Raw genomic sequence first — 72,089 nt, forward strand, 5'->3', positions numbered from 1 at the left:
TCATTGGTGAACAAGATCATGAAGAATTGGCCTTTGCCATTTAAAAAAAAAAAAAATTAGCATCTTGCCTCCTTTCCCAAATTAATTAGGGAAATGCCCTGTTATAACTTGATTATCCAAAAATTGAGTTTCAAAACGCCACTAGAGGGTCCTTAAAACGTCACTATAGGTATGGGGCGATCAAACTTAAAAAAGAAAAGAAAAACTTGCATGGAACTCCAGTTCATGGAGCTCGAGTTCCAAAACGCTACTATAGGGTCTTAAAACGTCACTATAGGACTCTAGAAATTTTTTTTTTTAATTTTTTTATTTTCAGTTTGTTTGATTTTTAGAAAATCAAGTTTTAAAATAGGGGGCATTTCCTTAATTAGTTTGGAAAATAGGGCAAAATACTGGATTTTTTTTTAAAAAAAGGGTAAAAACCCATTTTCTCCTTAGTTTGATCCATTAATTCAAAATTCATAAATAGATGGATCATATCATTTACAAAAGATCGACGAGATCCTAATAATGGCTAGGTACCCCAAAACTTGATTGCAATGGGCAACTTTAATATTTTAAGTTCATCTTGACATCAGCCCCTGTCAGTGATGAGTTTTTCAAAATGGTTTTCAAAACTAATTTTTTTTTTTTTTTTTTTTTTTTTTTTTTTTTTTTTTTTTTTTTTTCTCGCTAAAATCAAAACCATTGAGATCTAGACTCATGTATTATTCTCAAAGCATGCACGATATCATGAGACATGTTCCCAACTGGGCAAGTAGGTTTTTTTTTTTTTTTTTTTTTTTTTTGGATATTGCATTGCACTACATTTTAAGGGATAAGCACAAGTGCCTAAGAGCTTCCCCATGTGCAACCAAACTCCCAATCTTTTTTCTAGATCGAGACATGGTTTTATCTACTTTAGACTTACAGGAACTAAATTTAGAATGGAAAAAAAAAAAAAAATGGATGACCAATCAAACCTTTAAGAAATCTCACTGATTTTAGGCGACTCCATACACTCTATATGCATTCACCCCTACACACGAGCACTGCGGGAATAAAGTAGTGCAAGTGATATACCCATGACATGCACAGTGAAGGAATGAGACCATCATCACTTCTCTTTTACACGCACTGTCTCACTAGTCACCATTAACCCCAATATTGTAGTTCTCACAATATACAAGCCATTCTTATGCAAATATTTATGAATTCTTCTTAAATTCAATTATGGACATATTAAAATAATTTTTAATACATTACAGCATGAAAGGAAACCAAATAACTAGAAAGCAAATAGTTTATTAATCATAGTGATTTGAAAGATGATGATGGTAGGACAATTGATGACGAAAATGAAGCAATTTCTGAATATGATTGTATTGATGTAGAGCAAGCATATGAAGGATCAATTTCTTTGCTTCTAACAATATGAAGTTCTTCATAATTTTCTTGACCATTAGTATCTTTTTTTTGGATTCCTTGTAATTCCATTGCGACCTCCCCCATTGTAGGACGTTCTTTCCCATTCAAGTGCAAACATTTTTTTGCAAGATTAGCAACTATGATGATGTCTTCTTTGTCACCTTCTTTCCTTACACAGTCATCAAGAATATCAAAGAGACGGTTTTCTTCCATTGAAAGAATGAAATATGCAGATAGACTTCTACCTTCTTCCGACCTTGTTGAAGAAACAGGTTTTTCTCCAGTTAAGAGCTCAACAAGGACTACTCCAAAGCTATACACATCACTCTTTTCTGTAAATTGACCTGTTCGGAAATATTCTGGGTCGAAGTACCCAAAAGTTCCCTGAACTTGGGTGGTTACATGAGTTTGGTCAATCTTCACCATTTTTGATGTCCCAAAATCTGCTACTTTGGCTCTGTACTTTTCATCTAAAAGTATGTTTGTGGACTTTATGTCTCGATGATAAATTGGTAAAGAAGCTGTTGAGTGTAGATAGGAAAGAGCTCCTGCAATTTCTATGGCAATCTTTAAGCGCATAGCCCATGTTAATCGAATCCCTTCATTTTCTTCATGGATATATTGGAAAAGTGTCCCATTTGGGATGAATTCATATATCAACAAAGGAACTTCTGTCTCCAAACAACACCCAAGTAGCTTAACCACATTTCTATGGTTGATTTGTGAAAGAATGACAATCTCATTTATGAAGTGTACGAGACTGGCTTTATCCACAATGTTGCACCTTTTTATTGCAATAATTTGTCCATCACCCAACATTCCTTTGTAAACAATACCTTGTCCACCCTTTCCAATTATTCTATCATTACTAAAATGGTCTGTTGCCTTTTCCAGCTCCTTGGAATTGAACAATTTTGTATTTTGAACATTATTTTCAGTTGAAGATAATTGTTGTTGTAACAATAAACCGCCATTCTTTTTGAAGAACTTTTTCTTGAGCTTGATCTTGTATCTCTTCTTAATCAGTTTGTATAAAACCCATGTAGTTGGTAGAAATAATGCTCCAAGGCTTGTACCAAAACCTACAAAATTCAAAATAATTAAAATATCTGTGTTTTTTAGTACATAAATATGAATGTGCAAAATAGGTTTTGATATAAAGCTCCCTACTTTTTTCTAGAAGCTATCAAATCTTCCAAATTATGTTCCCACAGTACTACCCAGAAGTCTAAATAAGTGAACTCCTAATTAATTTCTAGATCAAAGGAAAATAGATGATTTTTACTTGAATTTCAGACTATCTATAATATATATTTTCTTTGATGATATATAAATCTAAAGCAATTTGATTTTACTTTACCACATAATATGGACGTAAGGTTTTGAGATCTCACAATTTCATATGCCGTTATATGCATGTATCAATTGAATTTAAATTCTAATTTATATTTACCGCCGCACACCTTTAGTGCGGTGGTCATTCCACAAGTATAAGTGTTTGTAGAGTGTGGGAGGTAAGAGCTAATATATATTTTCTTTGATGATATATAAATCTAAAGCAATTTGATTTTACTTTACCACATAATATGGTTGTAAGGTTTTGAGATCTCACAATTTCATATGCCATTATATATATGTATTAATTGAATTTAAATTCTAATTTATATTTACTGTCGCATACCTTTGGTGCGGTGGTCATTCCACAAGTATAGGTGCTTGTGGAGTGTGGGGGGTAAGGGTTGGGGTTCAAGTCTCCAGAAAGGAGTTTTACACATATATATACACTTAGATTAGACTAGAGTAGATATTCTATCTTGTATAAAAAAAAAAAAAAAAAATCTAATTTATATTTAAAGCTCCCATTAAAATCTTCACACATTGAATTTTCTTTAAAAGATAGGATAGATTTTATTCACAAACACAATCTTAATAAATAACTAATGCTGGAAGATATAGTTTAGTCTAAAAAAAAAATTAATGATAGATACCTCTTATTAATAACTAACTTAATCGTAAAATTTTATATTTAAATAGAACATAATAGTTAATCTTACTAATGATGTTCACTAATTTTGTTTTGATGAATAAAGTTTCCCAGGTCTCTGATCTGGCTTCTCAAAAAAAAAAAAAAAAAAAAAAAGAACATAATAGGAAGCTGTCATACAATGTTAAAATTTACCATGTATTATACGGATTAGCAACTGATTACTGATCAATTGTGTATTAATTAGTAAGGGCTTCAAGCATGAGATTGATTTCGTCATTGACAAAAGTTGTCCATGTCAACTAGTTGTTGAATTGAGGCAAGTTGACTCTGTCTTGCATTGTATTTTCCTCTCTTTATTTTGTGGTTTGTATGGAATTTCTTTTCTTTAGAATTAGCCAACCTAGCAAAAATTTATACATGATTTTGTCTAAATGTTTTGTGTGTGTGTGTGTGTCGCAAATTAGAATGGGGAATATAAATTTCTCTATTCTTTTTAATTGTGAGAGAGCTCTTTTGATGTATTTTTAGTTTGGTTTTTGTGATATTTGTTAGGTTTTAAAGTGTAGGACTTTATGCATTTAGAACTCTAATTTGTATTGTTGGCAAACCATGATCAAAACAATGTGTTTAGAAGTGTTTAAAGCTAGCTCAAAGTTGTAAGTCAATGTAAAGTTGGAATCGAGTGTAAAGCAGAAAGCAGTGTGGCTTTTGGCCTGGCTCGATCGATCGAAGCTTAGGCTCGACCGATCGAACGTCGGGCAGATTGCTTTTCTGCAGATTCGTCCAACTCAGCCCTATTTGTTTTAAAACGTTTTTAGGATTTTTTATTTGTCCTAAGTATAAAGGCAAACCCTATCCACGTTTTAGTGTTGCTCATATTACGGTTTGTGTAAATCTCTTGTGAGATCTAGAGGAGCTTTCCTTTACACAAACTTAGGGTTTTCAAGGAGGAGATATTCTCTAAACCTTGATGATCAAAACAGTTGCTGCCATTAAAGCTTAAAGAATACACAAGCGGGGGTGCTTGTAGCTGGTGGGAATCCAAAGAAAGAAGGAGTCCGTGGATTTGGAGCTTGCACGTGGTCGTGTCAGTAAGTTCTACTGGTTGGTAGCATTAGGAAGTCGAGCGGGGGTGCTTGTAAGTCCTTTTGTATGAACTTCGATTCTTTCTGATAGTGGATTCAAGTTTACCTTGAGGATAGCTAAGTCAAATCCTCCCTAGGTTTTTACCGGTTTGGTTTCCTGGGTGATCATATTATTGTCTTATTTATTTTCCGCTGCTATGCATGATATGATATATTTGTGTTAATCTAGACTTGTTAATTTGACTGAGTAACAACTTGGCTAATTACCTAAGGTTAATTCAATTGTTTAAGGGGTCTAAAAACTGTCAAGTGGTATCAGAGCAGGTAGCTCTTTTGTTTTTGATCCTTTGATCTTTGAGCTGATCCTTGACCCCTGTTGTCATGGAACACGGACACTCTCTAGTTATTCCTCCTCACTTTGATGAGAATAATTATGCTTACTGGAAAGTAAGGATGAAAGCCTTTCTGAAATCCATTGATGAGAGGGTGTGGAATTCCGTTGAATACGGATGGGAGAAGCCCACTACTCCTGTTAGTGAGTGGCAAACTTCTCAGAAAGAAGCAGCTTCGTTTAATAGCAAGGCTATGAATGCGATTTTTAATACTGTTTCTATGGAGGAATTTAAGAGAATCTCGAATGTTGAGATCGCTCATACTGCTTGAAATATCCTCCAGACTGTGCATGAAGGCACAAAGGCTGTCAAAATAAATAAATTGCAGCAATTGACTTCTAAATTTGAAAGCATTAGGATGTCTGATGATGAATCTTTTGATGAATTCTATGTTAAACTGAATGATATTGTTAATTCTGCTTTTAACTTGTGTGAAATTTATGATCAACCTAAAATTGTTAGGAAGATTCTTAGATCTTTGACTGAAAACTTTAGACGCAAAGTGACTGTCATTACTGAAAGAAAGGATGTGGACTCCATCCCTATTGATGAGCTTGTAGGATCTCTTCAATCCTATGAGTTGGATCTACCCAAAACTTCCAAATCCAAATCAATGGCTCTTAAGTCAGTTGATGATGTTGATAATGGTGGATTTGATGATGAGCTCTTTGCTACAGAGATTGCCTATCTTGCCAAGAACTTTAGAAACTTTCTCAGGAATAACAATAGAAAGGCAAGATGCACAAACACTACTGAACCTAGAAATTTTAGGAAGTATGATCCCACTAAGGTTAATAACAATGATAAACCTAGAGAGAGAGAGTAGATCAATCTTCCAATAATTCTTTGGGCTCTCAATGTTTTGGATGTCAAGGGTATGGACACTTGAAATCTGAATGTCCAACCTATTTGAAGTCTATGGGTAAGGCTATGGCTGTAACCCTTAGTGATGGTGAAGTTTCTGATCATGATTCTGATTGTGATGAGGATGGAAACTTCATTGCTTTCATTGCTACTGCTGTAGTTGATGAGAGCATATCTGTTGAAGAGAACCCTTCTGATGGGGAACTCTCTGAAGATGCAGATCTTCAAGAGGCCTATAACAAACTTTGCAAAGTTGCTGTAAAGGATGCTATGAATATTGAACTTGGCCTAAAGAAAATTGAATCTCTTAAGCTTGAAAAGAAAAATTTGCTTGTTAAATTATTTGATGCTAATGACCTTTTGAACAATGTGAAAACTGAAAACATGCTTTTGCTTGATAAAGTTAAATCTTTAGAACTTGATTTATCTGTTGCTAGATCTGCTAGTTCTAAACTTGATCAAATGCTAAGTGTTCAAAAGTCATCTTCTGACAAAACTGGTTTAGGTTATGTTGATAGCATCTGTGTGTCCGCTCCCCATTCCACTAAGTTGGTTCCTTCATCTTCTTCTTCTGAACCTTCAGTAAGTGAGATAGTGAGTGAAACTGTTAAACCCCCTGTGAGTGAGGTTGCTAAACCCTTAGAAGGTTCATCATCTAGGAAGATTAGGGTTGATCTGGAAGAATCTAAGCCTAAGAAGCCTACCCTATCTAAGGACAAGACACATGATAAACCTGCATGGGTTTGTCATTTTTGTGGAAAGACTGGACACATACTTCCAAATTGCTACAAGCTGCAAGCTGCAAAGAGAGCAAACAAACCAAAAGTACCTGTGCCTCAAGCACTTGATCCTATGGTACTTATTGGTGATTTGGTAAAGGTTTTAAACCTTTATTCTAGTCCAGGAGTTGGAAATCATTCTCAAGTGAATAAGATGCAAAAGACTCGACCTAACTGAGTCTTTCTGACATGGTCCTTGTGCTTCATTGCTTTACCCTTTGTGACCATTGTTCTTTGGTTTTTTTTTTTTTTTTTTTTTTTTTTTTTTTTTTTTTTTTTGTCTCTAGGATTTGCATAGCATAACATTCATGCATTTCATTCTAGGTGTTTTTATTTTTTAATAAAAAAATTAAAAAAAAGGGAAAAAGGAAGCACATTTTGTTTTTGCACTATTCTTCTTGGTTTTTGAGAACAAGATTGGTCAATTTATTTTCACATAACATGTTGTTTGTACCTTGTTTAACTTTGATGAGCTTATTTATTGCACTCTACTAGTTGAAGATTTGTAGTGCATGTTGTGTGGGAAAGATGTGTATGGTTTTTGATTATTATGTCTTAATCTTGAAGTCACTTGTTTTTAAATGTCAGACTTGAACTTTTAGAGAAAAGCATAAATAACCATCTCACCACTGTTCACTAGCCAATCATGAACACCTTAGTGCATATCATAAGATTTTGTGCTCGAGAAAGTGTAGCACATGCACAAAAAGAATATAAGGTGAAGCCTCGGTAAAAGTGCTTAATTCTTAAAATCTAATTGGTGTGTACTATTAGGCTTGATGCCAAACTCACATAAACTTAAAATTGAAATGTATATTATGAGGCATAAATACAAGAAACTTACATGATTGTAAGCTTATGATCTAGGAGATGTGAGAGTTATATGATGTAACTCTTTAGGTGATAGTCTCTTTTAAATTCTTTGTGATGAATTTTGTAGACTTTGTGATTGATTGCTATTCACATATCACCTCACATGTATCTCATGTCTTTGCTAGTCGCACACACTACACGAGTTACTTGTTGCTAAACATTGTACATGTTATTGTGTATGTTTATGGTCTGACCAACCAAGTTTTTGCAATCACTTTGAATTATGTGCAAACTAAATTTGTTGCTTGAAAATTTGTGGAGAATGCAAAATTTTGTTTTTGGGAATATTGGGCTTAAAATTCTTATTTGGAAAATCATATCATCTCATACTCATACATTTTTGGTCTTAAATTTTAATGCCTTGAGTCAAATCAATTTGTTTTTCAAAAATTGTGTTTTTCCAGAAAAATTTGGTGAGCCTCTGCCAGATTCGATCGGTCCATTCTATTTTTCGACCGATCGAAATTTTTAAAATTTTAAATTTTTTGAGAGAGGGAGCCTCTGTCTATTTCGACCGGTCGAGGCTGATTTTCGACCGATCGAAACTCGTGTTTCTGGTTTTTTAAAAAGGCAGAATAGGACTTTTTCAAAGTCACTATTCAAACTTTTTCAAGTTCCTCTCTCTCTCCGCGTTGGCTCTTGGCTCCACCATCAATTTTTGTCGTTTTCCTTCAAGATTCTTGCAAGGTTTTTGTCCCTAGAAGCCGGTAAGACCCTTTTGCCCTTCTTTTTCAAGTTTATTTCTTGTTTTCATGCATTCTTATGGGTATTTTCGCCATCTTCAAAATTATTGGGGTTTTTGATGATTCAAGCCAATTCTTATGTAATTGATCAATGGGTTTTTGTACCATGATGTTATATTGATGTTCCTTATGATTTAATTTGATCAATTTGGTGGTTTTTGAAAAATTGAAAATTCTAGGGTTTTGAATTTGATCCGAATTGGGGATTTTGTCAAATTGGCTTAAATTGATGAAATTGGCTTCTCCAATTGATGTAATTGGTCATTATTATTGTTATTCTATCATGTGCAATGATCAATTCGTCATTTTTTTAAAAAAAATTGATCAAGTGGTTTCTTTAATTTGGGGTTTTTGTGTTAAAAACCTTTATGTGCAAGCCAATTTTGTAATTTGAATCTTTTTGACTCAATTCACTGCACTAGCACCTGCATCATGACATTTAAATTTGTTCATGCATCATATAGATTTTGTTTCTATTTTTTGTTTTTGTGCTAACTTGCAGTCTGCCTTTGGTTTTGTTTTGTGGTTTTGTTCTTTCACTCTGTGTTTTGATCCTTATCTTAGCACCATGCCTAGGAAAACTAGAGCTAATAGGACCACTTCCACTTCCTCTAAGTCTCCACCTAGAGTAGAGCTGTTTAAGAATGATAAGTGTAGAGAAGCCTATGACACCTTGAATTGTAGGCGTAAGATTTGGTCTGAGCGAGCTGTTGTGTTAAATGCGCTTGATCCAGCCATTAGGGCTAATTTTGAGTCTAGGGGTTGGTTGCCTCTCGTACAGATAGATCATCCTCCTCCGACCGCCCTGATTAGAGAGTTCTATTCGAATCTCTCTTGCCACATCTATGATTCCAACACCCTTGTTAGGAGTTGGATACGAGGTGTAGAGTTCATCATTACCCCTCGGGTGGTGGCTGAGGCTCTTGGGGTGCCGGTAGTTCGGGATGCTGTCTATCCCTATGATAAGTCACCCTCTTTAGATGTAGTCATGTCTTACATCACTGGGTCATCTATCCAGTGGGGTTCTGATCCTCGGATCACGTCCGCTGAGCTTATCGAGACTGCCTATCTCTTCTTTAGGATTGCGTGTCATTCCTTGTGGCCTATCTCTCACTTCCACACCATCCCTTTAGAGCGATGTGTGTTTGTGTACGCCTTTACTTCTGGAGCGTCTATCAGTTTTACTCACTTGTTCTTTCGTTCTTTGAACGAGGTTCATAGGAGTTCTGCCGTAGGGCATGCGCTGATTCATCCTATTTTCATTCATAGGATTCTGCTCTATTTAGATCTAGATGGTTTTCCGTCAGGTGAGCCTGTTCATGTGATAGCTCCTATAGGTGCCACTTTTCTTCGTCAGAGGGCTGCTCAGTTGAGGGTCCCTCCTTCTCGTCCTAGAGGTGCGTCATCTAGTAGTGTTCCCCCTCCTCCCTCTTCTACAGGTATTGCTGCTGATGCTGATGCTGTTGTTCCTCCACCGACTGCTACGGATGATTCTGACATTCGTCGCACGTTGGATCATGTCTTAACCGTTCAGGCGGCTCAAGGACAGATTTTGTTGGACGTGCTTGATGAGATCCGTGCCTTGCGTGCAGAGTTGGCGCAGTTTAGACCACCTCCCTTTTGATGATGGATATCTTGTTTGCCCTTTGGCATTCCGTCACAAATAGGGGGAGTACTTGTAGGGTTTTTGCTTTCAGGGGGAGACTTTTTGTTTTTGGTTGGAGCTTGTGGAGTTTTAGATTGTATCTAGGTGCTTCACTGTGTACTTAACATTTTTAGCTCTTACCTTGTTTTTGATGGGATATTCATGTTAGGGGGAGTTTTATGTTTTTGTTGGTACTTTATTTGTTTCTTGTTTCAAACTGCTTATTGATTTATATTTATGAGTTATTCATTGATATATGTCTTTATTTGTGTGTTGTTTGAAATCAAGAAGTTATTTTGTTTACTTGTATTATTTCCACACATGCGGTTATGCATTTTGTTTAGTGTTTCAGGAAATATACAGGTTGATTCAATTGAGCTGCTGTCTACACTTGCAACTGATGGATAGTAGTTAGAATTGAATTTTTGTTTATGAGCATTATTTTGTAAAGGGCTTTTCATGTTGTAAACTTTGAGCTTATATGTTTGTTTTGTCACGGATTGCCAAAGGGGGAGTTTGTTAGGTTTTAAAGTGTAGGACTTATGTATTTAGAACTCTAATTTGTATTGTTGGCAAACCATGATCAAAACAATGTGTTTAGAAGTGTTTAAAGATAGCTCAAAGTTGTAAGTCAATGTAAAGTTGGAATCAAGTGTAAAGCAGAAAGCAGTGTGGCTTTCGGCTTGGCTCGATCGATCGAACGTCGGGCAGATTGCTTTTTTGCAGATTCGTCCAACTCAGCCCTATTTGTTTTAAAACGTTTTTAGGGTTTTTTATTTGTCCTAAGTATAAAAGGTAAACCCTAGCCACGTTTTAGTGTTGCTCATATTGCGGTTTGTGTAAATCTCTTGTGAGATCTAGAGGAACTTTCCTTTACACAAACTTAGGGTTTTCAAGGAGGAGATATTCTCTAAACCTTGATGATCAAAACAGTTGCTGCCATTAAAGCTTAAAGAATACACAAGCGGGGATGCTTGTAGCTGGTGGGAATCCAAAGAAAGAAGGAGTCCGTGGATTCGGAGTTTGCACGTGGTCGTGTCAGTAAGTTCTATTGGTTGGTAGCATTAGGAAGTCGAGCGGGGGTGCTTGTAAGTCCTTTTGTATGAACTTCGATTCTTTCTGATAGTGGATTCAAGTTTACCTTGAGGATAGCTAGGTCAAATCCTCCCCAGATTTTTACCGGTTTGGTTTCCTGGGTGATCATATCATTGTCTTATTTATTTTCCGCTGCTATGCATGATATGATATATTTGTGTTAACCTAGACTTGTTAATTTGACTAAGTAACAACTTGGCTAATTACCTAGGGTTAATTCAATTGTTTAAGGGGTCTAAAAACTGTCAATATTTATTTTTGAAATGTTCATATTTGTTAGTGAAATTTTCTACTTGTCGTTATCTATTGGCATAGGCTTAAGGTTGAACATGTAAATCCTTGGCGTTCTCCCTTATGTGTAATTGTATATACTTTTCTTTCAAATTTACATTATTCATATTATTTAGTCCTGAGATTGTTCTAAGTCTCATAATAGGTTTCACAATAGATCTTGTTTGGGAGTGCTTCCATGGCCTCTTTGTGCAACAAACTAGTAGAAAAGTCAGGGTTTGCTATGGAGACTTTTGGATTTCAAATTTACATTATTCATATTATTTAGTTGTGAGATTATTCTAAGTCTCATAATAGGTTTCACGATCTTGTTTGGGAGTGCTTCCATGGCCTCTTTGCGCAACAAACTAGTAGAAAAGTCAGGGTTTGCTATGGAGACTTCTGGATTTGATCTCTTTACAGATTTTGTTGATTGATTATAATAAAATGCTTTGACTAATAACAAGGGACATGAAAGCTAAGAAATTGTGGAAAAAAATGGATGATAAGTACATGAGAGTATGTCTTGTTGAGAACGAGGAGGAGCACCCTTACCCACAAAGGGGTGCAGAGGTTGTACCCCAAGGGGTACTACAGAAGACAACTCATGAGTAGAAGGTGGAGATTTGTTAAGTCCAGCCCATGATAGAAGAGTTTATAGATTTTCTTATTGATTTTGAAATCCCATATTGGCTAGATGAATAATAAGGAGATTGTCTAATTTTATTAGAAGAGTTATTCCCATTTTGAAAAGAAGAGAAGTAAGGAGGCGTGTGCCATCCCTTATAAAAGTGTAGTGGTGTGGCTTTCTTTTGTATGAGAGATCGTCGGGATCAAAGTTTTCTCTTGTGAGAGAGTAAAGACTAGCTTCGCCTAGTAAGTTAGCGTGAGAGCACCATTAGGTGTATTGGACTTTGGGTTAGTTTATGTTTAAGAGAGAGAGAGAGAGAGAGATATATATATATATATATATATATATGTATGTATACATACATACGTATGTATGTATTTTGTAAGTTTGTGTGGTTGTAATTTCCTTTTTTAATAGTGAATTTTGATTGGCATTGTATGTATATATATATATATATATATTTATTTATATTTTGTGAGTTTGTGTGGTTGTAATTCCTTTTTATAATAGTGAAGTTTGATTGTCATTGCCTGTGAAGGTTAGCTTGAAGTTAGCTTAACCATGTTAATTTTTTGTTTATTGTAGTACTTGTTATTTATTATTTTGTGTGTATTTTACAAAAGTTTTTTTTTTTTTTTTTTTTTTTTTTTTTTTTTTTTTTTTTTTTTTTTTTGGGGTGGTGGGGGGGGGGGGGGGGACTAAAGTGTTTTGATTTAGGTGTGCTAGGTAAGTGCACCACTTAAAACAAGTTTGGGTCAGATTTACTCATGGGCCATTTTATTATAAAATAAAATGCCGTGTCATTTAAAAATGTTACATCATTGATCCATTAGACATATAAACAAGGAAACTAACAAAAGTTAACAGAGTGATCAATATCACTCATTATTAAACTTTAGGAACCAATAGTTCTCATTTCAAACTTTAGGGAACAATAGTACCTAGTAGGTAAACTTTAAAGACTAACAACATATTTTGGCCTTAAAAATATAATGTTATAAGTAATAATTGAAAATTTAAAGGGGTAAAAATTATGAAGACTTTTGTGTAAAATGTAATTAATACAAAATAATAGAAAGGTTAACTTGGAAATATGATTAGAAAGGAAGTTTTAATAAACCAATGAAAAACACAATTCTAGTCCCTATATTTTCAATTTGGTACTCAAATTTTCAAAAATTTTATTTTAATCCTTAAAATTTTAAACTTGCTATCATTTTGGTCCATGTTGTTATCTTATTTACAATAAACTTAACAAGTGTAAAAACTTGACGTCAACTAGAGGTAGAATTTTTTATGAGTGATATGACACCAAGGACCAAAATGATAGCAACTTTGAAAATTGAAGGACCAAGATTTATACTATGAAAGCTTAAAGGCCAAATTGAAAATAGAGCCAAAATATAAGGACCAAAAAGATTTTTTTTTTCCCCATAAACCACATAATGCTATCAGATTTATAAGCCATAAAATTCTTTCAAATTAATTCATACCACAAAGGAATTTTGTGGTTGACATTGTTGCTACCCAAAATTTAAAAGGGTTGCAGAACAAGGAACCCTTGAATAAGGCGCAAAATCCCATGAACCGAGACAAAACCCCATAAATGGGGTGAAAGGGCCCACGAATGAGTACCAACTCATAATTGGATATAATGACATAAGAATGGGTGAAAAAAAAAAAAAAAAAAAAAAAAAAAAAAAAAAAAAAAAAAAAAAACCTTGATTGGGTTTGCAAAAGCCTAAAGAAAATTGGTGCAAAGGCCCAATATAAATCAAGAGTATCTAAAAGGGGCAAACAAATCAAGAGGATCTAAAATGCCGTTGTACTAGCCTTTGTCACATTCAGGCTTCAATAAGATGATGCCACGTATATGTAATCCAACTACTCTTCTTATAATATAAAACAAAAGGAAGATAACCATACTTGGTAGACAAAAAGAAAAAGGGTTTTAGCCAAGAATAGTAGTGTTTTTGGAGAATAAAGCAGTATCTTGTAAAAAAAAAAAAAAAAAAAGGCCTGTTCTTGGTGTTTAGTAAAAACATTCTAAGAAAGCCTTACTCCATTTTGGTTTTTCCACCCCTTCTTTGGTTTTCTATGTAGATTTGCTTGCATATCCTACTTATGGATAAATGCATTGATAGTGATAAATGCCCTCTCTTGTAGAAGGAGATGCATTGATCGTGATAAATACCCTCTTTAACCCGGACCTACCCCCAAGCTTTATCCAGAAAGTAGTGGAAGGATCGAAATTTTGGCTGCAGTCTTTTCAGTCGTGGAAGGCAAGCCATGTCCTTCGATATAGCAACACAAAGGCCCATTTGTTGCCTTAGCATGCAAGTTCTATATCTAATTGTGTTATATGGGTGGAGGACACTTCTCCCATTATAGCTAATCAAGTTTGTATGAATGTATCCTTAATGGGCTTTAGTCCTAAATAATGAAAGTTTTCTTGCATATTGACTATAAAAAAAAAATGTACTTGTGGTTATAGTTTAGAGACTACATAAAACCTTCCCTAAAACCTAATTCCTAGGTACAAGAGTTGACAAACCAAGCATGGAAAACCTAAAAAGAAAAAGAGGAAAGACTAGTCCTTCTCAAAAATTAAAAGGGAAGCAGTCTAGTGGAAGAAGAAATTGCCTAGAATGGAAAACCCACTAGATGAAAGAGAAATAGATTCTAGAGAGAGAATTAAGAGAATCCAAAAAATGAAAAACTTGTATTATCACACACTAACAATAGATTACGTGATTTGGATATTTATGCACTGTTATAGCTAACCTCCTCTAACTGACCGACATGATTTAAGCAAAGACTAACTAACTTTCTAATGAACCAATCACAACTGTACACATGGCCACTAATCATAAGTAACTTAGTCACTAATGATATACACCAAGCTACAGGTAGATTTACAGAAATTATAATAAACAACATTCTGTTTCTACTGTTTATGTTGCTCTTCCTTCTGCTCTGCACCTTCTACCTTTATATCCCCTTTCAAATGAGAGGGAGGGACGCCCATGAGTTTGTGAACAAGAAAATTAAACTGAGGAGAAGGAAGTGACTTGGTAAATATATCAACCAACTGATCTGATGTAGAAATATATGTAAGGTTGAATTTATTCAATCATTTTGTTGGCTTTATTTTGTGCCAAATTTACTTGTAATTCAGCATTTAGAAACCCTGTATTTAGGTGGGAATCATGTAAGGGTAGTGTGTAAGAGAGTGTGAAGAAAAGCTCAAGAGTGTCCAATCAAGAAGAGCCTTGTGATTGGATCTTCTGACTGGCTTGCGACTGGCAAGTCGCTAGAAGTGGCACATGTGTGAAGCATGCAGGGGAGTTGAAAGGTCACGCTAGCTGTTGCACTATAAGACAAAACCTCCAGTCTTGCAAGGCAGTTAGCTCGCGACTCAAACTCGCAAGCTCGAGTCGCCAAACCTCTCTGTTTGTTACAAACCTGACCTTTTACATTCTAAACACACACTAGTATAAATACCCTTATACCCACGAAATGTAGAGAGCTTCCAGAGAGAATTTTGAGAAAGAAACCCTAGAGAAAAATAAGATTGACTCATCCACAATCCTTTGATTCTCCAAATTCCTCTACTTTCAACCTCTCTATTGATATATCCTTGAGAGGTACATTAGCCAAATCCTTATCTCACCATATCCATATCTGTGAAAAGGTTATTTGGTGCTTGGGAAGTAGTTAGGAAGAGACCAATTGATATTCATTGATACAATGGGCTAATTGCGGGATCCAGTAAGCTAGAGAAGACAAATGTTCGACATAACCTCGTTGGAGCAAGAAGCTTAAAAGGCTTAGGTACACTGGGTAGATTAGGCTTGGAAGCTCTTCTGCTGTTCATGTATCCCAACTTTATTCTCTAGTAGATTATTGACCGCTTGGAGGGTGGCGGAGAGGTTTTACTCTAAGGACTTCGGTTTCCTCTTCGATAACAATCACTATGTTGTCTTTGTGTTTGCATCTCTCTTCCCTTATTCTATGCCATTTAATTACTGCTGCGGTTGTGATTATTTTCGGTTTAGATTATTTTATAATTTCTTCTTAGCTTATTTTCATATTCTGTACATACATTGTTTGATAATAAGCTTGAATTGGTAATTTGTAAATTGGGGTCTAAACGTTCATAGGTATTTTACACACTATTTGAACATTCAATTGGTATCAGAGTAGGGTGCATTTGCTGTGGTTTAATTACCTTGGTGTGATCCTTGACCCTGTTTAAGATGGATCAATCTCAATCTCTAAATGCTCCACCATATTTTAAGGGTAGCAACTATGCCTTTTGGAAAGTTTGGATATGAGAGCATTCTTATGTTCAATTGATGAAACCGTTTGGGCTGTGGTAGATGTTGGATGGACTAGGCCGGAGGCTGCTAAATCCACATGGGATAAGGCAGCCCTAGCGGCAACTAACACTAGCAGTAAAACTTTGAATGTAATTTTTTGTGGTGTTTCTCCAGATGAGTTTCATAGGATTTCTCACGTAACTGTTGCCAAAGAGGCATGGAAAATATTGGAGACCACCTATGAAGGCACGAAGAAGGTGAAGGACACTAAATTGTAGATGTTAACCACTCAATTTGAAGAGCTGGAAATGAGTGAAGACGAGTCATTCGAATCATTCTATGGCAAGTTGAATGAGGTGGATATTAGCAAGTTCAATTTGGGTGAGAAAACGGAGGACTCAAAGATAGTAAGGAAAATCCTTCGATCATTGCCGAGGAGCTTCTATGCAAATGTTACAGTAATTAAAGAGAGTAAGGATCTTGATGATATCAAAGTTCAAGAACTAATTGACTTACTTTAAACATATGAGCTGTCATTAACATTACAAAGGAAAAGCAAATCCCTTGCGCTTAAGACAATTAATGAGAGGGTGGAAGCTCATGACTCATCGGATGAGGATGAAGTCGATAAAGATGTGGCATATATTGTGAAGAATTTTTGAAAGTTCTTGAAATTCAAGAAGAATGGAAAGTTTGCTGAGAAGGGAAAATTGCCAAATTTTGAAAAGGAGAAAAAGGATTTCAAGAGGAAAGATGGGAAGGTCTCTTAATCCTCTTAAGGAATCACATGCTTCAAATGCAACGAACATGGACATCTCAAGAAAGAGTGTCCCAATTATTTAAGAGCGATGGGCAAAGTGTATGCCATTACTCTGAGTGATTCAGACTCCTTTAATTCAGATTCAGATGAAAGCTGTGATGGAGCGTGAAACTTCTTTGCATTCATGACCATTGCTCTTGTGGAATCTTCAGATGATTTGGGTGCGCTAGTGAAAGAGCTTGGTGAGCACACTAAATTGGAGTCAATAAGGATAGTAGAGGAATCTGATGATGAGGAAGATGACGGAACAGTGGGCCTGCAAGAGACCTACAATTGCCTCCTCGAGAAGATTGGTGAATATGCAAAAGTGGCTAACATAGACATTAAAAAGATAAAGAGGGTAAAGGAAGATTATAGCAGTCTTCTAGTGCGATACAAGGAGACCAAATGTGAAATGGAGACGCTGAATAGAGAGTTAACTAAGGCTTATTCGAAAATCAAATTCCTTGAGCTTAAGGTGATTCAAGCGAATGCTAAAGTAGTGTGGGTTTCCTCTAAAAAGCTTGATGATGTACTTGCTCATCAAAAACCATTCACCGACAGAAGCGGATTGGGATACACCAGAGAGAGTAGTTCGGATGCAAATACATCCAAGGAAATGAAATTTGTGAAGGCCAAGGAACCAATGGTAGTCACCACTACTGCTGAGAATGTGAAGGTGGAGAAGAAGAGGAATGTGACTGGCTAACAGTTTATGACTAAGCCTTCTAACCAATCTGTGGTCAAACCTAAGGATAAAGGAAAATCACTCCTAAAGTCACAAAGAGGTCTGAGAACCCAACACTTCTACCATCACTATGGAATTCAAGGTCACACCAGACCAAATTGTTATAAACTTGAAGCATTGAAGAATTTAAGTGTACAAAGGTCAAGAGGACCAAAACATGGCATAGGGAATTGGACTGTTGAGCAATCAAAAGGTTAAGAAGGTGATCCCAGAGTGAGGGATGTGATGTGGATGATTGATGCATTCACCACTTGTTTAGCAAGCTTCACCAAAAGATTTGAAAGTCATAACGAGCATACCCAATTCTCTAGGGATATCACCCCAAACACAAGTGTCGTGTGGGTGAAGAAAGGTACACATGCATAAGCATTATAACATGTCCATGCATTAATACTTCCTATGCTTTGTGACATTGATTGGTTGTGTGATTGTTGTTATCGTTCCAACTTGTGTTGAAAATTGTGTTTGTTTGCTTTTTACTTTGAATGTTTTTAATTTGTTATGTTTTTTATCAATCTTTTCTTGCTTTTATGTCAAAAATCCAAAAACACATAAAAAGTAGAAAATCCAAAAAATTTGATCGGCATTGTTGTGTATTGTCACAAGCATATTTTGCCTTGTACCTTTGTACTAATGGCTTTGTGTATTTAAGAGCATAGCTTGTTCTTTATGCACTCATATTATTGTGGGAAAAATCTTGACATCTATGTGACTGTTGTAAATAGATCTTTAAACTTGTCATGAATGATTAGTTAATGGTTTTGTTGATCTTGAAACTTGCATAGACTTGTGCCTATATATCTTCCCACTCTTTTATTTATTTATTTTTGCTCAAAGAGCTCAATAAATGTAAACCTCAAATGAAAAGAGATAATGAGCTGCAAAAGCCGTCGCACATACTAGTATTTGACTAGGAAAAAGGGAAAGCGACCTTTATATAAATGTATGATGCCTAAAAAGCCAAAGGCTTACTCATCAAATTGAAATATCAAAAATTTCAGGCATTAATCTCAAAATGAGATGTAATTATTTAAAAAGATCAAATGATACGATGTATATGGAGCCAAATGAAAAGCTTCAAAGTTATGTTATCAAGTTTTGTGGGAGGTCATATATGCATATTTCTATAATTGAGATGGGTCACTCATCCTAGTGCTAATTGTGTATGTCTTGGTTGAATTGATCATTGAAGTTTCACATTAAACTAAGGACTATCTCATTGAAGTTTCACATTAAACTAAGATCTATCTCATTTTTGATACCTACACACATCACACATGTCTATGTTCAATAAATGCCTTATTCATTTGTGTGATTGTACTTGATGAAATGTGTTACACATGCTCAATTATATGTTGATCAAACACAAAAATATTTTTGAGTGTTTTAATTGTTTTTGGAAAGTATTTTGTTTTGCAAGAAGTCTAAAACTGTGCAGCCCTGTTCTGTTGACTTGCTTCGCGGGTCAATCCAGTTGCATGCCCCTAGTCGTGAGCTTACACAGAGGGTTTTCATGACTCTTTGGCGGGTCAATTTCCCAGTTGTGAAAAAGACTTAGAAATTTTTTCAAAAATCTGGGTTTTTAGATTTCTTGCAACTCAGTTTGGTGACTTGTTTGCGAGTGGAAGCTTCAGTCGCGAGGTTTACTCAGAAGCTTTCGTGACTCCCTTTGTGACTTCCTCGCAGGTGGAACTTCTAGTCCCAAAAAACACTTAGACAAATTTTTCAAAATTTTTGTTGGGTGTTTGGCTACTTGTCCTAGCGACATATTCGCTACTTGTTTTAGTCGCGAAAAAAGCGCGTTTTGCGCTTTAAGGATAGTTTTTAAAACTTTTTAGTTTTCCCTCGAACATTTTTTACTGTTCATTGTCTTCTCCGTTCATCTCTCTCACAAACTCACCGTGTTACTCTAAAAAATCCACCATTTTTCTTCATCGTCTCTTCTTCATACTTCAAGAAAAGGTATGGGTTTTCTATTTTTCTCTAAGTATTTCATGTTTATAGCCTTGATTTCTTGGATTTTTGAGTTATTGTTGAGATTTGAGATATATGTTGTTCGAATATGGTTTGGGTTTATTTTTGTGAGTTTGATTGAATTGGTTTTGTTGATTATTACAATATGATGCTTGTTTCACATGCTCTCATGATTGATTCTCATTTTTAAGCATAACCCTTGTTTTGAGGTGTGTTGACCATATTATACCCATTGTAAAATGTCTCGTAGAAATTTTCTTGTGTGTTAGGGATTTTGTGATATACACTGTTTGTGAGATGTCTCTGGTATACACTGATTGATATTTGCATCACTAGTTAAGTGTTTTTGCATTTTGCCCTAGGTTGTTCATGGAATATTTTAAGCACACACTCACATTGTTCTTTGTTTAAAAGTTTGAGATAAACTCTACTGTGTTCTGTTGTTGTGTGTTATCTCTTGTCATGTTGTTTCTGAGCTGGGTTGTAGACTAAATCTTTAGTTTAACTCTTTGCCCTTGTCAGTGCTTCTAATTTGTTACTAATTGTTGGGTTACCATATGTTGTGCTCTGTTTTTGTGGTCTTTGCTGCTATGTTTTTGCAGATGACTCCAAGGAAGAAGAGTGCTGCATAGAAGGCTGACAAAAGGAAGAAAATGGATAATACTTGATTCAGGTCTACTAAACACTTTGAGAGATACAATTAGTTTTATGAGAGGGCTCCCATCCTCCAAGAAAGATTTGTGGATTTGGTTGATTTAAAGGACTCTTTCATTCCTAGTTGTTTTCAAGACAGAGGTTAGGAAAAGCTACTAAGTGATCTGCCTGGGGTATGTGAACCTTTAATCAGAGAATTCTATGCCAATGTTGTCTGAAGAGAGGATGAGATTAATTGTTGGATAAGAGGCCATGAATTCAACATTGATCTGGAGTACATTGATGAGGTGCTTGGTTTTGAGGAATTGGACCATGATTTCACACACTACAAGGACATAATGCTCTCCATAGAAACTGTCCAATCTCATATTGGTGGAGTTAGAGAAGGAAGATGCCTCAATACTACTGCTTTTCTAGTTGATATGAGATGTCTTATAGTGATCATGATGTTCAACTTGTACCTAGTGAAGAAGATGACCACCATTAATAATGTTAGAGCCATTTTCCTCATGGAGCTCCGGGAAAACACCTACATTGATATTAGTGCTCATATCTTCTATATTATTGCTGATGAGACAAGAACCACTTCAAGGGCAAAGTTGATTTTCCCTAGTCTACTCATGAGGCTCTTTAGAGCAAAGGGTGTTGAAATTCCTCAAGACATCAGTCTTAGGCCTACTCCTTCAGCTATTAATGCCCTAACCATTACACAGATCAGAGTTCGTCTGCCGGGTGATAAAGAGGAGGGTGATCAAGAATAAGGAGAACCAATGGAAACTGAGACAAAAGTTGAAGAACAACCCTTAAGCTCAAAAGGCTGTGGCAAAAGGAGCTGAGCTTCATCATCCTTTGCAGTCCCCTTAGATGCATTTCAGATCATCCTTGAAAGGATTGATGGACTCCAAGACGTTCAGAATGAGCAATCTGACAGACTGGCTACTCTCCAAGAGCAGATGAATCTAATTTCAGCAAAGTTTGATAGCTTTACTACCCAGGAATAGCCCTTTGGTCATTTCGGTCAAAAATGGGGAGAACTTTGGAGGAGAAGTAAGGGTAGCTCTTGAAGGGGAGCAAAGCAAAAAAAAAAAAAAAAAAAAAAAAAACTTTTAAGCATTTTGATTTCTGTTATCTATGGTTTTTGTTATTATGTTTTGGATAATCTTAATTATGGGTTTGCTCAATACTATGCTAAATACTTGGTTTTAACTCATCGATGGTTTTAGTGCTTTTGTTTAAAGCTTCTGAGGTATTTTGGTTTAGATATATAAGTTTATATTCAGTATATTGCTTTGTACCCATGCTTTGTAGCTTAGTACTTGTTGTTAATGTTATGTATGCATTTCTTTAAGTACATCACTCTTGTGCCCTTGTCGGAATTTATATCCTTGATGCAATTACCTTGTGTTGTTGTATCGGTTGAGTGTTGGACATGCAAATGATACTTTGCATTAAGCTTATTAGCTTGCATGTTCAGATGTTCATTCCTTGTGTGAATGATCATTGTGATCACTATTTTATAGTGATTGTTTTTTTTTTTGTCAAGCCATGCTTTATTGCTTTAAACGCTTTTGCTTGATCCCATTGTGCTTGCTCCATATGCATTTCAAGTTTTCAACTTACAATGATCATATTGTGTTGTTGTTTTCAAGAAATACTTGTACATATGATTCAAGAGCTTCTTAAATTCTAGAGTTAGGTGTGAGTGAGTTTTGTTCAACTGTTCCTAACTCACATGTTAATTCTAGAGTTTGTTTTAGGGTTTTGTCACAGAATAGCCAAAGGGAGAGATTGTAAGGTTGAATTTATTCAATCATTTTTTTGGCTTTATTTCGTGCCAAATTTGCTTATTATTTAGCATTTAGAAACCCTGTATTTAGGTGAAAATCATGTAAGGGTAGTGTGTGAGAGAGTGTGAAGAAAAGCTCAAGAGTGTGCAATCAAAAAGAGCCTCGTGACTGGCACACGACTGGTAAGTTGCCAAAAGTGGCACACATGTGAAGCATGTAGGGAAGTTGAAGGGTCACACCAACTGTTGCACTACAGGTCAAAACATCCAGTCTGGCAAGACAGTTAGCTCGTGACTCGTTCCAGTCGCGAGCTCGAGTCGCTAGACCACTCTGTTTGTTACAAACCTAACCTTTTGCATTCCAAACACATACTGGTATAAATACCCTTATACCTACAAAATATAAAGAGCTTCTAGAGAGAATTTTAAGAGAGAAACCCTAGAGAAAAACAAGATTGACTCATTAACAATCTTCATCTTTTGATTCTCCAAATTCCTCTACTCTTACCCTTTCCATTGATACATCCTTAAGAGGTACATTAGCCAAATCCTTATCTCACCATACCCATATCTGTGAGAAGATTATTTGGTGCTTGTGAAGCAATTAGGAAGGGACCAATTGATATTGGTTGTTGCAATGGGTTAATTGCGGGATTCGGTAAGTCGGAGAAGACAAAGGTTCGGCGTAACCTCGTTGGAGCAAGAAGCTTGGAGGGCTTAGGTACATTGGGTAGTGTAAGGTTGAATTTTATCAACCATCTTGTTGGCTTCATTCCATGCCAAATTTTCTTGTATTTTAGCAATTAGTAACCCTGTATTTAGGTGGAAATTATGTAAGAGTAGTGTGTGAGAGAGTGTGAAGTAATGCTCAAGATTGTGCAAAGAAGCAGGGGCTCGTGACTGGATCTCACGGGTGGCTCGCGGCTTGCAAGCTGCCAAAAAGGTGCACACGTGTCAAGCATGCCAGAAGCTGAAGAGTCACGCCAGCTGTTGCACTACAGGACAAAAGTCCCAGGCTGGCCAGGCCGTTAGCTCACGACTTGAACTCGCGACTCAACCCAGTCGCGAGGTCAAGTCGTTAGAACACCCTGTTTAGGAAAAACTAACTTTTCACATTCCTTCTGACCCTACTATATATATAACCTTATACCCACAATATTAAGAGAGCTTCTAGAAAGAATTTTGGGAGAGAAACCCTAGAGAAAAACAAGATTGATTCATCCACAATCTTTACATAGAGACTCTTCAAATTCCTCTACTTTCTTCCTCTCCATTGTCAAATCCTTGAGAGGTACATTATCAAAACCTTTTCTCACCATACTCATATCTATGAGGAGGCCATTTGGTGTTTGGGAAGCAGTTAAGAAAGGATCAATTTCATATTGGTAGATGCTATAGTCAAGTAGCAGAATTCGGCAAGCTAAAGAAGAAATATGTTCAGCATAACCTCGTTGGAATAAAAGTTTGGAGAACTTAGGTACATTAGGTAGATTAGGTTTGGAGGGTCTTTTGCTATTCATGTATCCCAACTACATCCTTTAGTGGATTGTTTACCGCTTGGAGGGTGGCAGAGAGGTTTTACACCAAGGGTTTCGGTTTTCTCTTTGATAACACATCGAGTGTTGTTATTGTGTTTGCATCTCTTTTCCCTTAATCTTTTCCATTTAATTTCTGCTGTGGATGTGAATTTAATTGGTTTAGATTCTTTATCAATTCTGTATTAAGCTTACATTCATTTTCCGCACATTAATTGTTTGATATTAAGCTTGAATTGGTTATTTGTAAATTGGAGGTCTAAACGTTCAAGGTGTTTTATACACTTATTGAACTTTCAGGTAGATTAAACTTAGAGAGTCTTCTACTGTTCATATATCCCAACTTTATTCTCTAGTAGATTATTGACCACTTGGAAGGTGGCAGAGAGGTTTTACGCCGAGGACTTCAATTTCCTCTTCAATAACACATCGTTGTGTTGTCTTTGTATTTGCATCTTTCTTCCCTTAATCTTTGCCATTTAATTATTGCTGTGGTTGTGATTATTTTCAGTTTAGATTATTCTACCAATTCTGTTTTAGCTTATTTTCATATTCTGTACATACATTGTTTGATAATAAGCTTGAATTGGTAATTTATAAATTGAGGTTTAAACGTTCATAGGTGTTTTACACACTATTTGAACATTCAATGTAGTTAACCATAAGATCCTTGTTTAAAAGCTTTTTCCTCGCAAAATGATAATCAACTTCTATATGCTTAGAATAAGCATGAAAAATAGGATTAGAAGCAAAGGCAAAAGCAAAAACATTATCACACCACAAGATTGGAGGATGATATAAGTAAACACCAAGATCTTTAAGCAACATCCTCAACCAATAAAGCTCAGTAGTGGTTATAGCTAAAAATCTGTATTCAGCCTCTATAGATGACCTTGAAACTGTAGGCTGCTTCTTAGTAGACCATGTGATACGGAAGCCACTCAAAAATACAACTAGAACAGTGATTGACCTCCTATCTATAGGATCACCTACCCAATTTGCATCACAAAAGGTAGAAAGAGACAAAGGACCTGCTTGAAAATGAATCCCCATATGCAAAGACCCTTTCAAATATCTGAGAATCCTCTTAGCTACTACAAGATTATGCTGAGTAGGCTTGCTCATAAATTAGCAAGCTTGTTGCATAGCATAGGACAAATCTGGTCTAGTAAAAGTTATATACTGACATGCCCTAACCAAACTTCTATATAGGCAATAGGATTAGTGAGGAGAGGACTATGAGCTAGAACAAAATAATGATTCGAGGCACAAGGATTAGAGCAAGGCTTACAGTCAAGCATATTAAACTTAGTAAGAAAATCTTGAGCATACTTAGACTGGTGAACAAAAAGACCAAAATTTGCGTATTCAATCTGAAGCCCAAGAAAGTAATTCAAGCAACCAAGATCCTTAAGAACAAAAGAGGAACCACGCTGACTCACAATCTCAATAACAAAGGAAGAATTATTGCTAGTGATGATGACATCATCAACATAAAGCTGCAGATACACAACATGAGAAGAATGAATGAGAATGAAGAGGTTAATATCAACACAAGAGGCATGAAATCCAAGATGAAACAACTGAATGGTTAAACTATCAAACCAGGTCCTAGGAGCTTGCTTAAGGTCATTGATTACCATATGTAAGAGACACACATGATCAGGTTTGGAGCTGTAATTTTAAAAGCCCATTTACAGCCAACCACATTCTTACCATATGGTATAGGAACAAGAGACCAGCTATGTTGTTGTTGAAGGCTAGCAAATTCCGAGTCCATTGCTGCAATCCAATGAGAGAACTTGGAAGCCACAACATAAGAGGGAGGTTTAGTAACAAGAGTTAGCTTGAGCAACATAGGCTTTGGGCTTAAAAATACCATTCTTAGAATTGGTAAGTATAGGATGAGTATTGGTAGGAACATTAAGGATAGACAGAGGTGTAGACATATTGGGAAAAATAACAAGAGTAGAGTTAGGATTAGGTAAGGAAGCAGTGTCAATAGAAGAACTAGAAACAATGGCAACAGAAGGTAGGGAACAAAAGATAGGAATAGAAGAATCAAAAGTTGATGGAACAAAGAAAGGAAGCAAAGTAGCAAACCAAGGATCAAAAATAGGAAGAGAAGAAGGAGAAGGCACATAATCCATACTTGACAAGGATGGAAACATAGATTCATGACAGATACAATGAGGGGAAATATACACTTTCCTAGTAGAAACTTTCAAATAGATATAGCCTTTGGTAAGAGGAGGATAGCCCAAAAAAATACACATCCTGGACTTTGGATCAAATTTATGAGAAGAGTAAAGCTTAAAAAATGGAAAACAAGCACAACCAAACACCTCTAAAGCATGATAAAAAAGCTTTCTAAGGTAAAGCTTCTGCCAAGGAAACACAAAATTAAAAACAGAAGATGGAATCCTATTAAGAAGATAGACATTAGTACTAAAAGCATAAGACCAATAAGACAAAGGAAGATTAGTCTTATGAAGCATAGCTTAACCAGTCTCAACAATATATCTATGCTTTCTTTTAGCCACCCCATTCTGTTGAGGGGTGTAAGGACAAGAAAGTTGATGAGATATACCATTATCTAGACAAAAGGCCTTAAATTTGTGATTAAGAAATTCAGCACCACCATCAGACCTTAAAGTTTTGATTTTGGTATTGAACTGATTCTCAACAAGAGATTTAAAATGAACAAACACACTAAAGACATTAGATTTCTGTTTAAGCAAGAATAGCCATGCAAAATGAGTAAAATCATCAGCAAATATCAGATAAAACCTATGTTCAAGTACAGAAACAATAGGAGTAGGGCCCCAAACATCAGAATGAACCAATTCCAAAGGAAAAATAGTACTGGATACATGTTTTGGAAAAGAAGATTTGTGCATTTTAGCACTTATACAAGAAACACACTGAAAAAAATATCACTAGAAGGAGAAATGTTAACAGTGTGTACATCAGATAAGGCAGAATGCAAAATCTTGGAACAAGGGTGCCCAAGTCTTTGATACCAAAGCAAAGCCTAAGCAAAAATAGCAACAAAACAACTTGAATTGATAGAGGATGTAGGTGAAGATGGAAAAGAAGCAATGGGTTGAATAGGATAGACCCCATCTTTACTCAACCCTCTTTATAGGACCTTCCTCATAGGTAAATCTTGAATTGAGAACTGATGAGCATCAAAATAACAAAAGACATTATTTTGCAAACAAAACTTATGCATTGGAAGTAAGTTTGAAGCAATCTGTAGTACTCTAAGTATGTTATTAAGATTGAAATTGTGGAAAGGAGTGAGAAGCTTGCCATTACCAATATGAGTAACTAGTAATTCTTTCCCATTGCCCACTGTAACAGTCTCACCAGCTGTAGGTTTTTGATGAAGAAAGAGCTGAGCCAAGTCTGGTGTAATGTGATCAGAAGCACCAATGTAAGTGAGCCAATTCTAGTTCAAAGGAGAACCTGTGTTTGCAGCCATTGAACTTGTAGCCATCGAAGCAAGCTTAGTTGGAGGATGTCTCCCTTGATAAGGAAAATTCATTTTATGGTAATAGTCCAGAGCAGTATGACCATTCTTACCATAGATCTGGCAAACTGGCCTTGACCTTGTTGAAAATTAGACTTGGATTAAGGTTGTGAAGGGGAAAACTGACCTTGACCATTGTAGGATTGGACAAAGAACTAAGATTGACCAGTGGAAAATTGAGTAGATTGACCATAGAGAATTGACCATTGCTGTTACCTCTTCCATTACCATGACCATGACTATTGCCATTCCTTCCTCTTCCTCTATTGAAATATTGATTGAACTAATTAACTACCATAGCAAATAAAGAAGAATCTCGAAGATTAGACCTTTTCTTCATTGATCTTTAATTAGCATTGAGCAGAGTACTCAACTCTTCAAGAGTAACTACATCATTTTTTGTTTGTATGGCTGAACAAAATGCATCATATTTTGGTGGCAAAACTTCGAGAGCTAGGTGAATAAGTTCTTCCTCATCAACACAAACTGTCACACACACCAAGCTTATCACGAATTTCTTTGATCCGTTGAAAGCATGTGTTCATGCTATCTGAACCTTTCTTGAGACTCATCAATTCATTCCTTAAGCTGAGAATGTGAGATTGAGAAACTGAAGCAAAACGTTTCTCTAGGATCTTCTAGACTCCTCTACCAGATTTCTGACCTACTGTGAGAGCCAAAATTGATGGAAGAGAGTAGAATTGATGAAAGTGAATAGTGCTTGTTCATAATTCCTACGTTGGATATATTCAGGATTAGTTTTAGTGGTATATTCCCTGAGCTGTCCTTAAGAAGAGGATTTGGAGCTTCAAGATTATCTTCAATGAAGTTGATCATTGAGTAAGCATCCAAAATCACCTCAATTTGGTGTCTCCAAACCAAATAGTTGTTGTAATCAAGCTTTACTGTCATCATGCTCGCCATGTTAGACAGAAGTAGCATTGAAGGATTAACTCCATGAGTAGAAATTGTAGTGTGTGTACTTGTGCTTGAGCTTGTAGCAGAGGAAGTTGAATTTGCAAAGGACACCATTGATGGCTCTGATACCGTGAAAGAGAAATAGATTCTAGAGAGAGAATTGAGAGAATCCAAGAAATAAAAAACTTGTATTATCACACACTAACAGTAGATTATGATTTAGATATTTATACACTATTATAGCTAACCTCCTCTAACTAACCAGCGAGATTTAAGCAAAGACAAACTAACCTTCTAATGAACCAGTCACAGCTGTACACATGGCCACTAATCATAACTAACTCAGCCACTAATGATATACACTAAGCTATAGGTAGTTTTACATAACTTATAATAAACTACATACCGTTTCTACTGTTTATGTTGCTCTTCCTTCTGCTTTGCACGTTCTGCCTTTACACTGGAGACCTTAGTAGGCGTGTTCGCCCAAAAAGGTATGTATCCTATTCGAGTAAGAAACGGACAGTAAGACTCAGATTTTACCTAAGCAAGGCCCTTACAGGCATCATCCCCATGGTTTTGTAGTAAGGATCACATTCACAAAATCCCACCATGTTATTCAGCCAGTTTAAGGAAGGGATCTTATATTTCTAGGTAGGGCTAGGAATACTTTCACAAACCTATTTACCAAAAGAATGAAAGAAGCTACAAGAGACAATAAAAATTCAAGATATCTCATTCTCCAAGGAGAATGGGCTGAACCAATAGTAGGGCAAGAAAATAACTTCCACTCTCTATTAATCTGTTGTGAATTTGGTAGCTAGGCATTGCACTAGTTCTGAATTCTCCCCATAGTGATCCATATCCCAACTTTCTAGCGTAGAAAGAGTATTCTGCCCAACTCCCTCATAACTCGATCCAGACCTTGAAAAACCCCAAGTCTTGTAAGTAAACTTAGTGGGGGAGTTAGAAATTTTTCTAGGGGGACCAAAAAGAGGAGTATAGAGCTGCTAAAATATTTAGCACAGTTCAATTAGAGATGATGGACGGCTGTTGGAAACCAGCCCCTAACCTGCGTTTAAAGTGAATGTGGATGGTGCAGTCTTTGCTGTTCAGAAAGAGGCCGATTTTGGGGTCTTCATTTGGGATGCTCAAGGCTTATTGATTGCGGCTCTAAGTAAGAAAATAAAGGCTCTATTGGGGCTTTTGAGATTGAAGTGAAGGTTTTTGAGGCTGGCACGCAATTTGCCAAAGAAATGGGTATACAAGAGTTTATTATGGAGGGCAATTTTTTGACTATCTCTAATGCTTTGGCTGAGCAAAGTCTTGCATCTATCTTTGTGACTCCTAAGTCCTATCATATATGGCATAACTTCTTTTGAGGTTCAATGTTTTGAGTTTCCCATGTTTTTAAATATGATAATATTCCTGCTCATCTATTAGAAAAACATGCTTTAGGCATTGATGATTTTTTTTGTATGGATCAAAGAAAATCTTTGTTTTATCGAGCAAGCTGTTATCTATAATGTATTTTCTATTTCTCAAGTTCAATGAAGTTTATATATTCCTATAAAAATAATAATAATAACAAAGAATTCCTATAAAATAATAATAATAACAGAGCATGTTCTATTGTACTAGGAGAACTGTAGCAATAGCCAATATGAGTAGGTGTGTATTTGGTTTTATATTTATTTTGATAATTTAATAAGTATAGAGACATACCTACAATGACGATCTTCAATTTAGATTTTCGTTTCTCACAATTATAACCACCTTCTGTGTTCTCACAATCCAACTTGCTTTTGCAATTATTGAGATGTTCTTCACATTCATTAATATCTGATAGGATAACAAAAAAATTTAACAAATTAATTTTGGAGCTCTCACCATTAGTATAATCTTCATTTATAAATGTGACAGGATGACAAACAAATTAAAATTTTCTCCAATTTAGAGCTCAACCTATACATAGACCGACAAGAGATTACAAAAATGGGAAGGAACATGTTAATATATATTAATACAGTTAACACTCTACATTTTACTTTAAAAGATTTATAATTACAAACTGACATTGTACTGAATGTGATAAATATCAAATTAACAACATTATAAATAAATTTATTATTTATATATTTGAAATATTATTTAAAAAGTTGATACATCAGTTTATAAGTTACATGTAGTAAAATTTGTAATATTCCTAATATAATTCGAAGTGAAATTATAAGTTTATTGTAAACATGCTTGGTCCAGAGATTAAAGTAATCAATATCTATAGAAAGTTGTCACGGTTTGGTCAAGGAAATGAAATATTATTATACTGATTAATAACTATGTATCATTTTGGGATTATCACTACATGTCTTGTTCTTTTGTTAAGAGTAATAATTTGAATTATGTTAATCCTTAACTCAATATATTAATAATCGACCTACCGTTTAAAAATGTTAATATATAGCTTAGTTTAGTCTAACCCATCGGGTTTAGCCCAGTATATTATATTTGTAGTATACTCATATTATTTGTACTTCACATACTTAGCCTATATAAGACTCTTTACTGTACAGTGTTATTTACACAAAATAGACATCAATATACAGACTACTCTCTCTCTCTCTCTCTCTTCTTAACATGGTATTAGAGCCAATGCTCTGACTTTCTGGCACTTATGGTCTTCTCCGAAGTCTTTTCGTTGCCCTCGCCTTCATCCAGTACCCACTGTTAGAAGCAAGTTACCACTGTCAAACCCATAGTCTCTACAACTCTTAGAGCCAATTCTTCTGTTCATCAAACTGCCAACTCAAAGGCATAGATTGATAGATCGGAAAATCCCGAGTAAAACCCAACCATACCCAACCAGAATCGATTATATCTAGCTTCCCACACGCTTCCACTCACCACTTGAAGTTTCGGTCTCACAAAAACATGTGCCCATGCACTGTCACATGCCACCACCCTTTTTCACACATTTTCATGCGCCAAACACGTCGTCACTTTCCCCACGTGTATCATGCGCCACACGTGCCATTCACTTATGTGCTGCCATGTTAGCCTAGTGATGTTAGCACACGTCATCAATGTGGCATCAGCCCTAATGATAGCAACATAGTGATGTCGGCATCTGTTGACCCTTGACTCTGATCGTTCCGTTGACTTTGACCACAACCATTGACTTTGACCACCGTTGCCGCGGTTAGTTGCGGTCAAAATTTTTCAAGAAGTCCTATCTTGCTCAATTTTTCATGTAGATTTTGATTTTGGGTTTCGTTTCTTTGTTTGAGGTCTCTAAATCCTTCTTTTTGGTTATTTTCTTTATTATGGCTCAACAAAACGAACGAGACATTATATTTCCTATCATCGTTATCTTGGATGGCCCTACTAGCTATCATGCATGGTCTTAAAATATGATTGTCTTTCTCAAGGGTTGCAAACTATGGCGGTATGTAACTAGTTTGATTCCCAAGCCAATACCAATACCTAAGTCCAAAGCCACAACTGATGTTGATATCTCCAAGCCATAACTCTCCCATTCCTCTTAGCACACCCAATCTCTATTTACACTACTAATGGAACTCTTATGCCTTTTAGTCATAAAGGAACAATCTCTTCTCCTAGTTTATCCCTTAATGACATTTTTCATATTCCAAAGTTGTCCTTCAATTTGCTTTTTGTTTGTCAACTTTGTGAATTATGAGTAGATATTCTATTTACTAATCATGGTATGGATGTGCGGGATCCTTGAATGGGACAAGTGCTTGGGATAGGCCGTAAGGTTAGATGTATGTTTGAGATTCATGACTTGAAGATTCCTTCACAAGTTGTTTCTGTTGCTACTACTACTATCACCCTTTCACTTGATTTATGGCATGCTCGTCTTGGTTATACATCATTATCTCATCTTTAGTTGTTATCTTCTCAAGATCATTTAGGTTCAATTCAGTTTCCAAATTTTGATTGTACTTCCTGTCATTTTGGCAAACAGAAAAAATTGCTCTTTAATAATAGTAACTCTTTTTCTTCTGCACCTTTTAATCTTATACATTCTGATATTTAGGGGCATCGATTCCTATTGAGAGGTGATCTCAATATTTTTTCATATTTGTGGATAATTTTTCTTGATATACCTTGATTTATCTACTTCACCATAGGTCTAAACTTGTGTTCATTTACCAAACATTTCATAAAATGATTGAAACATAGTTCAATCGCATCATTAAGATCTTTTGGTTAGATGATGCTCAAGAATATTAATGATAAATCTTTCTTATCCTTTTCAGATAGCAATGGTACCCTCCCTCACTGGTCTTTTCCTTACACCTTTAAAAAAAATGGTCGTGCAGAACAAAAACATCGTCACATTCTTGATGTTGTCCACACCCTTCACATTTCTGCCTCGATTCTTGAGTGCTTTTGGGGTGAGGTAGTACTCACTGCTATTTACATCATTAATCGTATTCCTTCACTGACCACACACAAAAAAAATCACCCTTCGAGCTTCTCTATGGTCAAACCCCTAACTGCTTATCTCTTCGGGTTTTTGGTTGTGCTTGTTTTTGTCTCTTTTCTTCCTTGTGAACGGACAAAGCTATAGCCTCGTGCTTGTCTTTTTTGCTTCCTTGGCTATAGTGTATCCCGAAAGGGATTTCCCTGCTATGATCCATCACTCATCGCCTTCATGTCGCTTGTCATGTTGAGTTTTGGGAATATCATCCTTTCATGAGTCTTCAGTAGTTTTGCTATATTCTTTTCCTCAGAGTCTCCCATTTTTACTAATATTTTCCTTTCTTTCTATCTTGAACTCATGGAGGATTCTTCAACATTGGTTGCCTCTTCAGATGACTCATCTTTGGTTTTGTCCCTAGCACATAACCTGCCTGTCTTGGATCTTGTGGCACCACCATCTTCTGAGCCTCCTGTTGGTCCTTACCTTCATCCCTCTACTCAGGTAAGCGTTCCTCCTCCTTATCTCACTGATTATCACTACTCTTTTGCTTTTTCCGCCCTCTATAAGCCTCACACCTATCGTGAGGCCCATATTGACCCTCTTTGGTAGCAAGTTATGTTCGAAGAACTAGATGCCTTCACAATAATCAAACTTGGGATATGGTTGATTTGCCTCCTAGTTAGTCTGTAGTAGGTTATAACTGGGTTTACAAGATCAAGACCAAGGCTGATGGATCTGTTGAACGATACAAGGCTCGCCTAGTTGCCAAGGGTTTTACTCAAGAATATGGCATTGATTATGAGGAAACATTTGCTCCTGTTGCTCACCTTATATCTGTCAAATTTCTTATTACTGTGGTTGTCGTTTGCCATTGGACTCTTTATTAGATGGATGTGAAGAATGCTGTCTTCAATGGAGAACTCCAAGAAGAAGTGTACATGCAACCACCCCCTGGCTAGACTCACTTAAGCCATTAAGTTTGTCTCCTTTGTCGTGCTCTTTATGGCCTCAAGTAGGCTCCTCGAGCTTGGTTTGAAAAGTTTAGCTAAGTTGTTGCTCAACAGGGTTTCACTTCGAGTTCTTATGACACTACTCTTTTTATTCGAAGATCCTCTGTTGGTATCACTCTTATTCTTCTTTATGTTAATGACATGATTATTACTAGAGATGATTCTACAGGTATCTACTTTCTTCAGCACTTCCTAGTCAGTATTTTGAGATAAAAGATTTGGGCACTCTTAGCTATTTTTTTGGGCTTGAGGTTACATCATTCTATGATGGATACTATCTTTCCTAAGCTAAATATGCTTTTGATCTTCTCTCTAAAGCCAGTATCACAGACAACAAAAATGTTTCCACTCCCTTGGAATATAATGCCAAGCTCACACCCTTGGATGGTGAACCTATATCAGATGCTACTCGTTATTGTTAGTTGGTTGGTAGTTTGATCTATCTCATTGTCACTCGCTAGGATATTTCACATGCCGTGAATATGGTTAGTAAGTTCATGAACGCCCCTTGTTCTATCCACTATGCTGCTGTTCTTCAGATTCTTCGATATGTCAAGGGCACACTTTATCATGGTCTTCATTACTCCTCTCAATCTTCTCTTAAGCTCCATGCTTATTCAGATACGGATTGGGCAGATGATTCAACTAATCGATGCTCCATCATAGGTTTTTGTTTCCTGTTGGGTAATTCTCTTGTCTCATGGCGCAGCAAGAAGTAGGTCGTGGTTTCCCGTTCTAGTACCGAGACTGAGTATCGTGCTCTTGCTGACACAACCTGTGAGCTTGTCTGGCTTTGATGGCTCTTGGCTGACATGGATGCTCCACAACCCACTGCCACTCCTCTTTATAGTGATAATCATAGTGCTATCTACATTACTTATAACGATTTATTCTATGAACATATCAAGCTCATTGAGATCGACTGCCACATCACTCGTCAGCATCTCAAGAAAGGCAATCTCCAGTTGTTCTCCATCTCCTTTGCTAACCAACTTGCTGATACCTTCACCAAAACTCACCCGCTTGGTCGTCTTCAAGATCTTATATCCAAACTCCAGTTGGCTTCCTCTTTGCCACCTCGAGTTTGAGGGGGGATGTTAATATATAGGTTAGCCTAGCCTAGCCCATCGGGCTTAGCCCCGTATACTGTACTTGTAGTATACTCATATTACTTGTACTTCATACTTAGCCCATATAAGACTCTCTATTGTACAGTGTTATTTACATAGAATATACATCAATATACAGATTATTCAATTTCTCTCTCTCTCTCTCTCACTTTATATTCTTAACAAAAAAAAAAAAAAATCAAATCCTTTTAAAAAATTGAAACTTTGAAGATTATATTGGCCATGGTTTGGGTGGGTTGGAATTGAAATATTGATTGGTGAATTGACTAAACTCACTAGTCTTTATTCTTTAGTCACCTAGTTAAAGGTCACGTGAGCACACAAATAAGAAATTTAAATTAAAGAGACAAATAGCAATAGATGGAGAAAAATGAAGACAGGAGACTGAAGAAAATGAAGAAGAAATGCAGGAGAGAAAAGTGTTGGTTTAATTTCGGCATGATATACATTTTTACTGACCAAAATTCTGAATACATCCTAGTATGGGTGAAACAACCCAGTGCACCCAAATATTTCAAGTGGCACGTTTCATTCTATAGGGCCTAATTAATATTCTTATAGGCATATAAATTTTATATTGGTTAAAATTTGGGGTCTTAGGTGATAACCTAATTGGCCCAGTGGTAGGGATGACCCTGCTAACTTAGATACTGGTAAAATAAATGCTGATTGTACTAGTCGATATGGTCCAAAATTAAGTCCCTAGTCGAAGATGTTTTCGACCAAATATGTTTAATTAACAAATAGTGCGTGCCCATTTCAACTGTGTTATATTATTGTTTGACAACTTTCAATGAGAAAAATAATTGATAATATTATATGTATGCTGCTTGATATTTTTGAGTTGATATTTCTAACATAGGATACACTTTGAAGCAGAGCTATCCACAACTGAATCTATCTATTCAAATTCAAACTCTATCAAGCCTATGAAGGGGTCTAGCATTACAATAATTATTTCAAAATCACTTTAATTTTTCAAAATTTTCTCCCAAAATAAAAAAAGCCACCGTAGTTTGATGCTGTTCGGCAAAAAGCAAATTTCACTTGATGAAAAAAAGAAAGGAAAAAAGTTACTAATAATGTTCCAATTCTATCGTGCTATAAAGAAAGGGTGGGGGATTGTTACCAAAACCAAGTCCACTTTGGGTTAGACTTGGGTCTAGTGTTCAGTGGCACTAGATCTGTTGAGATGGTGACACATGTCCACTTTTGGACACATGTCACCATTTGACCAAGTCTAGTGCACTGAATGCACTGGACCTAAACTAAGTCCAATTACTTTTACTTATACTATTCCTTTTATTTTAAAATAATAATTATCAACTATAATTAATATTTTTTTATTTTTAAATAAATTATAATCATATAACTAATTTGGTTAGTAAGCATTATTTTGAGATTATTCTATATGATAATTTAATTTTAATAAATATGTATTTTCCAAACCTCAAGGGAGGTTTTTATAATTTATTATAAAAAAAAAAAAAAGAGTTTTCTTGCAGTAATGGGAGTGCCAAATGGCAGCCTGGCACCAAATTTTATTGTATTCAATTTAGTAGTAAAATATTATTAAATTGAAGAATTTTGGAAGTAAATACACACACACACACACACACATATATATATATATATATATGAATATAAATTCAAACTAATCAAGCATAAGAAGGGGTCTAGCATTACAATAATAATTTCAAAGTCACTTTTAGTTTTTCAACTTTTTCCCTAAAAAATAAAAGTCGCTTTAGCTTTGACCCTGTCCTACAAAATGCAAATGTCACTTGATGAAAAAATGAAATGAAAAATTTACTAATAATGTTCAAATTCTATCGTGCTATAAAGAAAGGGTGGGGGATTGTTACCAAAACCAAGTCCACTTTGGGTTAGGCTTGGGTCTAGTGTTCAGTGGCACTAGATCTGTTGAGATGGTGACACATGTCCACTTTTGGACACATGTCACCATTTGACCAAGTCTAGTGCACTGAATGCACTGGACCTAAACTAAGTCCAATTACTTTTACTTATACTATTCCTTATATTTTAAAATGATAATTATCAACTATAATTAATATTTTTTATTTTTAAATAAATTATAATCATATAACTAATTTGGTTAGTAAGCATTATTTTGAGATTATTCTATATGATAATTTAATTTTAATAAATATGTATTTTCCAAACCTCAAGGGAGGTTTTTATAATTTATTATAAAAAAAAAAAAAAAAAGAGTTTTCTTGCAGTAATGGGAGTGCTAAATGGCAGCTTGGCACCAAATTTTATTGTATTCAATTTAGTAGTAAAATATTATTAAATTGAAGAATTTTGGGAGTAAATACACACACACACACATATATATATATATATATATATATATATATATATATATATATATATATATATATTTATATATATGAATATAAATTCAAACTAATCAAGCATAAGAAGGGGTCTAGCATAACAATAATAATTTCAAAGTCACTTTTAGTTTTTCAACTTTTTCCCTAAAAAATAAAAGTCGCTTTAGCTTTGACCCTGTCCTACAAAATGCAAATGTCACTTGATGAAAAAATGAAATGAAAAATTTACTAATAATGTTCAAATTCTATCGTGCTATAAAGAAAGCACCCGCCCTTACCCCGCCACGAGGGCGGGGGGGTGGTGTTACCTAAACCAAGTCCAATTACTTTTACTTATACTATTCCTTCTATTTTAAAATGATAATTACCAACTGTAATTAATATTTAAAGAAATTCTAATCATATAAGTAATTTGGATAGTAAACATTATTTTGAGGTTATTTTTTTATGATAATTTAATTTTAAAAAATATGTATTTTCCCAAACTTCAAGGGAGGTTATTATAATTTATTAAAAAAAGAAATTTTGTGTTGCAGTAATGGGAGTGCCAAACGACAGCTTGGCACCAAATTTTATTGTATTCAATTTAGTTGCAAAATATTATTAAATTGAAAATTTTTTGTGACTATATATATATGTATATGTATATATGTATGTATATATATATATATATATATATATATAGAATCTATCTATTTAAATTCAAACTTGATTAAGTCTATGAAAGGGTCCAGCATTACAATAATTACTTCAAAGTCACTTTGGTTTTTCAACTTTTCCTCCAAAAAAAAAAAGTCTCTTTAGCTTTGACACTGTCCAACAAAAAGCAAATGTCACTTGATGAAAAAATGAAAAGGAGAAAAAATTACTAAAAATGTTCAAATTCTATCATGCAATAAAGAAAGGAAGGGGGAGGGGGCTGGTTACCTAAATCGAGTTCACTTTGGGTCAGGCTTGGGTCTAGTGTCAAGTGACACTAAACCTAAACTAAGTACAATTACTTTTACTTATATTATTCCTTCTATTTTAAAATGATAATTACCAATTGTAATTAATATTTTTTAATTTATAAATAAGTTATAATCATATAATTAATTTGGTTAGTAAGCATTATTTTAAAGTTATTAAAAAAATATGTATTTTCCCAAACTTCAAGGGAGGTTATTATAATTTACTAAAAAAAAAAAAATTTGTGCTGTAGTAGTGAGATTGCCAAATGGCAGCTTGGCACTAAATTTTATTGTATTCAATTTAGTAGCAAAATATTATTAAATTGAAGAATTTTTGTGAGTATATATATATATATATATATACACACACATATATAAATAGAATCTATCTATTTAAATTCAAACTTGATCAAGTCTATGAAAGAGTCCAGCATTACAATAATTATTTCAAAGCCACTTTAGTTTTTTCAACTTTTCCTCCAAAAGAAAGTTGCTTTAGCTTTGATGTAGTCTGACACCAACTTTTGTTGTATTCAATATAGTGTGTGTTTGGTTCCTGAGTTTTGCTTTTGCGTTTTGCGTTTTGTTTTTTTTTTGTTTGTTTTTTTTTTTTTTCACACACGTTTCAGGGGACAGGAGTACTGTTCAGTACTGTTTGGCCTTTTTTTTTTACATTTCTGTCAATCAGTGGGCTCGTGTACTGTTTATGGACCCACAAATTTCATTTTTTATCAATTTTTTCATTAAAAATGGGTCCCACAGTACTATTCACACATTTAAAAATTATTTTGCTACAATGTTTTCAGTTTTCAGTTTTCAGTTTCAGCAAAATAAGTTCTATCTAAACACACCCATAGTAGCAAAATATTATTAAATTGAAGAATTTTGTGAGTATCTATGAAAGGGTCCAGCATTACAATAATTATTTCAAAGTCACTTTAGTTTTTCAACTTTTCCTCCCAAAAAAAGTTGCTTTAGATTTGATGCTGTCTGACAAAAAGCAAATGTCACTTGATGGAAAATGAAAGGAAAAAAAGTTACTAATTATGTTCAAATTCTATCATGCTATAAAGAAAGGGGGGGGGGGGGGGGGTGGTTAACTAAACCAAGTTCACTTTGGGTCAGGCTTGAGTCTAGTGTCAAGTGACACTAAACCTAAATCAAGCACAATTACTTTTACTTATACTATTCCTTCTATTTTAAAATGATAATTACCAACTATTTTTTTTTAATTTTTAAATAATTTCTAATCATATAACTAATTTTGTTAGTAAGCATTATTTTGAGGTTATTCTATACGATAATTTAAAAAATATGTATTCTCCCAAACTTCAAGGAAGGTTATTATAATTTACTAAAAAAAAAATGTATTGCATTAGTGGGAGTGCCAAATGGCAGCTTGGCACCAAATTTTATTGTATTCAATTTAGTAGCAAAATATTATTAAATTGAAGAATTTTTGTGAGTATATATATATATATATATATATAGACACACACACATATATGGCGGGTTAGGTTCAAGTTACACTACATTAAGCAATATTATACTTATAGTTATACCACTCAATTTTTTTATTTTTTCATTGGATGTGAATTTTAACAAATTCACCATTAAAGTACATTTTCTTCTAATATTCTTTATACTTGCAAATGCTTAAATTTCATTTTTTTTATTGTTTACAATTATGTGTAAAAGATGAGTTTAGATATTAAAGGTAAATATAATTTATAATTGGCTTGAAGTTTGACATGTATATTTAGGGTGGTATAAAATTTCTTATATATATATTTGACACAGGGAAGTGATGACTTGGCCTTTTGTTAGACTGATCCACTCCCTACCTATGGGAACCTTCAGAAACTCTATGAATCAATAATGTGGTGAATTAAATCTAGAACTTCGATATTTACATCATGCACTAGACAATAAGTTCATCACCCAAGTATCCTTGGACCTAGGGTAACATATTTTTATTATTCTTACGTATTTTAAAGTTTTATATAGCTAACAGTGATACATCGAAAAATTAGATATTGTTATTATACTGGTGAAAAATATAATAACAGTACTTAAAATTAAAATGATATGTTCTTGAAAAAATGCTGTAATAAATTATAATTAGAAGTTAGGTTGTTAAAAACATGAATTTTGATTTAATAAATCGAGAAAGTTTTATGATCTCCTGCATTATATGTTCGTAAAAACAGTGATATAATAAATTATAATTAGAAGTTAGGCTGTTAAAAACTTAAATTTTGATTTACCATGTTAGTAAATCGAGAAAGTTTTATGATCTCCTGCATTATTAATATGTTCTAGCCTACACGTACAGCATGTTAAGAGCAACTTGTATATAAAACATAAACTAAATTACACTTTTGCTTCTTAAAGTTTGTAAGTGTTTTTATTTTGACTATATACATTTCAATTTTTTATATAGAACATTTCAAAAATTTTATTTTGTTCCTTCATATTTGATTTCATTTTAATATTGGTCTTGAAATCTTTTTTTTTTTTAATTTTTTTTAAGTAATATAAATGTCTATAATATTTTTTTTTTACTACAATGAAATTAAAATTTTACATTCTACAACATTACAATAGAGGTAGTAATAGTATTTCATGAAATAGTTAAACATTAAAGATCGTGAAAAAATATTCAAAGTTTTAAGGTTTGTTAGAGGTTCAACTGAAGATTGAATCATGATGAAGTAATAATTATTTTAAGAATTAATAAAAATAAAATAAATAAAATATATGTGCAAAATTTTAGCATTTTAACTAAAACCGTATTTAAAGAGGTTGAAATATATATAAGATCATTCTTCACATTTTATTCAAAGATTAGGCAGTTCTTTTAGAAAATTCAGAACAACTTTCCCTCATTGTCTTTGAATTTCTCTCACTCACTCATTGTCCTTCTCTTTCTCTCACCCCCTTTTCTTTTTCCCAGACAAGCAAATTTAGTGATAGAGCTAATTAACTTGGCTTCTTAAGGACGAATGAGGACAACAACTTTTCAAAACCTATGTTTTACCCACAAACCAGTGCTCGATTTAGCAAACTAGGTGGTTTAATCACTATTCGAGTGGTTTCTACCGAAATTCAAGTTTCTCGGTTTTTTAGGCTTTAAAGACCGAATTATTAACTGGTTTCTAATTAACTTAGTTTGATCGGGTTGTCTGATCAAAATTTTAAAACCATGTGAAAGGCACATAATGATCAAATTATTAATAGAAATGGATGGCAAGACCAAAATGAAAAGTGTAAAAAATGTAGGGTCTCAATGAAAATTTTGAAATGTAAAATGCTAAAATGATAATAATTTCAAATCTTAAAGGCCAAAAGTGTACTTCAGTCTAAAACACATACATCTTGATCTCCTAAGCTCCCCAAAAAATAATTTGATATCTGTAGAATGATTTCAAGTAGAGAAAAAAATATATGCAGGAATGATATGTATCATGAAATAGCTAATTTGTTATGGTTCATGAGTTAAAATTAGGCCTATAGGATCTTCCCTATATGAAATGAATCTATTCAAATTAAACTTTACAACTCTATCTATCTATCTATCTATCTATCTATATAGAAAAATCATTTAAAATTTAATAATGTGACAAGCTCTACACTATTAAATAGAGAAAATAAAATGTTAATGATGAAACATATAAAATGAAATGAACTTTATTTTTTTGAAAATTAAATAAAATGGACTTGAACTAAAGTGAATGATGTTCCGGTGCATTCACATCCGAATATGCAAAAATAATGCATTTTAGCTAACCAAAAAGTCACTTTATATATTTTACATAACCATTTTAACAATATTCCCTATATTAGAGATAATTTTAACCTTTTTTCTTTCACAAAATGTCAATTGATGTTCCTATATTTTACAAAATATTTTTTTTTTCAATACCTTCTGTCCTTGTACGTTGCTAAAACCTTAAAGTCTCCACCATTTTTTTTTTATTCTCCATCTCTTGATTTTCTAGATTCAAATTATGGGTTTTTGCTATGAAGAATAAATAAAGAAATATTGACCTATTTTTTAAAAGTAGTCAAGGAAGTTACACAATTACAGGTATATGACTATACTCTTAATACTTTTAGATTGATTTATTTTCTCAATTATTTTTAAGAATCAAATTAGATGATTAATTATAGTTTCCTTTTGTATTAGATTTTGTATGACACTTTCAATTGTTTGCAATTATTTATTTATTTATTAGTATGGATTAGTAATTTTTAGATTACTTTTTTAATATTATATTTTAATCTTGCTTATCCGAAATGATTACTATTACGCTGTATCTTATTCTCCGTTCTCTTACCATTCTATTTAAATATTATTATTTTTACTTTCTAATATTTTCTTTAGTACGAGGTGGAATAAAATATGCGTTCAGTATCATCTAAAACGAATGCTATTAAAATGGAGCACTCATGCAAAACTAGAAGTAGAACGGTGTGTTTTTGAAGTTTACCTTCACATCCACCATCAACATAAGGATTTCCTTTGTATCCGGGAGCACAGTGACAAAAAAAGCTGTAGAAGTAGTCTTTGTTCTCGTCAGAGATAGAACAACTGACTTTGCGCCTACCTTCGAGGAAGTGATACAACTTATGTGAATTGTTGTTACGGAGAAGTATGGCCCACTCCAGCACCACAGGAACGTATTCCCAATATTGCACAGAAGAGGGATCTCGTTTGCTTTTCTCCAACCACTCTTTGTCTGCTAGGAAGGCATATTTGCAATGCTTTATCCCTTCGTCTTTGTCATTTGATTTGTTTCTACTTCTGAAAATAACATCAAATGTTTGAAGGTTTGAAGGGATATTCGTCGACTTGCAGCAGTTCAAACCCGAGCATTTAACTTCTTTTTCTACCTTCATGTCTTTCTTGCAATCCGACTCGCATCCGAAAACCTTAGGAAAAATATTTGCTATAATTGCACTGTTGTCGCAGCCGACAGAAACGAATGTATTATGATAATGGGAGAAGTGAAAAGGACTTCCTGTGATGTTGATGATGCTGTGATTTCCCGCGTACCTACAATACTTGGAATAAATTGTTGGCACTTGGACCTGAACTGTCGGCACAATAAATTTGTTGGTACTTGAATTGCTAATAATATTGAATTGCCGCACCTCCTTATCAATACTTGTTAAGAAGGCTTGAGCAGAGCCACCAGTTCCATTGCAAACAATTTCGAACCACTTGTCCAAGTAACAATCGGGTCCAATTCCAAATGGGTATGGAATTTGAAGGTTTCCACACCTACTTTTACAATTGGGTTTTGCTATAGGAGGTGCTGCTTCTGCTAATTCGTATGTAAGCAGAAGCATGAAAGCTTGCATAACCAACTGCACAGCCATTTCTTTGCGGGTGTCACTCACAACAAGCGGACTTTAATAGAACTCTGTCACTCATAACCTTCTCGCATCTGTTACATACACCACTCCCAATGATATAGGAAACGGGGCCACCCCGACCCCTCGGTAAAGATTGGCATCTACTTTTGTTGTTGTGTCTTTATCAATGTTATCGTACTGTCTAACACAAAAAAAAATTTTGATCTCCTCTTCTCCTCCACAAGAATTCCTTTAATTAAAAAGAAAAAAAAAAAAAATCCAGCCTCTCAAAGTTATGTTGAGTTGTTTAAAGTTTTAACCAAATTACCTTCCCTACAAAAATAAATAAATAAATATTTTTTTAATAAACTGCAATTTATTAAGAAAAGAAAGAGGAACAGCAGGGATAATTTTGAGTCCAAATCTACTATCTCATGCTTATTGTTCTACTATATACTCCACAAATAAAAACATGTTACATATCCATCTTTTTATTAAATACTAAATTAATGCATTCTATTATTTTAATTTCCTAAAAAAATAAAATAAAATAACCCATCATATTTAAGTAATTAAAATAATAATACATTTAACATTTAATAAAATAAATGAACATGTAATATGTTTTTATTTGTAGAGTATATAATGAAAAAGAAATAGTGGAATAGAAGATTTAGACTCGATAATCTTCCTTACAAAGAATTGACAAGGCGCCTGCCGCCGTGCACGCGCCCCCGCCGGAGGGGGGGGGGGGGCGGGGAGAGACCCTTATTGAAGGAAAAAGAAGCGAAGGAATTTAGAGCAAATTTAGCAACGTTATGGGCAGCACTGTTGCAAGCACGTCTAACGCAACAAAAAGAGCAAAACACAAAACTAAAATGAAGAGCTAGGATTTTCTCAGTAGAGGTTCGGATGATCCAAGGAGAAGGGAGATCAGGGGAGTTCACAGCATCGAAGCAGGATTTTGCATCGCCTTCAAAGATCACATGGTTCCATCCTTCTCTAATAGCAAGCTGCACAGCCCAGAGTAAAGCCTCGGATTCAGCCAAAAGAGGAGAGGCCACCTTCGTGATTCTAGCCAAGATTTTGATGGGGACACCATGGTGATCCCTTGCAACAGCGGCAAGGCAAGCATGAGAGGTGGATATCGCTGCGTCTACGTTGATTTTGACCCAAACAGGGGAGGAGGAATCCAAGAAGGTTGGTCAGCACTGGTATATGCAGGAGGTGAACAAACAAGAGCCAGGGAGAGCTCATTGAACCTTCTGTGAATGGCATCGATGGAAGATGGCAGGTGATAGGGCTACTGTTGTGAAGGGCCAAGTTCCTATCACTCCAGATTTCCTTCAAGATCAATGCCATGTTGAGAGAGAAAAGCCATTTCTCTCTGGCTTGACAAAAATCTTTTGGGGGATCGAGGACAATACTTAATTTGTTGTTTTATTTTATATTAATATTATTTTACTAACACTTACTCCCTCCGTCCCACTTTGTTTATCCTCTATTCCATTTTGAGATGTCCCAAAATATTGTCCTGTTTCTAAAAATAAAAGTTATTAATTTATTAATGTTCCTATTATACCCCTATTTTATTAATAATTCAATTTTTTTAATAAATTTATTTAAGGGTAGTTTTAAAAACTTATACATATTTTAAAATTAGACAAGACAATAAATGATGTTCCCTTAAAAAATTTGACTTTTCAAACAGGACAAATAAAGTGGGACGGAGGGAGTATTATTTATTGACTGTTGATGATTTTTATGTTGGATTGTGCGCCAAATAGGCCTCAATGTGTTCAACGGCACGTACAATATTATACATTTTTAATTAAATAATTAGAGATAATAAGGTTATATGCTTGGTTATGATTGGCTGGCACATAATAGGTCTCAATGTGTTCAATGGCTAAGATGTGTTCAACGGCACGTACAATATTATACATTATTAATTAAATAATTAGAGATAATAAGGTTATATGCTTGGTTATGATTGGCTGGCACATCATTCTCAAAAAAAAAAATGATTGGCTGGCACATAATAGGTCTCAAAGTGTTCAATGGCTAAGATAATCACCATTGGTGGTGGTAAAATAGCTTTTTAACTATTTTACCACTTCAAACTTCAATTTAGTGCCCAGCATAAATGATGTTTGCTGATGATCAAAATTAGTAGGTTGAATGCTCCGAACTTCAACGGTGGTTGGATGATCTAAAAAGAAAAGGAAAAAAAAAAACAAAAAAAAAAGACTATCAAATGTGATCGAAGTGAATCAATTAATGACCCTCCGACGGTAAAGTCCGTTTTCTCTCTAGAATTTAAGTATGGTGAGTAGATGATTAGTATAACATACCATAATTTAATGAGGCTTGGTTTCTTTTATAGAGAGCTTGGAGTGTGTCTACTTATTAAGTGCCACTAATATCATAAGAGATGTGTCAGCTTAGTAGGGATAGTGGAGCAAATTTTGGGAAATTTACCCCACGTCTCGGAATAGTAGATCGTGGTCCGATTGTTTTGTGTGCACCAAAAATACCACGAAATTCACCCCACTAAATCACTCTCTTTTTAAATCAAAGCAGAGATAACCGTTGAATAAATGATGGTATATATGAAAATAATATTGCCACCAATGGTAATAATGCTAATCCTTTTCATAGTGACGAAACTATGAAAGAATAGATTCTCTTTTCTCAACTCCTCCTCCATGCAATGCCAAAGCATGAAACAAAATTGGGTCCCAATCCACCCACCTCACTCGCACGCCCTTTCCATTAAAATTAGTACGTACAACCCCACTACTTATTTCATTCAACTCATACGGATTTCAATTTGACTAAAATAATGGAGGGATATTGGACCAATGTGCGGATGGAGGGAGATTAGGAGAATAGTAGATGACTATAATGTACTCTCCTAATTTTTTCATTATATAGGTAATTTTAATAGGAAAACCAAAAATACACCATTTAAGGAGCAGTACTAAGGTCTTTCCTTTTAATTAATGTAATTTAAACTATTAATTACTAAATCAAAGACAATCAAATTAATCTTATATGTTTTTCGATTGTGCACAAAACCTGAAAGCTCGGATTTGTGCTAAAACACAAGAGCTTGTTCAGACTCCCAAATAAAAATTACAGCTAAATTGCTTTTACTCTAACTTAGACTAAGTGGAAAATAAGAGTAAATAAGCGCAATGAACCGATAACTCTACCCTAAGTCATATTCATCCTCATCAACAATAAAATGAAAGCTTAAAGAGTAGGGAAGAGAGATGCAAACACAAGATAACACTGAGACGTGGTATCGAAGAGGAAACCGAAGAACTCGGTAAAAAACCTCTTTGCAACCCTCCAAGTTAAAATTGATCCACTAGAGAATAAAGTTGGAGTACACGAATAACAAAAGACCCTTCAAGCCTAGTCTATCCCATGTACTTGAGCCCTCCAAGCTCTTGCTACCAATGGACTTCTCGAAGTCTTGTCTTCTTTAGCTTTTCGGATTTCGCAATTCAACCTGATTGCATTAGCCAATGAATGGCTTCTTCCAATGCTTCCCAGCAGTACCAAAATCTCACTTTACACTCAGAATGGTGTGGTAAGTGTTTGGGCTGACAACCTCTCAAAGATCTAGAGATGGAGAGGTAGGAGTTTCAAGAAAACCACAAGGAAATGTGTAAATGATTGTGTGTATAACAATCTCTAACTCTTAAGTGCATTTTCTAAGGTTTTCTCTCTAAAAAGCACTCCATATACTTTGTGGGTAATGAGAGTATACATAGTGTGGGTAAAGACTTGGTAAAGCACAACACAACTTTTTGCCAAATAGAAACATTCGCAGGTCCTTCATGGGTTAGCCCTTCTCGCGAGATAGTCGCGAAATTGACAGAATGACTCTTCATCTTCCAGTCATGTGCTCTACATGTGGCCTTTTCGCAGGTTGCTTCTCGCAAGCTACTCGTGAAATCCACTTATTCAACTTTTGAAGCTTGATTCTTCACCGATCTCTCACACTCATCCCTTACAAATAAACCCATATACATACAGGGAAAATGATTGAAGAAATTACAATCAAATTTAGCATGGAATTTGATAATGCTCTGAAAATCAGAAGGCTAGATGCTTCGGGCTTGAATGATTTGATGGGCCTGAAAAAGAAAAACAAAGAATCAAGGGAGACCAGGATTGATTGGCCACAAACCCTCCGATGATGAAGTTAGTTTCTCTCTTCAAACTCCAAATTTTTGGGAATTGTGTAACAGGAAAAAAACTTACTTTATTTTTACGTAGAGGAGTGTTTATATAGTACACAGGGTGGTTACTTGTCTGATAACTTCCCCTATCATTGAGGAGGTCGGGAGATTCGGAATTAACTTCCATAACTGCCTCAGAAGTTACATTGTTTGATCTTATTTTCTATAATAGTCATTGGTAGCGGTTCGTAGTAGTGAACCTCAATTTTTACTTGTGCTCCAAAATAAGAATGTGGAGGTCGTCTAAAACTTGTGTAGAGTTGGGACATATAAAGGTTGTCCAAACATTTTTATGGACGGACAACCTTGTCATGGATGAGTTCTCCATTCAAAGTCTGTTTTTTATATTCTTGACCTGGACGACCTTTATGGACGAACAACCTTGTCATGGACGAGTTCTCCATTCAAAGTCCGTTTTTTATATTCTTGCCCTGGACGACCCTTATGGTCGAACTTGGAGTTGGTCTATTTTCTAATACACCATCAGAATTAAAACCAACACAATATAGTTGGAAATCACAACTTTACAAATCCAAATCGACCTAATATTGAATGAAAATTCTACATTGATTCCACTTGCACTTTAACAGAGGCTAGTGCTTTTTAAATGTTCTCAATGGAAATTATTTTTCATAGTGGTTCAATCCCATAAAATAAAAAATAAAAAATAAAAGCTATATAAACTTAAGGGCACAATACACCAGCCAAAATAGTGTAATTCTAGTTGTTAGGTTCTAAATATTTAGTCTTAAATGTTTATGTTCTAATTTTATTGTATGTTGGCAAAAACCGAGATAAAAAACATGTCTAATATAAGATCTTAGTGTTTTAGAAGTGTTTTAGATATTTCTCAAATTGATACAAGTCAAGATTCACCGCTCTGGTAATTTGGTGGTTGATGCTTTAGCAAAAAAAGCTAAGAATATTGCAGGCTATTAGGTGTGGTTTGAGACTTTGCCTGAAGACATTGTGCCTCTGATTGGTTTTGATGTCCATTAGGTTGATTGTTGAATAAATTCCCAAACTATTTGTCTAGTTTCTCAAATAATAATAATAATAATGATGATGATGATGATGATGATGATGATGATTCAAGAACATACAAGTTGTAGAAATAAGAATTCAAAAACTGTCAAGCTCAACTGATCGAGAGAGACCTTCGACGGATCAAATGCGATCTGTAGAATTTTAATTGAAGCCCAACAACCCACAAAATGTTTAGGGTTTGAGTCCAACATTGCTGGGTATTAAAAAAAAACCCAAATACACATTTTCTAGTCTTGAGAGTTATTCCTGTAAGATCTGTGAGGTTTTATAACCTTCTAACTCTACAAGCACCTAACGGAGATCAAATCCATATTGCTAGTTCCGGTGGAGTAAAGTTGCTGCCGAGCCTTCAGTTATCAAGTGTCTTGAAGATCAAAGCATGAGCAGGTGGTTCATGTGAGAACAAGATCTGGATCAAGAAAGTCTGTGGAGTCAGAGTCCAATTTGGTAACTGTGTTAGATTTATTACGACTTTAAATTCTTGATTGTAAATCTCAACTTGATATAATGGAATTTTTTTTTTGAGATAGTTCCCCCAGGTTTTTACCTTTAAACAAGTTGTTTCATTGGTTTTTCTAGGTCACCACATCTTGTGTTATTTACTTTTCTACTGTGTTTATTTTATGTGTTGATTGTTTAACCTAGATCTAAATAATTAACCTAAGTAGCTACTTGGCTAATATATTAGGTTAAACAAACTATGTTTTCAAGAGGTCTAAACTTTAACACTAGCATTACTTTTGTTACAATTATCTTATGTGGTAGATTGTGATTGGCTACTTATCACTTTTATATAGACCTATAACTTTTTACTGCCACTCATAGTCAGACATGTAGATAGTTGTGGCTTAGTTTGTAGTACTAGATTACCTTGCCAAAATAAACTCGACTTATTTGGTATGTGTGTTATCAAGCAATAGTATGTGGTTTCGACCAGGACATTGAAACAAAGTTTTCTAAACTTTGTATCTCTTGTAGCTTAGATGAGCATCTCTATGCACAACTAAGTAAGTAAGCTTTGTGGCTTTTGTTTGTGATGGGTAAGATTAAGTTATCTATTGTACTTAACACTTATATCACTCATTTTTACGGGAATGACTGAAAAATTCTAAGAGAAAGGCATAAATAACTATCTCACCACTGTTGCCTGCCAATCATAATATGACACCTGTATGCTTTGGCATAGCAAAAGTGCAATATCAATGACATTTGTGTGCTTTGGCATAGCAAAATTGGAATGTCAAATGCTTATCATCATTGGGTATTTTCTTTTCTCTCTCTTATATGCCAATGCATGATTTGCTTAAAAGAAAAATATGCAAAGAAAAATAAAAAGCAAAAAGATAAAAAATGCTTTAAATATGATTGCAAGCGTGTATTCTAGGAGATGTGGGAGTTATAGGATATACCTCAAAGGTGATAGTCTCCATCAAATAGTTATGATTGTGTGTGAGTTAAATTGATTTTCTCATATCTCAAATCGTCATAACATGTATACACTTATGCAATCTTGCGATGCTTTTCACACACAACACTCAATATTCTTTGCTACTCTTGATACATGTGCAGGTACAATGTGATTTGGCCATCACAAGGTTTACATGTGTTAATGTATGCTCACTAAACTGTTTTGACTTTTTTTGAAATATAAAATTGGTTAGACTTGTTTAGTGTGTGTATGTTTTGCATCTTTCTATTATCTTGTCATCCATAGCATCTTGTTTCTTTACATTCGTGCATTTTTATGGATTCTTTGTGCCCCCTTGTTCATCTTTATGTTTCTCGGGTGAAACTTTATAACTTCCTATACCCTTTGTCAATCATGACAAAAAGGGGGAGAAATTGTGGAGAATATGTGGTTTCTTTCTAAATTCTACATGTTAGGCGGAGAAATACATTCCTTGTAAGGGGGAGATGTGTTTCATCTTGTTAGGGGGAGTGCTTACTTTGTGACCATGTTTACATACATTGTGCTTATCTTTGATGATGTATGTCTTTTTCACCTATCCTTACATGTGTTGTTTGTTTTCTATCTTTATACACATGTTTTTACTTGTATGCAATTTATTATTTCTATTTCATACAAAGATACCTTGATGAGTTTTGTTTCAAGTGTTTCAGAAATACAGGTTGTCAAAGTCTACTTGCCATAAACTCTTTTCTTGCAAAGTTTTTCAAGAGTTTGTGTTAGTATAGATTTTATTGTATTCAACAAGTGAGTATGAGTTGAGTGATTTATGACTTCTCTCATATGTTCATTTGTTTGTTGTGGTTTTGTCACGGATTACCAAAGGGGGAGATTGTTAAAGACATATTTTGTGTAATTGGCTAATCCTTTGACAAAATGCACTTTACTTGTAGTTGGCTAGATCTAGGATATATTTAATACTTCAAGGAACAAGAGTTCAAGTCTAGTATTGAAGCCATGCAAATCTGTCTAAGAAACAAGTGAAGAAGTGCTTATTTTTTAAAGCTCGATAGCTACTCGACAGCTAGGCTATCTGTCGAGCTCTTCAGTTGATTGTTATCGCAATCTCGACACTTCTCGATAGCTGGTGGATTGATCGAGACTCCTGTCGAAGTTTATCATGTGTAGTAGTGCCTTGATAGCAATCTATGATAGATAATATCATGTGTGGTGGAAAGTCTATAGAAAGACCTTCCATGAGAGAAAGAAGGAAGTGAGCACGAGGCTTGGTGAAAGTGTTATAGTGTGACTGTGGAATGAGTACAAAGGTCATCACCATATTAAAGATCTGTGGACCCTTGGCAAACTCAGTTTTTGAGAAATTTAGGGTACCTCCCCACAACATGGCCTTCTCATAGAAGAGTGAGGCCAACTCGTCTTTAGAGATGGAAGAGAGACGTCGATGACTAGGGTAATCCAAACGATCCATAATAGGGACATGTAGTACCTCAAAAATGAGTTTCGAGGTAACTACGATACGTGTACCTTGGAATACTATAGTAAACCTAGGTATAAAGATATCGATGGCGTGCATGTTGGAGTAAAACCTCCTATATGAATAGGTCGGGACACCTTGAGGGTTTCTCACAAAGATAAGCCCATTCCTGAGAGTAAATGCACCGGGTAAAGAAGTGTCTGGAAGGTAAGATAGAATGACTTGTCGTTTTGAATGAATTGTCTAGTTAGAAGAGTTCTCAAATAAGTCATCTCATGCCTTCTCATCATAGAACCGAATAGAATCAGAAGGAGTAGAAGAAGAAGAAGAGGAACCACGACGAATCGGGTTTTTAGAAGGAACAAATTTCTTATGTGCCATGACAAGGAGACTAAACGAGAGAGAGGGAGAGAAGAAAGACACAGAATCACAACAAAAGGTAAGGCACAGGATAGAAGAAAAAACAACGTGCAATGAACATGTTACGTGCTAAAGAAATTGCATCATGGGTAGAGACCCAATCCAAACTAACAGTAGTCACAAGATATAATCAGTCACACAATTGTAGAATGCATGAAACATTGTTATAATGAATATAGAATGAAATGCATGAACATGTGAGATCATTTTAACAAAACCCAACCCAAATTTTTTGACAAATATACAAAAACCCCAAAATTTTCCCAAAAACTAAAACCTAGGTCATTAAATGCATGAAAGCATGAGAAAATGAAGAGAAAGAGGGATTAGAGAGACTTACCAACAAATTAAGACTTGGAGTAGGGCGAAAATGAAGAAAGAAGAAGGATTTTAGTGAAAATAAGGGGTTTGGGTCAAGAGAGAGGTGAGAGAGATCGAGATATTTGAAAAGGTGCAAAACCGGGTCGGACCTCAGAAGTATATAAAGAAAACGTAGCTCGATAGATTGAGAAGGTATCGAGCTTCTATCGAGAACAAAATCTAGATAAATCAAAGGAGGTATTGAGCATCTATTGAGCAGACAGAGACTCCAAAGAATTTGGCTTGATGGATCGGGCTATCTATCGAGAGGTATCGAGAACAAACCCAAAAATCTCGATAGAAGAGGCATGTATCGAGAAGTATCGAGCGGCTACTGGGGAGGTGTCAAGCTGCTATCAAGATGCTTGAAAAGAGGTTTTCAAGGAGGAGAAGCAACATAGGAAGAATTCAAAAAAGATACACACCAAAACAAGCAATCAAAGAGCATGTTAGACATAAAAACACAACCTCAACTCTAGATGCAAAACATTCCTAGATCAAAAACACACTAAACAAGTCTAACCAAATTTTATTACAAAACATGTTTAGACAGTTTAGAGAGCATATACTACCACATGTATTCCTTGTGATGGCCAAATCACTTTGTGCCTGTACAATAGTATCAAGAGTAGCGAAAAGTATGCTTGTTGTGTGTGAAACTTTTGCAAGAGAGCATAAGTAAATCATTATATGAAAAGTAATGATATAGGAGAATCAAATACTATCATACACAATCAAAACTATTTGATGGAGACCATCACCTTCGAGGTAGATCATATAACTCCCACATCTCCTAGAAACACGTTTGCAACCATATTAAAAGCATTTCGATTCTTTTTGCTTTTCATGTTCTTTGTATTTCATGTTCTTTGCATATTTTTCTTTTAAGCATATCATGCATGGGCATATAAAAGTGAAAAGAAAATACCCAATTATGTAAGCCTAAACATCTTTATTTTGCTGTGCAAGTGCTACACCTTACTGAGCACGACTTTTATGAATTGAACACAAATGTTTTATGATTGACGAGTTCAAGTGGTGAGATGGTTATTTATGCCTTTCTTTTAGGATTTTCTAGTCATTCCTGTAAAAAATAGTGATTTAAGTTATGAAAGATAAGATCAACCAAATCAAAAAAATAACATAAAAGAGCCACAAAGCTCAAATTGCTTAGTAGTGCATGAAGATGCTCATCTAAGCTATAAGTGATACAAAGTTGAGAAACTTTGTTTCAAAGGCCATCCAAGGTACACAAGTAACAATATACACAAACACACATTGTTTTTGTCTTTTTCCAATTTTTTTTATTAAAAAAATTAAAACAAAACAAAAGCAAACAAACAAACAAATAAAGCATTAAAACTAGATTGACTCAAACCACAACATGAACAATGCAAGAGATTAGAAAATAGAAGAAATCACTTAGAGTCTTTTTCCTTCCAGATGGGAGACTTGGATGGAGATCCTTTCTTTTTCTTGAACCTTTGTTCAGATGGATAAGAAGGAGAGATGAAACCATTTAGGTTTGAGAGAAGCATGACTACCTTAAGAAGTTCTCCAAGAAGGGCTAAAGAAAGTTGGAGTTAATTTTAGTTCCCCAAAGATGACACACTATTGCTTTGTTAAGTGGCTAAACACTTAAAGCAATTTGGATGAGTGTGCCCAGATGCTCCACAGTAGTGACAGAAGTGAGGCCTCTTTGGTTGAGACTTCTTGTTGGTGAAGTGATGATTATTCTGCTTAGTTTCTTTTTTACCAACCTTAAGGGGTGCTCCTAGAATGTATTTTCCCTTATTACTTTCATCCTCACTCACATTTTCAGTTTTAGGATCAGTTACCTCAGAGTTATCATTATTAGTAGGTGGAACAAAAATAACTCTATTTAAAACATTAGAAGAGGTACTACAAGAGGAGAGAGAGTGATCATACTCGAGACCTATTTTGTTAGATGCAGACTTTTGGAAGTTTAGCATTTCATTCAGCTTGGAACCTGAAATCCTTTCCAGTTATGCTCTAACCTGAAACAGTTCAATATCTAGTTTCTTGGTCTTTTCAACAAGAAGATTGTTCTCAAATCTTAGTGCTCCAATGGACTGATTAGCTTTCTCATAGCTAACTTGTAGAGTTCTCAAATCTTGGTGGAGAGTTCCTCACGTTCCAACTCCACTTCATTGAGCTTTCTCATAGCTAACTTGTAGAGCTTCTCATTCTCCTCAAAGACCTTGTACAACTTAGTGTAGGCAGTGTGGATGTAATCCTAATAATCCATCATCTCAAACTTTGATTCCATCAACTCTTCTTCCTCATCAATTAGGTCTACTACTTTCTTAGTAGACTCAATAGTGACTATGAATGCACTTACTATCCCATCTTAGTCACTTTCATCAGAATCTACTTCTGGTTCCATATCACTCAAGGTGGTAGCTAGGGCTTTGCTTTTGCCAATGGATTTAAGATATGTGGGACACTCTTGCTTTATGTGTCCAAATCCTTAACACCTATAGCACTTTGGTCCAGTAGGAACACTATTGCCTTGACTAACATCCTTGAATTCTCTCTTGCCTTTGTCTTGGGACTTGAATTGAGAGAATACAGACTATTTGCGTTCCTTATCACCTACTTTGACATTCATATTTTTGATAAACTTCTTGAATTGTTTGGTGATATAAGATTTTAACTTGGTATCCTCATCATCAGACGGCTCATCGTTATCATTATTCTTAGTCTTCAAGGTCATGTTCATGCCTTTGCCACCCTTGCCTACCCTTGCTAGCCCTAGTTCATAGGTTTGCATGTTTCCTATCAGCTCTGTCAAAGGAATAGAGTCAAGATCATTTGATTCTTCAATGGCAGTGATCTTGGCATAGAGTCTCTGTGGAAGAGATTTGAGGATCTTCCTAACAATCTTGGGCTCCAGAATCTGTTCTCCAATATTGAAGGCTAAATTCACTATGTCCTTGAGCTTGGCATAGAATTCATTGAATGACTCATCCTCATCCATCTATATTTCCTCAAATCTGGTAGTGAGCCTTTGGAGCTTGGAGTTTTTAACATTTTTTGTTCCCTTGTAGGTATTCTAAAGAATATTCCAAGCTTCCTCGGCATTGCCATTGGAAGAGATCTTGAATTCTTCATTGGTCACAGCACTAAACAGAGCATTTAGTGCTCTACTATTAAAGTTTGCAGCTTTGATCTTGGTATCACCCCACATTACAGGTGGCTATTCAAGTTTCTTCCAACCTACTTCAACTGCAAGTCATACTTTCTCATCTAAAGATTGCAAAAAAGCTCTAATGTGTACTTTCCAGTATGCATAGTTAGTGCCATCAAATAAAAGATGAATAATTAGGAATTTCCCACGATCCATAACAAAGGGGTCAATGGATCACACGACAAAAATTAAAACCTAATCAGAGTGTACCCACTCTGATATCACTTATTGGGTTATAATAGCTTGACCCCAGTTAATTAATTCAATTACTCAAGTTGATTAATTAGGTTCAATTTGCATACAAAACATGGAGGCATCAACAAATCACTGAAAATACTAAATGCAGCAAAAAATAAATTAGACATAGTGATTTGTTGATAAATGGGGAAAACCTCGCAAGGCAAAAATCCCACCTAGTGATTTTAAGGTCATCACTCCCAAGAATCCACTAATCAACAATCAAGTGGTTACAAGTATAAGGAATCTTACCAACTACCCTGACATACCCCGAAATACCAACCTACAGTTGAACATTTGCTCTAATACCAAATTGGACTTGATCTTGTAGTAGCCTTCTTGTAGTGGCTACCCAATACGTTACTAGCTCTAGCAACTTGAACAGATGCTATTGGCCACAAAGTTCAACACTTCATCAACAATAAAGATCTAGAAGCACTTGGTTACAAAACCCTATGGCAAACAAATGCAGTAGCCTCACATAGAAAAAATAAGTCTCTTAGTCTCTATATCTGTGTATGATGGCTTTTAAAAATATATGTCTAGGTTTGTGACAAAAGAAACCCTAAATAATTGCACAAGCCTGGGCTGAATTTCAAATTTGGAAATTTGAAAATCATAAGTCTCGATAGATTAAGCTATCTATTAAGTTTCATATTAAGTTTTGATAGCTGGCATCTGTCGGGACTTAATGAACAGCTTTTCTTCACTTGTTTCTTGGACCAATCTTCATGTCTTTTGAAAGCTCGAAAATGTGTTAAAAAACACAAGAGCTGTTTAGACCCCCAATTAAAATTACGGCTAGATTGCTTTTACTCTAACTTATCTAAGTGCGGAAACAAGAGTAAATGAAGTGCAATAAACCGATACTACTCTAGTGCATAAATATGAACAACAAACATTAAAAGTAAAGCACAAGAGTAAGGGAAGAGAGAATGCAAACACAAGATAACATGCCGATGTGTTATTGAAGAGGAAACCGAAGAACTCGGTGAAAGACCTCTCCGCTGCCCTCCAAGTGGTAATCAATCCAATAGACAATCAGTTGGGGTACATGGGTTAGCAAGAGACCCTCCAAGCCTAATCTACCCGATGTACCTAAGTCCTCCAAGCTCCTACTCCAACAAGGCTTCTCAGAACTGTGTCTTGTCTAGCTCTCCGGATCCCACAATCCACCCGATTGCATCCGCCAAGCCTCATCGGCTTCTTTTGGCAATTCCCCAAAGCTCCCAAAGCTCCAAAACACTCTCTACACTCTAAATAGGTGTGAGTTGTGTTTGGGTACAAATCTCCTCTCAAGGTATGACAATGGAAGAGGGATGGAGAAGAGGCTACAATAATTTCCCACTAAAGATGAGTAACTCTCTCTCAAAAAGATGGGTGTGTTGTAGAAAATCTATCTAGGGTTTTTCTCTCTGAATGGCCTCTTCTACATTTGTGGATAATGAGGGCATATATAGTATGGGTGAAGGGTAAGAAAGTCACTTTTTAAAATCCTCTAGGCAGAATGTTTTGCGACTGTCTCGCGGGATGGCCTTACCCGCGAGATACTCGCAAAAACGACAGCCTGGCATGACTCTTCAGCTTCTAGTCATGTGCTCCTCACGTGGTTCTTTCGCAGCTTAGCTTCTCACGAGCTTCTCGCAAACTCCACTGATTCTTCATTTAAGTTTGAGTCTTCACCAACTTAATACTAAACCCAATACAATAAAATCCCACAAATGACAAGGATATAAATTAAAGTAATTACAATACTTTTTGTCATGGAATAAAGCCAACATAAAACATAGTTGTAAATCACAACTTTACATCTTCAATACTTGACTTGAATAACATGTTTCTTGAAGTACTCAAGTAAATTGGATTTTGTCAAAGGATTAGCCAATTACAATAAAATATGGCCCTAACAGTATTGAAATGATAAATATCATATCAACAACATAATAAATAAATTTATTAATTATATTTTTGAAATATTGTATAAAAAGTTGGCACATCAATTTATAAGTTATATGTAGTAATATTTTTAATATTCCTTACATAATTCAAAATGAAATTATAAGTTTATTGTGAACATGCTTGGTCCAAAGATTAAAATAATCAATATCTACAAAAAGTCGTCTCAGTTTAGTCAAGGAAACGAAATATTACTATACTAATTAATAACTGTGTATCATTTTGGGGTTACCACTACATGTTTTGTGTGTGAAACTTATTTTTTGTTAAGAGTCATAATCGAACATGTTTTTTTTTTTTTTTTTTAATAAACATAATCGAATTATGTTAATTCTTAACTCAATATATTAATAATGGACCTACCGTTAAACAAAAACATCAAATCCTTTTAAAAGATTGAAACTTGAAGATTATTTGGCCATGGCTTGGTGGGTGGGAATTGAAATATTGAATGGTGAATTGACTAAACTCACTAGTCTTTATTCTTTAGTCACTCAGTTGAAGGTCACGTGAGCACGCAAAATAAGAAATTTAAAGAGAGAGAGAGATGAATAGTCGAAGAAGCTTAAGAAATTAAAGAGACAAATAGCAATAGATGGAGAAACATGAAGACAAAGAGACTAGAGAAAATGAAGAAGAAATGCAGGAGAGAAGTGTTGGTTTAATTTCGGCTTGGTATACATTTTATCGATCAAAATTCTGAATACATCCTAGTATGGGTGAAACAATCCGGTACACCCAAATATTTCAAGTGGCACATTTCAGTCTACAGGGCCTAATTAATACTCTTATAGGTATATAAAGGGGCCTTGCTCTACTTGAGGGCCTTAGGTGATAGCCTAATTGGCCTAGTGATAAGGCTGACCTTACTAACTTAGATACTGGTAAAGTTAATATTGATTGTATTGGTTGATACGGTACAAAATTAAGTCCATATGTTTAAGTCACAAATAGTGTGTGCCCATTTCAATCGTGTTATATTATCGTTTGATAACTTTCAAAGAGAAAAATAATTGATAATATTATATGTGTGCGGCTTTATATTTTTGAGTTGATATTTCTAACATAGGATACACTTTGAAGCTGAGCTATCCACAACAGAATATAGCTATTTATAATTCAAACTCAATCAAGCATATCAAGGGGTCCAGCATTACATTAATTATTTCAAAGTCACTTTAGTTTTTCAACTTTTTCTCCAAAAAGAAGTCGCTTTAGTTTTTCAATCTTTACTTGTTTTTGTGTCAAAAATCCAAAAACACATAAAAAGTAGAAATTCCAAAAAGTTTGATCGGCATTATTGTGTATTGTCACAAACATGTTTTGCCTTGTACCTTTGTACTAATGGCTTTGTCCATTTACAAGCATAGCTTGTTCTTTATGCACTCATATCATTGTGGGCAAAATCTTGGGATCTATGTGATTGTTGTAAATAGATCTTCGAACTTGTTATGAATGATTAGTCAATGGTTTTGTTGATCTTGAAACTTGTATAGGCTTGTGCCTATATATCTTCCCACTCTTTCATTGTTTTTCCTTAAAGAGCTCAACAAATGTAAATCTCAAAATGAAAAGAGATAATGAGCAGCAAAAACCGTCGCACATACTAGTATTTGACTAGGAAAAAGGGAAGGCGACCTTTATGAAAATGTATGATGCCCAAAAAGCCAAAGGCTTGCTCATCAAATTGAAATATCAAAAATTTCAGGCATCGATCTCAAAAGAGATGTATTGATTCAAAAAGATCAAATGATGTGATGTGTATAAAGCCAAATGAAAAGCTTCAAAATTATGTAATCAAATTTATGTGGGAGGTCATATATGCATATTTCTATAATTGAGATTGGTCACTTTTCCTCGTGCTAATTGTGTATGACTTGGTTGAATTGATCATTGAAGCTTAACATTAGACTAAGAACTATCTCAACTTTGGTACCCACACACATCACACATGTCTATGTTCAATGAATGTCTTATTTATTTGTGTGATTGTACTTGATTAAATATGTTGCACATGCTCAATTATATGTTGATCAAACACAAAAAGATTTTTTAGTGTTTTAGCTATTTTTGGAAAGTGTTTTTATTTTGAAAAATTTTGAAAATTTCAAAAACTGTGCAACCCTGTTTTGGCGACTTGCCTCACGAGTCAAGCCAGTTGCATGCCCCAGTTACAAGCTTACACAAGAGGTTTTCACGACTCACTGGTGGGTCAAAGTCCCAGTCACGAAAAAGACTTAGAAATTTTCTCAAAAATCTAGGTTTTTAGATTTCTCGCGACTCGGTTTGGTGACTTGTTTACGAGTGGAAGCTTCAGTCGTGAGGTTTACTCAGAAAGTTTTGTGGCTCCCTTCGCGACTTCCTCGCGGGTGGACCTTCTAGTCGCGAAAAACACTTAGACAAATTTTTCAAATTTTGTCTCAGGAGTTTTTGGCGACTTGGTGTGGCGACTTATTCGTGACTCATTTCAGTCGCGAAAATCGCGTGTTTTACACTTTAAGGACAGTTTTTTAAAAAAAACTTTTCAGTTTTCCCTCATTCAATTTGACTATTCATTGTCTTGTCCGTTCATCTCTCTCACAAACTCACCGTGTTCTCTCCAAAAATCCACCATTTTTCTTCATCATCTCTACTTCAAACTTCAAGAAAAGGTATGGGTTTTCTATTTTTCTCAAAGGATTTCATGTTTATAGCCTTTGATTTCTTGATTTTTGAGTTTTTGTTGAGATTTGAAAATATGATGTTCGAATATGGTTTGGGTAATTTTTTTTTTTTTTGTTGAGTTTGTTATATGGGTTTTGTTGATCTTGGTTGTATGATGCTTATTTCACATGTTTTCATGCTTACTTCTCATTTTTGAGTTGTATATTTTGTTGGTGTTGTGTTGTGCATATCATATCCATGGTAAAATGTCTCATAGGCATTTTCTTATATTCTTGAGGATTTCATGGAATACAATGGTTGTAGGAAGTTCATGGTTTTCAATGATTGAAAATTGCATCTTTGGTTATATGTTTTGCAACATGCCCTAGCTTTTACATGATGTTATTTGCTCACACATGCACAATGTGATATGTTTTGGGCCTTAATGATGAAACTCTATTGAGCAATGATGCTATGTGTTTTCTCATGATAAGTTGTTGCTGAACTATAATGTAATCAAATCTTTGGTTTGATCCTAAGTCCATTTTATTGCTACTAATTTGTTACTAATTTTTGGTGTTGCCATATGCTGTGCTCTATTTTGTGGCCTCTGTTGCTATGTTTTTGCAAATGACTCCAAAGAAAAATACTACTGCACATAAGGTTGACAAAAGGATGAAAATGGACAATACTCGATTCAGGTCTACCAAACATTTTGAAAAATACAATCAGTTCTTTGCGAAGGCTCCAATTATTCAAGAACAATTTGTAGACTTGGTGGATTTGAAGGATTACTTTATCCCAGGTTGTTTTCAGGATAGAGGTTGGGATAAGCTCCTTGGTGATTATGTTGTTTATGGTTTTTGTTATTATGTTTGGATAATTTTAATATGGGTCTGCACAACACCTTGTTAAACATTTTGGTTAAAACTCGTGGATATTTACCGTGCTTTTGCTTAAATGTTTTGGTACTTTGGTTTATATATTTAAGTTCATGTTCAAAATATTGTTTTTGTACCCATGCTTTGTAGCTTAGTACTTGTTGTTAATGTTATGCATTTCTTTAAGTACGTCACTCTTGTGCCCTTTGTTGGATTTTATATCCTCGATGCAATTACCTTATGTTGTTGTATTGGTTGAGTGTTGGACATGCAAATGATACTTTGCATTAAGCATATTAGCCTACATGTCCGGATGTTCATTCCTTGTGTGAATGATCATTGTGGTAACTATTTATAGTGATTATTCATTTTTGGTCAAGCCATGCTTTATTGCTTCATTCCTTTTTGCTTGATCGAATTGTGCTTGCTCCATATGCATTTCAAGTTTTCTACTTACAATGATCGTATTGTGTTGTTATTTTCAAGAAATACTTGTCCGTGTGGTTCAAGAGCTTCACAGATTCTAGAGTTAGGTTTGAGTAAGTTTTTTTCAACTGTTCCTGAATGTTCAAATAGTGTATAAAACACCTATGAATGTTTAGACCCCCAATATACAAATTACCAACACAAGCTTATAATCAAATAATGTATGTGTGAAATATGGTAATAAGCTAAAACAAAATTGGTAAAACAATCTAAACCATAATTAATCACAACCACAGTAGTAATTAAAAGGCAAAGATTAAGGGAAGAGAGATGTAAACACAAAGACAACACAGCGATGTGTTACCAAAGAGAAAACTGAAGTTCTCGGTGTAAAACCTCTCCGCTGCACTCTAAGCTATCAATCATCGACTAAAGAATAAAGTTGGGATACATGAACAGCAGAAGACCCTCCAAGCCTAATCTACCAAGTATACCTAAGCCCTCCAAGCTTCTTGCTCCAACGAGGTTACACCAAACCTTTGTCTTCTCTAGCTTACTGGATCCCGCAATTAGCCCATTACATTAACTAATATCAATTGGTCCTTTCCTAACTGCTTCCTAAGCACCAAATAACCTTCTCACAAATATGGGTATGGTGAGATAAGTGTTAGGTTCTAAATGTTTAGAACAATTGGCAAATCATGAACACAAACTTGTCTAGATATAGATCTTAGAGTCTATAGGAATTATTAGACAATGCTCAAGGTGATTCAAGTCAAGATTCAAGAACATACAAGTTGCAGGAAGAAGATTTCATAATCTGTCTGGGTCAATCGATCGAAAGACAAGCTCGATCGATCGAAAGTCGTATCTGCAAAATTTTAATTAAGCCTAAACAGCAGTTCAAGCCCATTTAGGATTAGGGTTTTTAATCTACTTCTCCCAGTATATAAAGGAAACCCTAAGCACGTTTTTGTGTGGCTTTTCAGAGAGAAAAGAGTGTGCCTCTTTTGTATTTAGGGTTTTGTCCCTAAAAAGCTCTCTTATGTCTTCTACCGGTGCTATTCCTTGAAGAATCTCAAGATTCGGTATTGTAGAAGTTGCTGCCTTCTCTTATCATCAAAGGTGCTAATGATCTAAACCTTCAAGGGTGGTCTTGGAGTCACAAACAAGAGATTTTGTGTTGCTAAACCTTTGAGTGGGATCTCAAAGTCACAAACGTAGGTTTTTGTGTTTTGCAAAGGCCAAAGAAAGAAGGAGTCCGTGGATTCGGAGCGAGTCCGTGGATTCGGAGCTTGCACGTGGTCGTGTCAGTAAGTTCTATTGATTGGTAGCAATAAGAAGTCGAGTGTGGGGGCTTGTAAGTCTTATTGTATGAACTTCGATTCTTTCTAGAGAATTTGCTTTTTACCTTGAGGATAGCTAGGTTAAATCCTCCCCAGGTTTTTTATCGGTTTGGTTTTCCTGAGTGATCATATTTTGTGTTATTTATTTTCTGCTGCTATACATTGATATGATATATTTGTGTTAACCTAGATTTATTAATTTGACTAAGTAATCACTTGGCTAATTACCTAGGTTAATCTGATTGTGGTTTTAAGGGGTCTAAAAAACTAACAATAAGGATTTGGTTAATGTACCTCTCAAGGACATAACAATAGAGATGGTGAGAGTTGAGGAATTTGGAGAATCAAAAGATGAAGATTATGGATGATTCAATCTTATTTTTCTCTAGGATTCCTCTCTCAAATTCACTTTGGAAGCTCTCTACAATATGTGGGTATAAGGGTATTTATACTGGTGTGTGTTTGGAATGAGAAAGGTCAGGTTTGTAACAAACAGAGCTATTTGGTGACTCGGGCTCGCGACTGGAATGAGTCGCGAGTTTGAATCGCGGGCTAACTGCTTGGCTAGACTGGAAGTTTTGTCTTGTAGTGCTCTAGCTGGCGTGACTCTTTAGCTCCCCTGCATGCTTCACATGTGTGCCTCCTTTGACGACTCGCCAGTTGCGAGCTCTAGTCGCGAGGCCTTGCTTAATTGTATACTCTTGAGCCTTTCTTCACACTCTCTCACACACTATCCTTACATGATTTCCACCTAAATACAGGGTTTCTAAATGCTGAATTACAAACAAATTGGCGCGGAATAAACCCAACAAAATGGTTTGTAAGGTTGAATTTAATCAACCATCTTGTTGGCTTTATTCTGTGCCAAATTTTCTTGTATTTCAGCAATTAGTTACCCTGTATTTAGATGGGATTCTTGTAAGGGTAGTGAAAGTTCAAATAGTGTGTAAAACACCATTGAACGTTTAGACCCCCAATTACAAAATAACCAATTCAATTTTTATGTCAAACAACTAGTGTGCGGAAAATGAACAAAAGCTATAAAACAGAATTGGTAAACAATCTAAGCCAATTTAAAATCACAACCCACAGCAGATAATAAAATGCAAAGATAAAAGGGAAGGAAAATGCAAACACAAGGACAACACGCGATGTGTTATCGAAGAGGAAACCGAAGCCCTCGGTGTAAAACCTTTCCGCCCCCCTCCAAGCAGTAAGTAATCCACTAGAAAATGTAGTTGGGATACATGGACAACAATAGACCCTCCAAGCCGAATCTACCCAGTGCACCTAAGCTCTCTATGCTTCTTGCTCCAACAAGGTTGCACCGAACCTATTTCTTTTCTAGCTTCCCGGATTCCACTACTTGACCATAGCATCAACCAATGTAGATTGGTTCTTTCCTAACTGCTTCCTATAACGCCAAACAGCCCTCTCACAGTAATGGATATGGTGAGAACATGTTTTGGTAAAATGCCTCTCAAGGGTTTAACAATGGAGAGGAAGAGAGTTGAGGAATTTGAAGAGACTCTTATGTAAAGATTGTAGATGAATCAATCTTGTTTTACTCTAGGGTTTCTCTCTTAAAATTCTCTCTGGATGCTCTCTTTCTTTTGTGGGTATAAGGGGTATTTATACTAGGGTGAAAATGGAATGTGAAGAGTCAGGTTTTTCAAAACAGGGGTGGCTCGCGGCTTGACTGAGTCGCGAGATCCAGCCGCGCGATAATAAAATGGCCAGTTGTCCTATTTTTTCCTGTAGTACTCCAGCTAGCATGACGCTTGAACTTCTAGCATGCTTGGCACGTGTGCTGCTTTTGGCGGCTTGCAGCCGCGAGTCACCCGCGAGATCCAGCCACGAGACTCTGTTTTCCTGCACACTCTTGAGCATTCAACACTTTATCTCACTCACTACCCTTACAACAAACCCACCTAAATACAGAGTTACTAATTGCTGAAATACAAGCAAATTTGGCACGGAATAAAACCAACAAGATGGTTGAATAAATTCAACCCTTATAGGTAGTGAGTGAGATAGTGTGAAGAAATGCGCAAGAGTGTGCAAGAAAAATAGAGACACATGACTGGATCTCGCAGGTGACTTGCAGTTGCAAACCGCCAGAAGCTGCACACGTGCCAGGCATGCCAGAAGTTGAAGCGTCATGCTAGCTGGAGCACTACAGGATAAAATAGGACAACTGGCCATTCGGTTATCTCGCGGCTGGAACTCGCGACTCAGTCAAGCCGCGAGCCAGCCCTGTTTTGAAAAACCTGACTCTTCACATTCCATTCTCACCCTAGTATAAATACCCCTTATACCCACGAAAGAAAGAGAGCTTCTAGAGAGAATTTTGAGAGAAAAACCCTAGAGTAAAACAAGATTGATTCATCTACAATCTTCACATAAGAGACTCTTCAAATTTCTCAACTCTCTTCCTCTCCATTGTTAAATCCTTGAGAGGCTTTTTACCAAAACCTTTTCTCACCATATCCATTACTGTGAGAGGGCTGTTTGGTGCTTTGGGAAGCAGTTAGGAAGGAACCAATTTCACATTGGTTGATGCTGTGGTTAAGTAGTGGAATCCGGGAAGTTAGAAAAGAAATAAGTTCGGTGCAACCTCGTTGGAGCAAGAAGTTTGGAGGGCTTAGGTACACTGGGTAGATTAGGCTTGGAGGGTCTATTGTTGTTCATGTATCCCAACTACATTTTCTAGTGGATTACTTACCGCTTGGAGGGCGGCGGAGAAGTTTTATGCCGAGAGCTTCGGTTTCCTCTTCGATAACACATTGTTGTGTTGTCCTTGTGCTTGCATCTATCTTCCCTTAATCTTTGCCTTTTATTTTCTACTTTGGATGTGATTTTAATTGGTTTAGATTGTTTACCAATTCTGTTTATAGCTTGTGTTCATTTTCCGCACACTTATTGTTTGTCAGAAAGCTTAAATTGGTAATTTTGTTATTGGGGGTCTAAACGTTCAAGGGTGTTTTATACACTAATTGAATTTTCAATTGGTATCAGAGCGGGTACACTGTTATTAGTTTCATTACCAAAGTGTGATCCTAACCCCATATTGAGATGGACCGGTCTCAATCTCTAAATGCACATCCATATTTTGATGGTAGTAATTATGCATTTTGGAAGGTTCGCATGAGAGCATTTTTATGTTCCATTGATGAATCAGTTTGGGATGCTGGTGATATAGGTTGGACCAGATCTGAGGAAGCCAAATCCACATGTAAGGCAGCACTCGCTGCATCTAATGCTAACAGTAAAGCACTTAATGCGATTTTCTGTGGTGTGTCTCCAGATGAGTTTCACAGGATTTCTCACATTATCGTTGCCAAAGAAGCATGGGAGATATTGGAGACCACCTACAAAGGCACGAAAAAAGTGAAAGACACCAAGCTGCAAATGCTGACCACTCGGTTTGAGGAGCTCAAAATGAGTGAGAACGAGTCCTTTGACTCTTTCTATAGCAAGCTGAATGAGGTGGTTATGCAAGCAAATGGCAAGATAGAGAGAGTCTCGACCAAGAAGCTAGATGATGTTATTTCATCTCAAAAGCATTTTTCAGACAAATCCGGATTGGGATATACTAGATGGAGTAGCTTATCGGGCAATATCACCAAAGAAGTGAAGTTTATAAAGGCCAAAAAACTAATTGAAGTTGGCCCTACTGCTGAGAAGCCTAAGATGGAGGAAAAGAGGAATGTGGAGGACCAACGGATGTTGAACAACCCCCGTAATCAATCTGTGGGCAGGTTTGAGTCCCGAGCCAAGTCTCGTCCATGACCATAAAGAGGTCCTAGATCAAACTATGTGTGTCATCACTATGGACTTCAAGGGCATACTCAACCAAATTGTTAAAAGCTGAGAGTAATGAATAGTGCAACTGCTCCAAGGTCACGAGGACCTAGAAATGACAGGAGAAATTGGGCTAGTGAACCATCAAGAGATCGAAATTGTGATCCCGGAATAATGGACGTAATGAAGATGATCGGTGCTTTCACCAACTGCTTGGAAAGTTTCACACGAAGGTTTGAAAGCCCTAACTCTCGTACCCAATCCTATAAGGAAATCACCCCAAACGCAAGTGACGTGTGGGTGAAAAAGGGTACCCATGCATAAGCATTACAACATGTCCATGCATCAATACTTCCTATGCTTTGTGACTTTGTTTGGTTGTTTACTTATTAATTGTGTGGGTTGAAATTTGTTTGTTTGTTTTTGCATTCTATCATTCCAATTTTTTGTTGTTGTTTTTTTATCAATCTTTTCCTTCTTTTGTGTCAAAAATCCAAAAACCACATAAAAAGTAGAAAATCAAAAAGTTTGATCGACATTGTTGAGTTTTATCTCAAAACTTGTTTTGCCTTGTACCTTTGTGCTAATGGCTTTGTGCATTTACGAGTGTAGCTTGTTCCTTTGCACTCTTATCACTGTGCAAGAAATCTTGAAATATATGTGACTGTTGTAAATAGATCTTCAAACTTGTCATGAATGATTAGTGAATGGTTATGTTGATTTTGAGACATGCATAGACTTGTGCCTATATATCTTCCCACTCTTTATTTTTTTGTTTTTGCTAAAAAGAGCTCATCAAATGTAAATCTCAAAATGTAAAGATATATTGAGCTACAAAAGCCTATCACACATACTAGTATTTGACTAGGAAAAAGGGAAAGCGACCAACAATAAAGTGTTTCAAAAAGCCAAAGGCTATCTCATCAAGGTGAAATATCAAATATCATTCTCACAATGAGATGTGATTGTTTCAAAAGGATCAAAAAGATCAAATGTTATAATTGAAATTGGAGCCAAATGTAAAACTCCAAGTTATGTAATCAAGTTTTATGGGAGGTCATATATGCATACTTCTATAATTGAGATGGGTCACATGATCTAGTGCTAATTGTGTATGCCTTGGTTGAATTGATCATTGAAACTTCACATTAGACTAAGGACTATCTCATTGTTGATATCCACACACAACACACAAGTTTATATTCAATGAATGCCATATTCATTTGTGTGACTGTACTTGATAAAATGTGTTTTCACATGCTCAATCTTTGTTGATTCAAACACAAAAATATTTTTGAGTGTTTTAGTTGTTTTTGGAAAGTATTTTGTTCTTACAAAAACTAAAAAATTTCGAAAACAGTGTTACCCTGTTTTGTTGACTCAGTCGTGGGTCAGACAAGTCGCATGCCACAATTGCGAGCTCGTGGGTCAGTTTTGGCGACTTCTTCGCAAGTGGAAGGTCCAGTCACGAGGGGTACACAGAGATTTTCGTGGCTCAGTTCGCAACTCCCTCGCGAGTGAGACTTCTAGTCTCGAAAAACACTTAGCAAATTTGTTCAAAACTTTTAGCTTGAAGTGTTTTGGCGGGTGAAACTAGCAACTTTCTGGCGACTTACCTCAGTCGCGGAAAACACGTGTTTTACATAGTAAGGGTAGTTTTTTAAATATTTTTCAGTTTTCCTTCGAACTTTTGTGACTATTCACTTTCTCTTTCGACTGAAACTGACCCAAGCACTCCGTGTCACTCTCTACAAACTCTATTTTTGCTTCATTTCTTCTCAAATCTTCAAGAAAAAGGCATAGGTCTTCTCTTCCTCACTTCATATTTCATGTTTTGAGTATTATTTTCTTGCTTTATGAGTTGTCACTGTGATTTGAGATATACTGTGTTCGAACATGTTTTTATTTAGATTGTTGGGTTTGGTTGTTTAAGGTTGGGTGTTTTTGTTGTTGATTTCATCTACTATCATTTTTTTAGTCTTGTTGCGCTAAACTTTGTTCTGTACTTTGGCCTTTATTGGTTTACATTCTCATTGGGTATATGGGTTTGGAGTTTTCTGTGTTTTTCTCCATATGTGTGTTTGAGTGTTTAACAATGTCTGAGGCTTTGGATTGTTTATCTTATAATACTATGTCTTTAAGTTGCCATATCGTGTGTGTGTTTCTGTCTTGAGGGTATATTTTTTTTTTTTTTTAAATTCCATTTTCAGTAAGATATACCTCATTGACATATGCTCTATTTTGCATGTATGTGGTTTCCACTGTTCGTTCATATTGCTGTTTTATACCTGTTCCTGTCTTACTGTGGTCTATTTTGTGCTATCCTTCCTTTGTTCTCAACTGTGCTTGATCTTTGCATATCATGCTCATGGTAGATTGTCACAATGACAGTTATTTGAAACTTTGTGTTATTCTGTGTTCACTTGAAATTGGGTTGTTACTGAACAATCACCATTTTTGTTCACCTGCCTCATTCATTACTTCAGTGTTGCTTATGATTTTATTTGTTACTAACCTGACTCATGTTTGTGATTGTGTGAGATATCTCTGGTTCACATTTTTCTCTGAATCTAATAAGTTGATATCTGCACTTTGTGGTGTTGCTTTTGGTTCTTTGCTGTGTGCCTATTCTCTTACAGATGTCTCGTCAATCCTCTAAAGGCAAAGACGTTGTGACTAATGACCCATCAACCCCGGTTGCTAAACGGATTCGATTCTCATCTCAGTCATCTAAAGACTCCAACTGTGAAAGGTTTAGAACTCCTCTTAACTCACACATCTACTCAAGCATCTTTGACGTAGCAACTCCTATAGTGGAACGTGTGGTTGAGTTTGACACCTTGGGGACCACCTTTGTCCCTCGGATCTTTGAGTCAAGAGATTGGGCAGACTTATTCGGGAACTTTGAAGACCCAATGGATGAACTGATTAAGGAATGCTACTCTAATACAAGTGACCTTGGAGTTGAGCTAATTTGCTAGGTAAGAGGAAAGGAATTTATCATCAACCTGAACTCCATAGCCGAAATTCTCCACATCACTAGACCAAAGAATGTGGATCTAACTCCTTATGATGATCGAACTCCAGAGACTCAAGACATTCTACGAGTTCTTGGACCTAACCATGAAGTCTCTAGTAAAGGCACATCCATAAGCACTGCCAAGTTTGCACCTGAGTTGACCACACTAAAGCTGATCATGTTCTCCAATCTTTACTCGCTGTCCAACACGACTTTCATCAATCTCGGAAGTGCTCAATTCCTATGTGATCTTATTACAGGATCCCCCATTGATATTGAAAGTTCAAATATGCGTAGAAACACCCTTGAACGTTTAGACCCCCAAATAACAACTTAACCAATTCAAGCAATATGTCAAACAACTAGTGTGCAGAAAATTAACATAATCTATAATATGGAATTGGTAAAACCATCTAAGCCAAATTAAAATCACAACCCACAGTAGATAATAATAAGGCAAAGATAAAGAGGAAGGAAGATGCAAACACAAAGACAACACGCGATGTGTTATCGAAGAGGAAACCGAAACCCTCGGCGTAAAACCTCTCCACCGCCCTCTAAGTGGTAAACAATCCACTAGAAAATATAGTTGGGATACATGGACAGCAATAGACCCTCCAAGCCTAATCTACCCAGTGCACCTAAACCCTCCAAACTTCTTGCTCCAACGAGGTTGGGCCGAACCTTTTTCTTTTCTAGCTTCCCGGATTCCACTACTAGACCGTAGCATCAACCAATGAAGATTGGTTCCTTCCTAACTGCTTCCCAGAAATCCAAACAGCTCTCTCACAGTGATGATTATGGTGAGAACAAGGTTTGGTTAAATGCCTCTCAAGGATTTGACAATGGAGAGGAAGAGAATTGAGGAATTTGAAGAGACTCTAATATATAGATTGTGAGTGAATCAATCTTGTTTTTCTTTAGGGTTTCTCTCTCAAAATTCTCTCAGGAAGCTCTCTTACATTTGTGGGTAAAAGGGGTATTTATACTGGAGTGAGAAAGGAATGTGAAACGTCAGGATTTACAAAAATAGGGGTGGCTCGTGGCTTGACCTCGCGGCTTGACTAAGTCGCGAGATCCAGTTGCGAGATAACCGTATGGCCAGTTGTCCTGTTTTGTCCTGCAGTGCTCCAGCTAGCATGAATGTTCACCTTCTGGCATGCTTGGCACGTGTACTGCCTTTGGCGGCTTGCAGCCGCGAGTCACCCGCGAGGCCAAGCCGCGAGTCTCTGTTTTCTTGCACACTCTTGAGTAAACTTCACTCTATCTCACTCACTACCTTTATAACAAACCCACCTAAATACAGGGTTTCTAAATGCTGAAATACAAGCAAATTTGGCACGGAATAAAGCCAATTAGATGGATGAATAAATTCAACCTTACAGATATCTGTGCCCACATCTTTCACACCATAAGGAAGACCACGGCTTAATCAGCAGCACGAGGATGTATTCCATTTTTCAGTCTCATCATGAAGTTCATTCTTCGTAAAGGCATTAATCCTCCCTCAGATGGAAAAATGATGACCCGTTCGCGTCCAATTTCCATGTTCACTCTACAAGCCCGCAAAAGTCATTCCTCTAAAACACCAAAGAGTGCACACATCTCTCCTGCTACTCCATCTGCTCCTGAGTCAGAGACACACGTACATACCACACCCACTTCGCATCTCATCCCTGAATTACAACAAACTAGCACTCTGCAAGTACAGTCTGATCCTCAAACTGATAGGTTAGGTAGTTTGCTTGAAAGTATTCAGAAGCGCATTGAGGGAATGGTGACACTTCTCTACTCCACCAACAACCATGTCCAAATGCGTCTCGAGACCATGGAGAATCAACTACAAGCTATTCAAAAAAAGTTAGAAGACAACCTTTAGCTATTCGTGCCAAAAAAGGGGAGAGCATACAGTAAGGGGGAGAAAGTTCAAAGGGAAGTGTGCATAGTAATAAGGGGAGTTACACCACACATACTTTGGATTTGTGTCTTACTTATTAACTTACAGTATTATGTTTTGGATAATTGTTGTTATTATGGGTTTGATACACTGTGATTATGGTTAATGATTGGTTTACACTCATAACTCATGGATGGTTTTGAAACTTTGATACTTTTTATATAGTGATGAGGTTTTTCAGTATATAATGTGTTTTGTACCCATGTTGCTTTTGTAAGCTTTTAGGGTTTGTTTTCATAGTTTGTAGGCTTTATGGTTTGTACCATGTTTTATGCAACCTTTATGTTTTGTTAAATCAGTTCTTCTAATTAAATGTCATG

At 35.6% G+C, this 72,089-nt stretch overlaps 1 protein-coding gene across 2 annotated transcripts; it reads right to left on the bottom strand.

Annotated features, from left to right (window-relative positions):
- Positions 1–992: 992 nt before the first annotated feature.
- On the bottom strand, positions 993–44,764 carry LOC126721040 (wall-associated receptor kinase-like 10). 2 transcript variants are annotated; one of them, XM_050424000.1, is made up of 4 exons: positions 43,100–43,195; positions 42,436–43,001; positions 29,768–29,884; positions 993–2,489 (listed from the first exon to the last, which is right to left on the bottom strand). In XM_050424000.1, the coding sequence occupies exons 2-4, from the start codon at positions 42,842–42,844 to the stop codon at positions 1,291–1,293; spliced, it is 1,725 nt and encodes a 574-aa protein (XP_050279957.1). In that variant the 5' UTR covers positions 42,845–43,001; positions 43,100–43,195; the 3' UTR covers positions 993–1,290. The 2 variants fall into 2 exon arrangements, with proteins under 2 accessions (XP_050279957.1, XP_050279956.1); XM_050423999.1 differs by having other exon boundaries at positions 994–2,489; positions 42,436–44,764.
- Between the last annotated feature and the right edge of the window lie 27,325 nt (positions 44,765–72,089).

The sequence above is a fragment of the Quercus robur genome, chromosome 4 (genome assembly GCF_932294415.1).
Source record: "Quercus robur chromosome 4, dhQueRobu3.1, whole genome shotgun sequence".
NCBI lineage: Eukaryota > Viridiplantae > Streptophyta > Magnoliopsida > Fagales > Fagaceae > Quercus > Quercus robur.

Bases quoted from the DNA above. Each gene is read 5' to 3' on its own strand.
- LOC126721040 (XM_050423999.1), bottom strand. From the start codon at position 43,327: ATGGCTGTGCAGTTGGTTATGCAAGCTTTCATGCTTCTGCTTACATAC. The intron at 29,885-42,435 runs GTAAACTTCAAA...TTATCCTATCAG, and splicing joins TGTTGATGGTGGATGTGAAG to ATATTAATGAATGTGAAGAA. The intron at 2,490-29,767 runs GTATGTCTCTAT...TGAATTTTGTAG, and splicing joins ATTGAAGATCGTCATTGTAG to GTTTTGGTACAAGCCTTGGA.